At 45.7% G+C, this 72,089-nt stretch overlaps 1 protein-coding gene across 1 annotated transcript; it reads right to left on the reverse strand.

The window, feature by feature from the left end:
• Positions 1-2,366: 2,366 nt before the first annotated feature.
• On the reverse strand, positions 2,367-55,015 carry CDCP1 (CUB domain containing protein 1; the record flags this gene model as incomplete). Its single annotated transcript, XM_082664435.1, has 9 exons — positions 2,367-2,799; positions 5,424-5,511; positions 7,549-7,914; positions 9,306-9,686; positions 10,725-10,946; positions 22,171-22,539; positions 23,499-23,861; positions 30,102-30,308; positions 54,934-55,015. 9 exons carry the CDS (start codon positions 55,013-55,015, stop codon positions 2,367-2,369), a joined length of 2,511 nt encoding a protein of 836 aa, XP_082520561.1.
• Positions 55,016-72,089: the final 17,074 nt, after the last annotated feature.

A 72,089-nucleotide genomic window follows, 5' to 3' on the forward strand; every position in this document is an offset into this window, starting at 1 on the left:
AAAGAGTTAAAAAAAACCCTGGAACACACCATTTAGGAGATTGCAAAACTCCTTTTCATGGAGGCAAAGTAGCAGGTGGACAAGTCTGGGCAGTGTATTTCCAAGGTGAAGTCACTGAACACGACGACCTGCATCTACTTTTCTTTTTTTTTTTTAAAGTTAATTCATTTTATTTTTTAAAAATTTATTTATTTTTGGCTGCATTGGGTCTTTGTTGCTGCGCGCGGGCTTTCTCTAGTTACGGCGAGCGGGGGCTACTCTTTGTTATGGTGAGCGGGCGTCTCATTGCAGTGGCTTCTCTTGTTGCGGAGCACGGGCTCTAGGGCGCGTAGGCTTCAGTAGTTGTGGCATGCGGGTTCAGTAGTTGTGGCTCGTGGGCTCTAGAGTGCAGGCTCAGTAGTTGTGGCGCTCAGGCTTAGTTGCTCTGTGGCATGTGGGATCCTCCTGGACCAGGGTTTGAACTCACGTACCCTGCATTGGCAGGAGGATTCTTTAACCACTGCGCCACCAGGGAAGCCCTACATCTACTTTTTAAAGGAGGTTTTGCCACAGAAGTATCGACCTGGGACTGTACTGACAAGCCATAACACAATTCTTCTCCTCCCGGATGAGAACAGGGGCCACAAAGGCAAATGCCCACAGGAGCTGGGCTGGTAATTAGTATAAATGAAGGATGTGGGCTGTGTGTAAAAGAAACTTTCCTGAAGCACCCATCAGCCTTAAGAATTGTCTTCTTATTTCATATGAGATATGAGTCTTGAACTTTCCATTTCATTATGAGAAGCAACTCTGCAGCGTGTTGACCAATAGCAGCAGACCCTCAGCCTCAGTGTGTGAGGTGACAGGGTTGGTGGGCCCTGTGGTGAACTGGTGAACCAGATGCCGCATCTAAAGATGAGTTGTGTTTCAACTCCAGCTGGTTGTTGCTCGGTGAGAATGTGAGCCGCAGCATGGCCAGACCTTCTGATCCAGAATTTTATGTAAACATTTTATAATTTTAAATGTTGGTGACTAACTCTTTAAAAAGATGCACAGGCTAAACAAAACACACCTGTAGGCTGGATCATTCTCCAGTCTCTCCTGCAGGGGCAGGAAAGGTGTGGTAGGCAGAATAATGGTCCATGTCCTAATCCCCAGCACCTGTGGATATGTTACCTTACAGGGCAGAAGGGACTTTTCAGTGTAATTAAAGATCTTGAGATGGGGAGATAATTCTGGATTATCCGGCCGGGCTTTATAAGTGAAAGGTCCTTGTCAGTAAAAGAGGGAAGCAAGAATGTCACATTGCCACCATCTGAGGCAAGGAATGTGAGCAGTCTCTACAAACTGGGAAAGGCAAGGAGATGGATTCTCCCCTAGAGACTCCAGAAGGAGCACAGCTCTGCTGACACATGGATTTTGGCTCAGTGAAACCCATTTTGTGCTTCTGATCTCCAGAGCCCTAAGATAGGAAATTTGCATTCTTTTAAGCCACGATGCTTGTGGTAATTTGTTGCAGTAGCATTAGGAAACTAATGCAGGCGGCCACCCTTTGGTGTATCCTTCAATGTTTTCAGAGGATGAAAATACTCTCTAAATTTCTATTTAGATGCTAAAGTATTGCTGCAGCTGGGAGAGCCACACATGGCAATTCCATGAAATTTCTCTTACTTCTAGGTCAAAGGACAGTGAGACTCAAGATGGATTTCTATGGTAGGATAACCACACACAGAGCAAGAGAACCAGCAAGTCTCTTATCAAAGCAGATGTGCGTCAGTACCCTCAAACACGTACACCCTTTTCTGGCTGGACAGACTGCAAATTATTCCCACCTCCCAGGGGACAAGCACATCTAGTGGTGAGCAGAAGTCAAAACCCAGCCAACTAACCAGTTAGCGTGAGCTGTCACTACGTCAGGTGAAAAGAGCTGCATGGCTATACAATTGACTTCTTAAATACACAGGACCACCAAATAAATATAATAAAGCATACTGACATTTCCACCCAGGGGACCCCAGTGAGAGCACGGGTCTCCGTGGGCTCCTAGGGGTTGGCACTGTCAACCTGAAGAAGTCTAAATCCAAATCCAGGGCTCACTGCATCCCTGTCCTGCGTGATTCAGCCTCTCCCCTCTCATTATGGACTGGTTACAACCCAACCTGAGTTTAGAAGGACTTTCACTGTGATGATTGTATCCAGATCACAATTCATCATTTTCAATGTCTCAGCACTGGAATGAGTCCACTTGGAAATCAGAAGTTGGTGGCATCCAGAAAAACCTCCTGCTATCCTTCCACAGAATTCCTCTTCTTCAGGATTTCTGGGTGGGAACCCTAAAGGGCATCTCAGTGCCCTGCTTTATGTCAAGTCTTAGGGGTGGGTCCAAATTATTCCCCAGGCTCCATGGTCTCGTAGGTTTCTAGCAAGGGAGGGTCTGTGTTCCCATTGCTTATATTCCTGTTGCTGGGGTAGGAGAAGGTGTACGTTTCGCTCTCAGACTCAGAAAGGAAGCCAGAGGATGGCTCATCTTCGGTCAACTTTGCAGTTGGAGCCCTGGAGCATATGCGGGGTGGGGAGGGAGGGCAGTCCCCTGTGGGGCCCTGGAAGGGCCGGTAGGTGTCCACCTTTGGCTGGAGGAAGGACCCTTTGGAATCCTGCAGCAGATGCCCATACACCATGGTGTCATCGATTTCGGCATACACGTGGGATTCGTTGTCCTTCCGTCTTTTCTGAAACGTTTTTGGCCGCATCGGCATCTGGGTATTGACGTTACCATTGTAGATACCTACAGCTGGGCCCTTGTTGATCTTCTTTTTCCTACTGAGGAAGGGAACAAGACAGAAGTCAGGAAGAAAACGATCTTAGAGGCTCACCAACTGTACATCCCTACTGGAATGAAGATCATTCAGGGTTCTGACTGGGTCTCCCCCAAGTCCCTCAAATAGCTTAGCGTTTGAAACTGAAACTGCTGTCCTCAGCGAACAGTTAGAAAGGGACCAGCTTCTGTCTCCAGTTTTTAAGGTGGAAACAGGAGCAGAGAGTGGTTTAGAGAGGGCACTGTTAACACCCTCTGTGCCTGAGTTTGCTTTGATACCTGCGTGGTATCCAAAGGTAGAGACATCTGACAACCTCTCTTTCCTAGCAGAGACAGGTGGTGTCCCAAACCAACCACATCAAGCACGGGTGTACCTAGGCCAACCTTCTATAACTCTCTGAGTTCTTTCCTGTAGCTAATGCTTCATCTCAGTTTTGCATGGGCACAAACTACGACCATCTAGTTTCTAAATGATAGCATACGACACTCAGATACAACCTCAGGAAGGTTGTATCTTAGTTTTTAGCTGGAGTTGGGGACAGTAGGACTCAGCATCAGCAGAGGGATCCAGTCCCTTCAGCAGTAACCTCCAAAAGAGGAAAGAGCTACAAAGAAGACAAAAGTCAGGCTGGGGTGCCCAGGTTCCTCCCTAACACCATTAATGCTTGGTTTGTAATGTTCTTTGGTATTGGACATGGATGGGCATTTGCACTCCCTGCCTCGGAAAACAAAGCCTCGCCCTCCATCTCCACCAGTGAAAAGCAGGGGATGCTGACTTTTTAGCTGACCAGAGATTCAAATGGAGGACAGTAGCTCAATTAGCATAATGGACCACATAATGCATGGCTGGCGGTTCACTCATTGTGAACCTGTACTTTTCTCAGATAAAAATAAATCTAGTACATGTAGCTTGTAACACTGGGTTCCCTGGCCAGGATGACAGGCTGCAAGGCCTCCAGCCTGAAGCCTTGTAGCAATGCTCCGCCCATGTGCTCCTACAGCACCTTGCTTGTCCCCACCAAGCTCTTCTCACACTGTCCTGACACCGCCTCCTTATTTGCCTGCTTCTTTAGTCCCTCTGCCCCCATAGACGGCAGGAGAAAAGACTGTGTCTTGTGTATCCCCAGCACCTCTCCTGGTTCCTAGGGCCCAGGAGACCCTCAGGAAATACATGCTTCATGACCAAGTTCAACGGCACTGTCTGCCCTCCTTCTCATGGCAGGAACCCGTCCTCCCTCCCAACCCAACTTGGGGACAGACAAGCCTTATGCAAACCTGCCAGCCAGTGGCCTCCCCCACAGCAAGGCAGGGGCTGGTAATTCCCAGGCCGGGACTGGGGCACTTTAGGGATGGAGGCAAGTGCTGGCCCCTCCCCTCGTCCAATTCCCTCCTGATGAGGAACCTGGGGCCCAGTGTTAATGCCATGCTTTCCCATCTGGGTGGAACATACTGTGCACCCCAGACAGGAAAGTTTCCTGAGAGGAGTGATACAATGATGTTTCTTTAAAAGAAGTCCTTTTCCCTCATGCCAGATGTGTGCAATCACATTTCACAGAGAAGACGCCTCCCCCGAACCTGCCAACCCACCCTCATCAGTAGAGACATTTCTGATCAGCAATTTCAATTGTTTGCTCATGGCCCCAGTTAATAAAAAAAATTTTTTTTTAGTTTTTTGCTAAGGGAAATAGATTCCCCCCGCCCCCATGGCTTTAATTAGAAATAGGAGCAGAACTGATGAAATCTGGCAGCAGCATGTACTCTGTCTAAAAAGGTCAACACTTTCCTCTCATAAAACAGAAGCTGTTATCCTGAGGGGGTGGAAGGTGAGACTGAGTCAGTTAACTGGGTCTTCCTTCCTCTTGCCCACAGGGCTGGCTTTTTGATGCTTGTCTGGAGGCCAATAAACAAGCATAAAACAGACAGTTTGTTTAAGAAACTGGAGGAGAACAAGCTGGGCAGCGTGAGTGTGTTTTCCTCAAGGTGACGGGGGGAGCGGGTTCACAGGCCTGGTCTGGCAGGGTCTACGGGAGCGTTTTCCTGCCAAGATCACCCCTGTGAGGACCACAGTCTAATGAGCAGACAGTAAATGATTCACAGGGGACTTATGCTGAGGCAGCTGCGTAAAACTGCAGGCTAAAATGTCACCGCATGTGTACTTTTTTTCCTACTAGGTAGGGGATTTTTTGCCCCTCCAAGCATAATTCACATCCAGCAATATTATTTATTTTCCACTTCTCTTTTTTTTGGCCACGCCAGGTGGCTTGCAGGATCTTAGTTCCCCAAACAGGGATCCAACCCGCACCCTCGGCAGTGAAAGGTTGGAGTCCTAATTGCTGGACTGCCAGGGAATTCACCCCCTGCAATATTTATTTTTTTGGCCGCACTGCGTAGCACGTGGGACCTTAGTTCCCCGACCAAGGATTGAACCGGCGCCCCCTGCACTGGAAGCACGGAGTCTTAACCACTGGACCGCTAGGGAAGTACCCGCCCTGGCAATATTATTTAACATTGATCTTTGCGGGGGAAAATGGAAAGCAAGGGAAAAAGTCAATAATTAATGACAGCTCTGGTCTGTGTGATGTAAGGAGGTGTCAGCTCAGGTGAAGACAGTTCGAGAAATTCCACCTACTTCTTTTTCACAAAGCAAATGATGAGTCCGAGGGCAAACAGCAGTAAGGCGCCACCTCCCACCACCGCGAGGATGATGACAGTCAGGTCTGTGAACAGAGACACAAGGGAGGAGAATGGGGAGACACTTGGTGTCAGGCTGGTGATGAACTCCAGTAGACAGTCTTCAAAGATGGCTACCATCCATTCCTTCCCTCCTCGTACGCACATGCTGCTCCTCCCTTTAAGGGGAATCTGTTTCCTTTCCTCCTGAATATGGGCTGTGCTGGTGTGGACCTAACCTTTTAGAAACCTGGCAGCTTCCTGCGCTTCCTGAGGAAAAGCCAGCCACCATGTAAGAAGTCTGACTATGCTGAGACCATGCTGTGAGGAAGCCCAAGTAGCCATGTGGAGACTCCACGAGGAAGACAAACCAAGGCTCCCAGCCTTGAAAGTGAGCAAAGGTGAACCATCCCAGCCCCCCTCTAGCTATTCAAGGCATCTGGCTGAGGCCCCTCATATCTTAGAGCAGAGATGAGCCACCTGCTGTGCTCCATCCAAATTCCTGACCCATGGAATTGTGAGCAAAAAAAAAAAGGTTATTGTCTAAGCCACTAAATCTTGGAATAGTTTGTTATGCAGTGAAAGATAACTAAAACAAACTAGGGGACCTACCAGATCTATTCCAAAGGCTACTCCTGGCCTATCCCAGCTGTGCTCCCCTGATCGCCACAGCCCATGTTGGAGGAGAGAAGAGCAGGGGGTGTAGAAGAAAGCAAGGAGTCAAAAGTCAGAGGTGAAGGAGTTAAGGAGAGGGTTGTTTCATGTGTGCTGTCCTTCTCCTACAGTTGTACAAAGGAAAAAGAAAATATATCAGAGAGAGAGCCCTGCACCAAACCAGGATTTAGAATTTCTGGCTTGTTCAATAAGAAAACAAAAGGTGAGACTGTGAGAAAATAGGACTAGAAATAAATGACAGAAAATGAATGTAAGAGAGGAAGAAAACTCAGGAGCTAATCTGAGAGTGTGGGCGAGCTTTTCACTTGTGGCTTCTGGTCCCCGTCGGTTCTCTTGCTGCTAACCACCTGTTTGGCCTTGGGTGGACACATAGTCTATCTGACCACCCAGAAGGGAAGGGGCTGGGGAAAAAAACTCCGTGGTTCCAACACTCTGTGGTGCTCTGTGACTATCTTGGAATCAAGGGCTAACATGGCCCCACCACAGATTGCCTGAAACTCTTCAGTGGATACTACCACTTTGGGCATAAAGGCAAAATCCTCATCATGGCTCTGAGGCCCACGACTGAGGGCATTCAAGGATTCTAATGTTTCACTGGACTAAATAAAAAAAGCCAGCATCATGTATCTGTGTCACACTTTCCAGGTCCTCACAGTTTAATCACCAACATTGAATCCCCAGTGATAATTTTATGGGGTAGTTACAATCATCTATTCTCTGCAGAGGAAGATCAGAGGAGTAAAGAGACTTCCCCTATGTCAGAAAGAGGTTAATAGTAGATTGACTACCAAAATGCCCTAATTCTTCCCCTGCCCTGACCCATGTCCTTTATTTACTGTGTGATCCTGCAGCTCCTCCCATCAAGAAATGGAGTCTACCTGTCCACCCCTTGAATCTGGGCTGACCAAACCAATGCTGTCAAAGGGACAGGGTATGAGTTCCTAACCTAAGCGTCAGGACACCTTGCATGCTTCCCCCAGCCTCTCTTGGATCTCTCTGCCTCTGCCATGAGAACAGGCCCCAGTTTGGAGGATAAGAGACCATGCTGAGGAGAGCCAAGGAATCTCAGTTATCACGGCTGATCTTGGCTGGGCTCCAGACATGTGAGAGTGCCCGGCCAAGACTGACAAAGTCCTCTAACCAACCTGCAGCTGCCCACAGGTGCTTGAGTGAATGAACCCTGACATGCCCAGCTCAGAACTGCCCAGCCAACATGTGAGCAATAACAAATGGCTGTTTTTAAGCCACTGAGTTCTGGGGTGGTTTGTTATACAGTATTATTGACACAACAGCTGACTGATACATGGACAGCCAGGACTCAAATCCATGCTTTCTGACTTGCCTTCCAGTCTTGCTCCTGATCCCTCAGCTACCAACTGCTATCCACCACCACCCCCGAAAGACCTTACCCATGGTCCTTGGGGTAAGCGAGACCCAGAAAAGCAGGTCCAGCTGCTTCTTGCTCATGGGGCTGCAGTTGGAGATGTTGACCCAGAAGCTGTGATAGTGGAAGCTTGGCTTGGGCAGCACCTCCTCCTCCAGGCTGAAGATCTCCTCGGTGTGGGCCCGCTGCTCCTGGATGATCATGAACGCACGCCCTGTCTGGCAGACCACGCCCGTCCGCTCTTTGAGGAAGGTCAGGCAGGCCACCTGGTCTTGGGGCACGCTGATGTTCCAGGACATGGAGGTGAGGGATGGTAGGCCCTTGTCCCAGTTAGGGGTCCTCAGGTAGACCTTGCTTTTCGTGTCCAGGGTCACTGTGAAAACACCTTCCTCTGCAGGAAAAGGAAGAGAATCCACTCAGATGTTGTTTCACTCAATCAGGATGGAGAGAATAGGAGGGTGGAGGAGATGATGCTATACTGTCCAGACTACAGAGCTTCCTGCCATGATGGAGAGGCTCTGGATCTGCACTGGCTAAGAGAGTAGCCACAGCCGCATGTGTCTGTTGAAGACTTGAAACGTGCTTGGTGTGACTGAAGACCTGAATTTTTAATTTTGTTTACTATTAATTTAAATTTAAATTGCCACGTGTGGCCAGTGGCTACCATATTGGTCAGCAAAGGAATAGAGTCTCAGATTAGGTTCTCGGGCCTTTTGAAAAAACCAACCAAACAACCAACCAAACAAACAAACACAAAACAGGCCAGTTTGCCAAACTGGTGGTTGTCTCAGCTTCCTTTCAGAAATGCCCTCAATGGAGCTAATGTCTATCCAACGCCCTGCTCCATGGTGGGACTGGTGTATACTGATTTCTATTTTGCAGATTTAGAAAACTTCAGGTTCTGGGAAGAATTCTTTCTGGTTGCAAAGTTGAAAGGGTCTCTGACATGTCAACTAATCCACTCCTTATCTTCAGGTGAGATAAAACCCCAACACTCCACATTGAGGACGGTGTGTCTTATTTTCAAAGATTCCCCAGAAGGAGTTTCTCTGGTAACCTTGGAGATACCAGGCAACGTGGAATGACCTTAATCTTACGGCCAGATTCATTTCCCTCCCACTCATGCCTCTGAGAACAAAATTACAGGGTAAACCTTGAATTAAGGTCTTGGTCAATTTTAAAAATGAACTTAGCAACTTGTAGTGGTGACTGTGAATTTTAAAATCAACAATGTAGAGTTCACCGTTGTGACCAATTTAAACCTCACTTGCTGCCTGAGAAGATCATACACTAGCCTCCCAGGAGGGGTCTGCTCCCTCATGCAGGAGAACGCTCTAGAGATTCATCTCTCTCCCAGTATTCCTTCCTCTGTGCCCTCCAAACTGCGTTCTGAATTGTCAAAGCAGAATCATAAAAATATCTGCATAAGGATTTGTATGTTACCACTTCAAGAATCCAGGACTTGGGAATATTTGGTTAGTTCTCATTTATGCCCTGCCTGCTTCCAAAAAAGCCTTGAACCTGATTATTTGTTCTGCTGCCTACCAACCATCACCTCCCACTGTCAGACAGTCTTATTTCTAACTCCTGGAATTTTCCACACTAGGTTAATGGTAAAGTCAGGATTAGGACTCATCATCTTGTATAAGGAACAGCCCACTCAGCTATCCCTTCTCTTCAAATTGACAATTGAGACGATCAGAAAACCAAAATAAGATAAGTGTCCCCATAAGAAAGGCTAAGAGGGCATCGAGATGGGGAGAGAGTGAAAGACCACCTTACCTTTGAAGTGGGGGACAAAGGACACGGTCAGGCTCTGCCTGGAGGCCTCTTGCTGGAAGCTGGGGGCAAAGGCACGGAGGGTCACCGAGACGTTCTGCTTCACCTGAATCTGCTCGATGGAGCCTCCAGAGCAGAAGGAGCCGAAGTAAAGGTCCTGGCCGGGAACGGCACTGGCCACGAGGTAGCTGAAGCTGGTGTTGCAAACCCTCTCGTGAGTGTGCTGCTGCAGCTTCTGGGCAGGCACCAGTGCCAGGCTGATGCTGTCTTTGGGCACCAGCAGCTTCCAGGAGAAGTCGTGCAGCTGCACAGGCAGTTGGAGGATGTACCACGGCACCTGGAGCGAGTAGGCCTTCCTGTGGCAGTACCGGTGGTCCAGGCAGCCTACGAAAGAGGGGTTCGTGGTACCCAGGCTGGGAGGAAACCGGAAGTGCATCCTCTCCAGCTCTCAAGTCAGCCCGAGGCTTTCTCGCTTTTCCCTTTGGTCTCTCCTCTCCTGCTCTGTCCTGCGCTCCTGCCTCCTTGACGCCCCTTTCCTAGCTTCCCTCCTGCTCTTGCATTCTTACTCTCCACTAAACTGGCAGAACAACTTCTGGGGAGTATTCAGGGTTGAAATTTTCTCTTCTTGTTTGCTCAAGTTCTCAACTAAGACAACCTGTGTCTTAGATGCTAAGTGCCACGTGGGCAGGGTACAGGTTTTTCCCTTCACCCAGCCCTGCTGCCCAGTGTGCCTGCCTGTGGGGAGGCAGTTCGCGTAGTGGTTAGAGCTGGGAGCAGAGTTGGGGAGATCTCAGCTGGCGTTTCAGCTCTGCCGCTTCCTAATGGGGTGGCCTCGGGCTGGCTGCTTTGCCTCTCGCGGCTTTAGCTACTGCCTCAGTGGAGACCCTAAGAGCATCCACATCAGAGATGATGGTGGCCCAGCAAGGAGGTGACTATTGGTTTTGCTGCCCTCCACTGATTAAACATTTCTATGTGACTAGCACATGTCGGGGCATGGCTAGTAGCTAAAGGGATAAAAAATGGAAGAAGCCAAAGTTTTTGAGCTCAAGACTTGGTCTCATGCAACAGAAGACAAGTGAGCAGTGAGCGTGGAAGCAGGGGGCATGCGCATGGGGGAGGTTGGGGAAGGCTACGAGGTTTCACAGGAGGGAGACTGGAGGCTGGACAGAGGAGACGTGAGCATGGACACGGCGGATGCCACTTGCTTCTGAAAGATGCATGTTCCCACGGAGGCTGCTGGTCTCAAAGTGGGTGTGTTTCCACCTTGCTCTGTGCTTCTTGGTTGCCCTTGCTCACCCTCACTGCCGGGGGCATTTCTGATCATACTATTTACAAACCACCCAGTGGACCCCACTAAGACAGGGCAGGGAGGGGAGAACTCCCACAGCCTGGGAGGAGCACACTGAAGGGGCAGGGGCGTACTTATGGTTTTCTCGGCGTTGATCCACAGGCGTGTCAGATCATCACAAAGGAAGGAGATCTTGTGTTTGGAGCCAGCTGTCAGGGTGAGGTTGGTGCTGCAGGTCCGAGAGTCCAGACACACGAAGCAGCCGGGGACAAATTTGCGGCTCAGTTTGCCGGGCCGTTGCTCGATGGTCAGTGACATGGCTTGCTCGTTACTCAAGTCAACCACGTAGGTTTTATCTGGAACCACAAACAGAAAACAGGCATGAAGAATGGATCAGGATGAGCCCCGTGAGATGGCAAAAATGAGCACAAAATCTCTCATGGCTGGGGGACACTGGGAAATTTTTTTATTATTAAGAAAACATTACGATAGCTTGAAACAAAATTTAAAAAGAAAGTCAGTGGATTGCATTTTGTCCATCCTTATGTAACTGCTTTCATTTCTTCAAACTCATTTTAGTCCTTGTGCGTATGCATGCATATTTTCGCCTATTTAACAGTATGGTGTATATAAAATTTTATACTCAGATTTTACTTCATTATTTTATGCAGATACACTTATTTTACCATATAGTTTTCATATGCACTAAGCTTTTAAAATATTCATTAAGCTTAGTCATCTAAGGGAGATTTAGCATCACCTATTTAAATATTCTCCCTCTATGAAGAGTAATTAACAACAGCTGGTATTAGTGCAGGGATACAAGATTCACAGACAGGATGGAACCATAGATAGTATAATTTAATCTCTAATAAATGCTACATTTCAAATAAATGACAAAAAGAAGTATTCCATAGGTTGGGCCAGGAGAATGGTCTCTCCCATTAGTAAAAGAATAAAATTACACTAGTACTTCAAAGCAGTCACCAAAATAAAAACAAAGAGAATATCTTTATAAATGTGGAATAATTATAAAAATTATAATAATTATAATTATAATTATAATATATAATTAATTATATATTATATAATTATATAATTATAATTATATAAATAATTATATAATTATATAATATATATAATATATATTATATATATAATATAATTATATATAATTATACAATTATATAATTATATAATTAATTATAATATATAATTAATTAATATATAATTATAATAAAATATAATAATTATAATAATAATTAAAAATTATAAATGTGGAATAATTATAAAAATTATAAATTTTAAATAATTATAAAATTTATAAAATTATAAATTTTATAAAATTATAAAAGCAAAAAAATAAATAAAGATTAAAATATCTTTCTGACTTAGGTACCATAAATAATGTTTAAAGGACAAGGGACACACTGGGAGAAAATATTTTCTACAGAGAATGATGGAGAAGTTCACAGTAAAGGAAATATAAATGTCCAAGTAGCCAAAATATGAAGTGTTGTTAATATCACTTGTAATACTACTTATAACCAGAGAAAAGCAAATTAAAAGAAAGTGTATAGTATAAAAATAAAAACCCTACACCCCTATAACCCAGCAGTGTGACATGCGTATATATGCCCTCATGTGTATGTCAGTGCCGTGACAGTGACTGGAGTAATACTGGAATAGTTAAACAGACCATGAAACTTTCACCAATGGAATATTACGCAGCAGTTAAAAAGAATGAGGGAGATCTAAATATACTGATATAAGAACCTCCAAGATATAGTATTAGGTAAAACAGCAAGTTGTAGAACCATATTTAGACTATGACACCATTTGATGATAAAGTCTCTATGTAAAATGAAATAGTGATTTCTACATGTACATACTTATGTATGTATGTACTTAATATTTAAATGAAGAGAAAAAAGATTTGGAGAGAAATATAACAAACCCATAATTGTGGTTACCCTAGGAGGGGGGTCTGGAAGTAGGGACAATACAGATGGTCAGGGGGGATTTTAGCTTTGTCTGTGATGTTTGAATTTTGAGTTAGAAAATATGTATGTATTTCTTATATAATTAGGAAAAACTGCCCAATTATTGTTTTTTTAGGTCACTTCTATGATTGTGCCACTAGAAGTAAAAGATTCTAATGAGCACATGTGCATGTTTAGTTTTTATCTGTTTCCTCAGGATAAAATCCCAGAACTGATTGTTAGGTGAGAGAATAGGAATATTTTTTCAACTATTTAGAATGGATTACCAGACTACTTTATAAAAGAGTCATTTCACTTTATAATGTCATCCCTAGAAGGCTCTACACTATGAACCCCTGCAAATCACTTTTTACTGAGTTGCTTTTTAATTTCATTCGTTCTGCTTTTACAGAAGCCATCAAGTTAGGAAGATGCCTATGCAAGGTGGTGCTGCCTTTGCAAGTCATGGGTTTTGCCGATGTGCCTATCAGGTATCTTAGCCTCTCTGCCTGCAGCTCCAGTGAATAAATAAGTCCCGTGCCAGTTGGGAAAGCTCTGTTTCCCAAGAGAGTCTGCTAGGCTTCCTCCTTCCTGGTAACAGAAACCATATACTTAATAGAATTGTTCCTTTTGAACTGGCTGCCAGGGATCTCAGTGTCAAATTAGGAGCAAAATTAGGGAAATGTCTTATGGTTGTCACATCTGCTGACTCCTTTCTTTAGTTCTTATTGCTTATGTCTAGGTAAATTTTACTGTAAGTTCTAATAGTGCTTTAATCAGAGAGATGACATACCCAGAGCTGGAGTATATATGCTAATGTTGTTAACTTAAATATGATTTGATTTAGAAAATGGTTAGCTTTTCAATCTCCTAGCCCCACATTCAGCTCATATCTTACTGTCCTTTAAAATTTATCTTCGTTGGGCTTCCCTGGTGGCGCAGTGGTTGAGAGTCCGCCTGCCGATGCAGGGGACACGGGTTCGTGCCCTGGTCCGGGGAGATCCCACATGCCGCGGAGCGGCTGGGCCCATGAGCCGTGGCCGTTGAGCCTTCGCGTCCGGAGCCTGTGCTCCGCAACGGGAGAGGCCACAACAGGTGAGAGGACCACATACCGCAAAAAAAAAAAAATATCTTTGTTGTTACCTCTGGGAAACCCTCCCTACCCCTACCCTGGCTGTGTTAGGAGCCCTTTTGCTTCTGAAACCCCACTCACCCTTATCGAGGTCCAATCACAGGTTGCAGGAGGCTCCCTACCCGCTCCCTCTTTCCTAATTTGTACGGTATCAAAGTAGTGCACGCACAGAATTTAAAGCAGGGTTTCTCTGGCTTGGCACTATTGACATTTGGGGCAGGGTAATTCTTCGTTGTGGGGCTGTCCTGTGCACTGTAAGATGTTTAGCAGCATCCCTGGCCTCCACCCACTAGATGCCAGTAGCACCCCTATGGCCCTCCATTATAACAACCAGAAATGTCTTCAGACATTGTCACATGTCCCTTGGGGGGCAAATTGCTCCTGGCTGAGAACCACTGGTTTAACGAATCAAATAGTTTTCTAAGGTTTGTTATGAAAACAAAACTCCCTCCCCACTGTGACCACTCCCCAGAATAACAACTTTCAACTCTTTTAGCAGGTTCTCTTTACAATTACATCCACAGCACCCAACAACATGCTTCTATTGCTGCTTCTAGATATTTCTGTTTCAGGGTTTTTTTTAAAATTAATTAATTAATTTATTTATTTTTGGCTGCGTTGTGTCATCATTGCTGCGCATGGGCTTTCTCTAGTTGTGGTGAGCGGGGGCTACTCTTTGTTGCGGTGCGCAGGCTTCCCACCGCAGTGGCTTCTCTTGTTGTGGAGCTCGGGCTCTAGGCACGTGGGCTCAGCAGTTGTGGCTCGTGGGCTCTAGAGTGCAGGCTCAGTGGTTGTGGCGCACGGACTCAGTTGCTCCACAGCATGTGGGATCTTCCTGCACCAGGGCTCGAACCTGTGTCCCCTGCATTGGCTTGATTTCTTAACCACTGCGCCACCAGGGGAGCCTGTTTCAGGTATTATTTGTTGGTTTCCCACAAAAGAAGATGAGGATTTCCTCTCCTTCACCCACACTCATGTCCCCCTGCCCACACCCCACACCTCGTATACAACATACACACACCCACAGTACACATGCCCAGCAAACATCCAAACCATACACTTGCTATCCACCCATCTTCCCAATCTTTACCATCATATTTTTAATGTTAGATCATTATTCTGTGTTGACATTATCATGCCTATGTAAACAATAGTAACACAGTGTTTACACAGTTACGTTATTTCCATGCTATTGATTCTCTTTCTTGCACAAGATTTTATTTCCCTAGAATTAGTTATTGCCGTTTAAATCATTTCCTTAGTTTCTATGTACTTATCAGTAATTTGACACCCAAACTCTCCCCCACTTGTATAAATCTCCTTTCAATACCTATGAGAACATTAGGTATATCATCAAGTTATCTTTCTGAAAAGTCTCTCCAGAGCCTTCTCAACTGCTCTCATCTAAAGGGGCCCAGGTATGGTCTTGGGTCCCCTTGTACCATCATCCTAAGATTCCCTTTGCCTCTCTCTTGAAAGAAAAGAATTTTTGGACGCACCTCGAGTCTTGCAGGATCTTACTTCCCCGACCAGGGACTGAACCCAGGCCAAGGGAGTGAACGCCAAATCCTAACCACTAGGCCACCAAGGAACTCCTGAGATTTCTTACTTATCCATGGGGATAAGTCAGAGGCCATAATGTGTCAACTCTTCCAGGACAAATTAAAGACTCACAGAGGGGCTTCCCTGGTGGCGCAGTGGTTAAGAATCCTCCTGCCAATGCAGGGGACATGGGTTTGATCCCTGGTCCGGGAAGATCCCACATGCCGCGGAGCAACTACGCCCACGAGCCACAACTACTGAGCTCACGCACCACAACTACTGAAGCCCGCGCGCCCTAGGGCCCATGCTCCGCAACAAGAAAAGCCACTGCAGTGAGAAGCCCGTGCACTGCAATGAAGAGTAGCCCCCCTTGCCGCAACTAGAGAAAGCCTGCATGCAGCAATGAAGACCCAACACAGCCAAAAATAAGTAAATAAAGACTCACAGAGCAGGAGTTACCCAAGAAAAAACAAAAACAACGCCAACATTTAGTTAAGGGCTCCAGGTTGCTTCTGGGGGGTTATAAAAGCTGAAAAAGAAGCAATGCAACTACTTCCACAACCAGCATTTACCCAGATCAGTTACTGGAAGTATGTGCTATAACATTCTGGAAACACATCCATCTACCTTATTTGAATCATGTTAACCCAGAAACCTACAGGGCTTGAAGATACACTCACTCTGCTGGTATTTTCAGAGCAAGTAAACGTATCTTCCAGAAGCTAGAAGAGGATGCAAAAGGTAGTAGGCTAGCAGTCTGCTCCCACTACAGGGAGTAACATAGACAGGTAGACTACTATTAACTCATATGATTGTTATCAGCAGGGCCATTTGAACCTTTTAGAAATAATATCAGAAAATGAGAGACAGGCTGTGTGGGACAACAGAGAAGTTCTCTCTCTACGGTGACTATTAGATGAAACTCCAAGAGGACCAAAATCATTTTTTATATCTCCAGGTAATGGAGTGGTAATAATGCCAGGTATGGCATGGTAGTATTGTACCATCAAAAAAGATGAGAGGGGCTTCCCTGGTGGCGCAGTGGTTGAGAGTCTGCCTGCCGATGCAGGGGACACGGGTTCGTGCCCCGGTCTGGGAGGATCCCACATGCCGCGGAGTGGCTGGGCCCGTGAGCCATGGCCGCTGAGCCTGCGCGCCCGGAGCCTGTGCTCCGCAACGGGAGAGGCCACAACAGCGAGAGGCCTGCGTACCGCAAAAAAAAAAAAAAAAAAAAAGAAAAGATGAGAGTGCGTTACGGAGCACTGAAAAACAAGATGTGTTGGGTGGAGACAAATGTAAATCAAGTTCTCTGACATTGCTGAACTGCACGTTTTGGGCAACGTAAGCCATCCATGCTCACACATCTGGTCACAGCTGGCCAGATCAGCCAGAGCAGCTTGTACATTACTCATCTTAAGACACAGGACACTTGTGCTCAAGTCATGGAAAGATATTCTCTGCAGGAGTCCCCTGGGTCTAGTTTTAGCTAAATTGATATTGTCAGCAAAGTAGAGAGAGAGAGTAGAGAGTAGGGTGTGGGGAGAGACAATCAGGTACAAGGTAACATCTGCCTGCTGCCCACATTCAGAATTTGTTTTTTTTCAGTCTGGGCCCACTGTAGTCAGGTCCTACTGTGCATGCTGAGGGGTCAGGGTGCCTCTGACAGCTGCTTCCACCCTTGGTGAGGCTCTGACTTTGCATGGTTGCTGTGACAGCCATCCTCTTTGGCTTGAGAAACCCTCCCAGCTCTGCCTCCACTCTGTTTTTGATGCTCTTGTCCTTGTCTGCTTCCCCCAGCAGCCAGGCTCCTGGTGCTCCCACTGTGTCCCATCTACCTTGCCCCTTCTGAGGGGTTGTGCCTTTGGGCAGTGCATCTGGCTCTCAAGCCACTTTGGACAAGAGGCTGCCTCCTGAGATTAGTGCGACAGTGTTTATGGAGGGCCTGGAATGCGCTGGAAACTGTGCTGAGTGTAGGAAAAGAGAGGAATAAGACAAGATGCCTGATTGGGAGTTTAGTGGGACACAGACATTCAGATGGATAAACGAGACATGGTAGTGATGGGGAGGGAGACAACAGAATGAACCACTGAATGGGGGTGGCCGTGGGAAATTGTTTGGAGGAATCCCCTTTTCCCTGCCACGTGCACCACAGGGACTGAACGTGGGGAGACGAGGAGGGGTGGCAGGTCAGTTTGGGACATGTCTTTAGAGGGTGTTGAGGAAACACTCCCTTTCTCCAGCCACAATCTCGAGGCCTCCCAGCATGCCCCACCCTGGAAGTGTCAAGAGTGGCACCTTCTTTAGTCTAAGCCTACCCCTTAGACACCACTGGCTGGGGATAGTGCTTGCTGACCTAGCAAAACTGAAGGGTGTGGAGCCTCACTGTCCAGGGGTCATTGACATAGGAGAAGGGCAGTCTCCCTGGGTAGGCAATGGGAGGCTCTGCTATGACCAAGGGGACCTGCACACACATGTACAACGACTCACTCCCAGCACCAAAGAAAGGAATGAAAGAAGAGCCCCTGTCAACCCAAGTTCAGAGACAGTGGCAATGTCAGAATGCCTTCTTCATGCTCCACTTTTTCCTAAAGACTCCCCCGCTAAGCCTCTGAACTTGTCCTTGCTGGGTACAAATCCCCTTCTCAATGCACACCCCTTCTCATGAAGCCTCCGTTCCCACTCAGTCACCATCCTCCTCCCCCAAACCAAAGCCACTCTGGGCTCACCCTGTTGCCTTTCCAGGTGCAAAAGAAAGCCATGAAGGTAAAAAGACCCTTTCAAGGGGGTTTGAGAAAACCCGAGAGTAAGACTCCAACAATATTAGTCTCTTGCCACAGTCTGAATAAGAAAATGAGTCAAAATCAGCCAGAGCAGGACCAAGAGACCCAAGAAAAATCCACCACTCCAAGTAACGACTGGTACAGACAGTAAGTGCAGAGCAAAGCCAGGGACTCCAGAGCTATCTGCTGGTCTCCAATGGCCCAGCTAGCCAACCACAGAGACTGAATCTTTAACAGGGAGGGTTAAAACAAAGTTGACAGTTTGTGAAAGGCTCCTTCATCCAGGGGATGAGTGTGTGTCACAAGTTCTCTGCTGATGGGGAGGAAAGAAAGGAAGAGGCAGGTGTGTGACAAGGAATGGAGGTGGGGTCCTTCGAGGTGGAGGACCAGACTGGGTCCTTCAATGTCCAAAGTCAGCCAGACATTGGGAATAAGGACTGGGTGAGCAGTGAGCACCTGAGACAAATTCCCCCTTAACACTTTATCTCCTGTGCAAGGAGGAAAAAGGGCTCAGCACTACTGCTGGGGCTGGGGAGAGGGGGCCCAGAGGAGAGGCATGATGTGTTTGGGGTGGCAGGGCACCCACCAAAAAGGCACACAGATGATTTGCTTCCAGCCATCTACCTCTTAGTGGTGTGTGTTGTAACCTACCTTATGCTGTAAACAACTAAAGACCCTCAGAAGGGACAAAAACTCGCCGTACAGAAAAATCACCAACCCCAGCCTCCATAACAGTGTCTGGAGGCCACAAATCCCACATAGATTAGGACACCTTCTTGCTAAGTGACTTGGAGTCATGCAGTGGCCTATCCAGGTCAGGGCAGTGGGGATACTTCATTCCCTGTGAGGGAATAAAGGGGAACAGAGAATTTTAAAACAATAATAAATCTGAGTAAATCCAGGCTTGTTTTTATTGTCACTATGCTCTAGGATTTCTAAACAATGTCAGTAATAAACTACTCTCCCTCACCAAAAATTGTTCTTTTCTTTCCGAAATTGTTTGTTTTCTTACAGAGAACATAATTTTTAAGCAGCTCTACTGAGCAATAATTGAATTACAATAATCTGTACATATCTAAGGTGTATATTTGCCTAGTTTTGAACCTATATACACACCTGTATATACATCAACATAATCAAGATAGTGAATATATTCATCACCCACAGAAATTTCCTTGTGCATCCCCCTCCCTCCTCTCACCACCCCTCAGGGTGTTAGGAGGGGTGTTTTGTGATGACTAAGCCATCCCAGGACTACCATTGGCTGGAGCAGTGACCTGAGGACCAAGCAAAGCTGAAGAGTGTGGCTCCTCACTGCCTAGGAGAAGGTGTATGTAGGGAGATCAGGAACCCTGGCGCAGACCACTGGGAGGCTTCGGCATGGCTGAAGTTGCTGGCAAACCATAGGAGTTTAACACAGATATGGACCAACCAACCATAAGTACAAAACAAACACAAGCATGGAACAACCACCCCTAGCACAGAACAACCAACCACAGTTGGGGAACAACCAATTACAAGCACAGAACAACCAACCACAAGCAGGGAACAGCCGACCACAAGCACTCAGGAAAGGACGCAGGGGACGACCCCTGCCAATACAAGTGCAGAGACAGTGCCAAGGTATGGAAGAGAGTCAAGTGGGTAGAGATGCCCACCAAAATTTCCTCTGAAACATCCATCATCTGTGCAAGAAAGTACAAGAGAGAAACCAGACCAACAGCATTTGTTACCACCAGCTGATGAAGAGAGTGAATGAAAATAACAGACAGAATCGGCTGACGCAGAACCGAGACCCCACCCTGGAGAACTCCGTCCATCCCAGTGATGCAGAGTGTATAGAGTCCTGGGCACCTACAACTATCCGCTGCATCCCCAGAGGAGCCCGTGGAGAAATGGCCACCCACGTAGAGACCAAATGTTACACCAATAGGGTACCCAGATTGCAACTATTAAAATAAAATCAACAAGATATGAAAAGAAAATAAAAAGAAGAAACTCCTTCTGGGAAGTGACCTCCTGCATCCTATAAGTCTCATCTGTCTTCTGGATTACAGGCTAATGTCTAAAGACCAGTGCTGTGTCTTTTTCAACTTTGTATCCCTTCCTTGACCTAGAGCCTTGCAGGATAACATTTAAAGAGTGCTTACTATCTGCCAGGCACTGCCACCTCATTGCTCCTCACAACACCCCTACGAGGACAGTCCTATTATCTCTACTTGAAGATAAACTGAGTCACACAGGAGTTAAGTGACTTGCCCAGGCTCACACAGTAAGTAGGGGAATCAGGATTTCGAATCCACGCAGGCCAATTCCAGAGTAAGTGCCTTTAACCACTGGGCCATGCTGCCTGCAAAACAAGCTGTCCACACATATTTACAGAACCAGACAAACGTGTGAGTGCACAGGGCTGGCAGCCTTGGGCAATCTCTTGAAACTTAGGGTCCACGTTGGGATTCAGAGGATCAAGATGGAGATGTCCAGAAATCAGAGCTCTCAGGGACTCCAGCATCGCCTAAGTAAAGATACTTCTGCTGGCCAAGTTCACTCACTTGCCTAGAAAAATGCAAACCATGCTTGATGTAAAGCCTTGACCGTGCTAAACACATCTAAAGTGCAGCTAACCACTATTTACCTCAAAACTGAAGCCATATCCTTCTTGATGCTGGTAATAGCATGCTTAACAATTTGATTATATTTAGAAATCAACCCAGCTGATGTTACAGGAAACAGAATTAATCAGTAGCACTTCACCGTGACTGAGATGATAAACAAATCCCTGCGTCTTCTAAAACTCAAAGCCACTCCATTTCTGAATCCCTTCATGGCTGTTTTCAACATTCTGATAAAATTGTGACATAGAGTCATCAAAATGTGTCAGTAGACACACATGCACATACACACATGTATATATAAAGTTATGCCTTGTATACGGTTATTGTGAATTAGAAGGAATCTTGGGTCAAGATATGAAGGAACTGAGGCTTCCTGAGGAGCTGGGCTCCAGGTGGGTGCCGAGCGGGCACTCCCAAGACAGTGTCAGATGGGCAACGCTGGGAGTGGATCCCACGTGGTCACTTTTCAGGTGTTTATCAGCCATGCCATTTCACATTCTCAATTTCTCTGCCTGGTTCTGTCTACTTCCCGGAAGTAAATAATATCAAAAACAAGGATGAGAATCGACTCTGTGGGCAGACCCCATCGTCAGCACACATCACAGATGTCCTGGTTCAAGACCACCTGTCACAACTCACAGACTCCAGCTCATAGATGAGCCCCAGGAATAGCCACTCCGAACTCATCCTGTACCTTTTTCTCAGGATCCCTGCCACTCCTCTCCGTGAAGCAAGGGCAATCCCAGAGAGTAAGTTTTAAGGAGGTGCTTACTCTCGGGGACTGACCTTGAACTGACACAACCCTGAGGGTGAGAGCCTCTGTGAGAGGGAGCTCCTCAGAGCGGGTGCCTCCTTCAGTGTTGTGCCCTGGGCATACAGCCTCGCTGTAGTCACGGCATCTCAGTAAATGTGTGTGGAATGATACACAACCTCATTCTCACAGAACCTGGGGTTCTGCGTGGTCCAGAAGCACGGGCTCTGGGTTCTGAGATTGCTCTGCTCCTGGCAAGCTGTGTGATACTGGGCTAGTTCCATAACCTTTCTGAAACTTCTGGTTTCTCATCAATAAATGAAGGTAATTCCTGTCTCCCCTGCAAGGCTGTAATAAGGATTAGCTGAGACCATGTGAGTGGTGTGCTTAGGGCAGGGCTTGGCACTCAGACAATAAAAGTGTTATCATCACTGCTCACGGTGCTGGTGACATCCTGATCCACACTGTAGGGTCAGTCAAGACATGAGCTCTAGAAGGTAACCTTCCAATGTCTTCATTAAAAACAACGTATCACCCCGAATGCAAGATCATCTTAGCTTCTTACTGTGCTGAAGTGGAACAGTATGCCCGGCATTCACCAGTGACCTGGTCTCACTGCCTAGCAACGCACTTCCTGAAAGTCTTACAGGGTCCAGAGTCCAAGTGTGCCAGAGCCACAGACAAGAAGTAGGAAGGGAACCTCAGCCCAAGCAGACTACCCAGGAAGGAAAGAAGGCACTGGAGGAGGGGGAGGGGAAGGAAAGTGGGGCTTACTTACTGCTTTCATTTTGTGGATGTTGGACCAATACTTGAAACTGCAGCCGGAGAATGCCTGGATTTTGGGCATCTTGGTCACAGCCCTGCAGAGAGAGGTTGAAGTTCCCGGCTATGTTCCCAGGCTGCTTGTCCTTCAGCTTGAACACCTCGGGGTTGGTGGTGGAGCCTGGGATGCAGTACTCAACCCGCTCCTCCTTCTTCACGCAGTTGGAGACATTGAAGTGGAGGAAGGAGACGCTCGCCCGCAGGTGCGCGGGGATGATGAACTGCCATGTCATGAGCTCGTCCTCGGGGAAGCCGTCCGGGTAGTTGGCAGACATCAGGGTGGCGGAGCCTTCACCTTCAAACACAGATTCGATGATGCACAGGCCTGTTGGGGGTGGAACCCAAACGAGAGAATAGGAGGTGATTAGACCCTGCCCTGGTCATCCATGGGTGTGGGGACAGGGGTTAGAGAAGAGGTGAAAGTGGGTCTTAGGTCCTGAGCACTGGGTCTGGATATGGCATGTTTATACTCAATTCAAGGTAGACAGTGAGAATGAGGATACATCAGTGGTGTGTGAGTATATGTTTAATAATCAACCCAGCAGGGGAAAAAAAATAAAGCCTTAATTTGTAGTGTCTGCCCACTTCCTTGGTGTAAAGACTCCCACTATAGCTGATTTCAGGCTACCAACAGGAGATGGATGAACGTGGAGTTGGAAGGAGATGGACAGCCCTCTCACCATCACATAGGATTTTCACCATACAGATCCAATGGGCATAACTAACTTCAAAGCATAAATAGTAAAATGCAGTGTATTAACTAGGAAGTAATGAGTTTTGAGTACTTATTACCTTTGTTCCTAAACTAATTTATTTAATTGTAAGTTTATATAATTTTATTTTTAGTAACGGCTCTGTTTAATACCAGCTCACAAAATTCCAGAACACTCAACAATTGGCACTCATGAGCTGCTGTGGGCCAGCTCTGGCATACAGATACAATTGTATCTGGCATACCGATACAATGCTAGAAACTGTGAAAGAGACAGAAGATGGGAAAAAGACATGAGAAACAGTCATTAAGGTCTGTAGAGCCAGTCCCATTTCATTTCTTGAAAACAAGCCTCACATACAAAGGACAAAAGAGTCACCACCTGGTTTGTTTAACAGAGGAGGGTGGGTTCACACCAGGACTGGCCCACATGCTTACAGAAGAGTGGGACTTCCTTTAAGGTATTCAGATGGAATCACAATTGCCAACATCTGACCATTTCTGATGGAGAGCAAGCGTCATTTTGTAGGTTTCAACCTCAGCAAACAGAGGGGAGGGCACGGCGAGCTCACGTTTTATAGACGACCGGTTTGTGATGCTGAAGCCGGAGACTTTTCTCTTGTGGAACCACGGGAGGGCCAAGGCCATTTTCACTCCCTCTTGCATTTTGATCCGGGACACAGTGCCGTTGCTGCAGAAGGTTCCGATCCTGACCATCTTGGTGTCAATGCGGCTGCTGATGCTGTGAGTGACTCCGTCCGGGCAGCTCTCCCCCCGCCCGATCTGCCTCAGGCGAGGGAGGGAGAACTGCAGTTCTAGACCGATGTTCTTGTTAGCTTTGACATCCCAGATGAAGGTTCTGTTGAGGGTGGGCAACACTGACATTGAGGGCTGAAGATGAACCTCTCCAAAAGGACATGGACCTGACATGCAGTCTGAAACACAGTCACAAAACAATCTGGTCACAAACGCTACTGGGCCACTCACTGCCCCTCCTCAGCCCCTATAGTGAACTCTTTGGAGGGGGGGTTTTCTGGGGCGCCCACCCATCTCCGGGCTACATGAAAGTTGGCTGCCAACGGCTCATGGATGCATCCCTCTCTGGGGAAGTGCCTTGGCTGGAGGGAGCTGCCTTGGGGCAGAAAAGCCTGAGAGGTTTCCCTGCCCCTGATTCCCATCCCAGCAGGGGGTGTCAACCCACAGCCAATCACTGCCAACCGAGGAGTGAAAAGCCTGACATCCCTGATTCACATGACACAGCCTGGCAATTGTCACTCAAGCTCCAGATCAGCCTGCAGCTAAAACCACATCTTTGCTGTCCTCATTCCACCCTGCTTTCCTCACTTCTTCACAGGTTTCTCAGGGCACTCTCTTGATTCATGACTTAAAGACAAGAATTCCCATGTCAAGCTCTGCTTCTAGGGAACCAGACCCAAGTCACCTCCTAACTACAAGTTTCCCCTGCTTTTTTTTTTTTGCGGTACGTGGGCCTCTCACTGTTGTGGCCTCTCCCGTTACGGAGCACAGGCTCCGGACGCGCAGGCTCAGCGGCCCAGCAGCTCCGCGTCATGTGGGATCCTCCCGGACCGGGGCACGAACCCGCGTCCCCTGCATCAGCAGGCGGACTCTCAACCACTGCGCCACCAGGGAAGCCCTCCCCTGCTTTTTGAACGTTCGCTTTATTCCACTTTGCTTTTACGAAAGACTTGCATTGGTACTTGTTTCCGCTAACCAAAATAAATCCAAAGAGAATTTTTGCATTTATGAAAAAGGAAAGCGCAAAGAGCATTCAGTGTTTGTTTTGGAGGGAGCCATTACAGAGGCAGTGGGTACCCCTAGAGTGGCACCGCCAAGCTCCTTCCCCGGGAACGACACAGCATCTCAGCACCACGCTGCTACAGCTCTGAACTCTGTCCGTGAGCATTTGTGCTTTATTTCAAATTACTTTACACATCCGTTAGCAAGATGTGTCCTACAAGTAATTGCTTCTTTGACTTAACGCCATTTTGGCTTGTGAAAAATGTCATAGGAACACTCTGCTTTTGGGATAGCGCGGGTCGGGGAGGGGGGACCCGCACTGTTTTCCAGATTAAGCTAGTCCAGTTGGTGGATCTCTGCCCAGGCCCTACTGAAAGCCAGAGGGAGGCCCTTTGCAGTGGAGCCTGTGCTTTGGCATACATATCCTACTTCCTCTATACCAAAAGAGTCATGATTTCTCAATTTTTAGGGTGCTGTGCCAAGCTCTACCTTTTAAAACTGGTTTTTCCATCAACACACTCATCAACAGACTGAGTACGCTCTGAATGTACAGCCCCTTAATGGCTGGAACCTGGAGGCAAGGTCATCTTCTTGCCTCCTGGCTTTAATGCTGGTGTTTCATTACCACTGCAGTTGAATTTTTTTTTCCCCAAAGGCTAACACTTAATGACATCCTTTGACGTACTTTGTTTCCTAAGCCTTTTTAAAACAAAGGGAGAGGGCTTCCCTGGTGGCGCAGTGGTTGAGAGTCCGCCTGCTGATGCAGGGGACACAGGTTCGTGTCCCGGTCCGGGAAGATCCCACATGCCGCGGAGCGGCTGGGCCCGTGAGCCATGGCCGCTGAGCCTGCGCGTCCGGAGCCTGTGCTCCGCGACGGGAGAGGCCGCAACAGTGAGAGGCCCGCGTACCGCCAAAAAAAACAAAAACAAAAACAAAAAAAAAACAAAGGGAGAAACATTGCTATCAGGGAGGCACTAAGAGAAAGCAGGCAGCCTAATAGTGAGGCTTGTGTTGTCTCCAGCAGGGAATCTGAAAGGTGCAATGGACTTTGGCCACTGTAATAATAATCTGCAAGGCTTTATTGCTGCTCCAGTGGAGTATTTGAAACTACTGCCAACTCGAAATAGAATTATGGGAGAATTTCAGAGCTGTCTAGGACCTCTGAGGTCATCACGTCAAAACCCTAATTTTTGCAAAGCAGCCCTGGAGTCTGGGTGAGTCGTGTGGTGCTCGCAGTGCACACACTCCTAGGACAAAAGCCCAGGCTGTGTTTGGTCGACTTCCGTTCTTGCCAATGCACTGCGTTGCTTAACCAATAAAACAAGGTTAGATAACAAGGTGACAAATGCAGCTAAAATTATATTTTGTGTGTAGGTAAGGATAGTACCTATTTTTTGGAGCTCGTGGAAACTTCATTGTTTCTATCAAGCCATCTCTTTCATAAGTTTTCAACTACACTTCCCATGTGCCCTACTGGGTTCTGTGTTCTTGTGGGATCACTTACCCCTACTAAGGCAGTGGTTCACAGCTCTGGTTCCACACTAGACTCACTTGGAGGACGTTTAAAAAATACACATGCCTGGGCCACCCAAGCGACTCTGATTTAATTCCGTACCAAGTACCGGGAGTCAAAAAGGCCCGTCTCTCAGCCATGGCTCTGCCACCAGCCATGAGACCCTGGCGGTGTCAGGTTGTGCAAGCACTTTTTAATTTGTTGATAAGAGCTTTGTTTTCAGAATGGATACACAAGTAAGAGTAGTCAAAATGATGGGCATGCCTCCAAGTTTTCTGCTCCCCGTCCAGTGCAAAAATGTTAAATAACTAAAATGATTCCTACCCAGAGGACGGAGAAGTGTAATTTCTGAAGCGATTCACACCTCATTTTCCCCAGCACAGACTTCTACTTTCATTAGCTTTAACGAGGCCATTCAAGAAGGGATGACATTGTAAATCAGTTATACTCTAATATAAAATAAAATTTTAAAAAATAATAATTAAAAAAAAGAAGGGATGACTGCAGAGGAGCTAAACTTTGAAACTTTCAGAATGTTTATTCAGGAAAGGATTTTAAAAACAAGAGGCAAGCAGAACACTGAACTTGATTCCAGTGTCTAGATTTATAATCTAAAATTTTTATTTTCAAAACATTTTCAAAAATTGTGAGCATGGGTTTTTATTATATGGTAAACTGTGTGTGGTCTGTGTGTGAGACTGGTCTTGTGAGATGTGTCTTGTGAGATAAGATTGTGGTACCCTTTTCCTTTTTTTAAAAAATAATGTTTATTTATTTATTTGGCTGCGCCGGGTCTTAGTTGCGGCACGTGGGATCTTTGTTGCGGCATGCGGGATCTTTTAGTTGCGGCATGCAAACTCTTAGTTGTGGCATGTGGGATCTAGTTCCCTGACCAGGGATCAAATCCGGGCACCCTGCATTGGGAGGGTTGAGTCTTAACCACTGGACCACCAGGGAAGTCCCATTACCCTTCTCCTTTTTCAAGAGGGCAGTCACTTTCTTGGCTTAATTGGTTGTAAAAGTAATGCATGCTTGTAAAAAAATGACACTACAGAAGAACAGAAAAAAGACAATGAATGTCACCTGTCCCCCTCCCCTACTCACTATAGAAATAATATAAGGCTAGCATTTTGGTGTTTAACCCCCCAGACTTTGGGCTCCATATGATTATGTGTATTCAATTAAGTGGGATTAAACTATACAAACTATTCTACTAAAAGCTGCATTGTTTTCAATGGAACAAAATGACCTGGGGCATCTTTCCATGTCAAATACATAGATTTACTTCATTCTTTTAATAGCAACACAGTATTCCTTTGAATTCTTAAGTATATCAATAGTCTTCTCAACTCTGTAAAAGCTTCATTGAGATTTTAATTGTAATTGACTTAAACTCATAAATTGATTTGGGGGAGAAATGACACTTAAAAAATACTGAGATTTTCATCAAGTAACATGGTCTATCTCTCCATTTATTTACATCTTCTCTTTGGTCTTTCAGTAAGATTGTACATTTTGCTTCATATATATTCTATGTATTTATTAAGATTAAATACTTAACTAGAACTTTTGAATAATGGTGACCAAAAGCATGCATGGTGAGAATCCTTATGTTGTTCCTTGATTTATTAGTAACGCTTCTATGTCTGGCTGTTAAATATATTTGCTATCAGTTTTTTTTTTCCTGGCCGCACCGCAAGGCATGCAGAACTTTCCCCACCACGGATCGAACCCATGCCCCCTGCAGTGGAAGCATAAAGTCTTTTTTTAAATTTTATTTTATTTATTTATTTTTGGCTGCACTGGGTCTTCGTTGTGTGCGGGCTTTCTCTGGTTGTGGCAAGCAGAGGCTACTCTTCGTCACGGTATGCAGGCTTCTCATTGCAGTGGCTTCTTTTGTTGCGGAGCATGGGCTCTAGGTGCACGGGCTTCAGTAGTTGTGGCACGTGGGCTCAGTAGTTGTGGCTCACGGGCTCTAGAGCGCAGGCTCAGTAGTTGTGGCACACGGGCTTAGTTGCTCTGTGGCATATGGGATCTTCCCAGACCAGGGCTCGATCCCGTGTCCCTGCATTGGCAGGCGGATTCTTAACCACTGTGCCACCAGGGAAGTCCCTGTTATCAGTTTTTGATAGATACAATTTATTGGATTAAGAAAACATCCCTCTATTTCTGGTTTACTAAGGGCGTTTTATTAAAAACATTTAAGACCATCTATTAAGATGATCAAATGCAGTTTCTTCCCTTTCACCTAATCACACAAAGCAGTACGTTAAACTTCCATCTTCCAATAAGCTCTCCTGCTCTTGTTGTGTTAGTCTTTTAATGCAATTTTTTGGGTTTCATGTATTTATATTTTACTTAGGATTTTTTTGGCATGTATGTATATTCATAAGAGATTGGTCTATGGTTTTCTTTTTTATGTGGTGGAAGATTTTGACATCAGGGTGGTAAGAGCCTTATAAAATGAACTGTGAACCTTTACCCCTTTCAGTGCTCTAGACTAGGGTTTGGCAAATGGCCAAATCAAGCCAAACACCTGTTCTTGTAAATAAATGTGGGATATTTATTGCCCATTTGTTTACCTATTGTCTATGGTTGATTTTGTGCTGTAATGGCAGAGCTGAGGAGTTGTGACAGAGACCATCTGGCACATAATGCCTAAGATATTTACTCTCTGGTCTTTTACAGAAAAGGTTTGTCAACCTACCTCTAGAATGGTTTAAATATCATAGAAATTATCTGCTACTTGGAGTTTTATAGGACTCTATAAAACTCTAACTAGCGGCCATGGCTCACGGGCCCAGCCGCTCCGCGGCATGTGGATCTTCCCAGACCAGGGCACGAACCTGTGTCCCCTGCATCGGCAGGTGGACTCTCAACCACTGCGCCACCAGGGAAGCCCTAAAACTGGTTTTAAGTACTTTAATTTCTCCTTTTATTTTTATGAATTCCTTCTTCTTAAGGTTTATTTTATCCTTTTTCTTCTCCCATGATCTATTGCCAATTCATTTATTTTCAGTTAAAGGTGAAGAAGTTTTCTGAGCATGGCTTTGATTAGATCAAAATAGTGTTCTCACTGTTATTGATATATCTATTAGTTCCTAGTTGGCATGCCACCTTAAAATGATTGGGAAAGTATACCTTTAATTCTTTCTGCCTGATTATTGTGTCTTATGTCAATCTTCTATCTCAAATTATGATTAATAATACCAGATATCTGTAGTTTGTTGAATTCTGGTGTGTCATGCACTCTCAATCCATAATTTTATTTCTTCCTCAAAACACCCCTATCGGTTGGTACAATGATTCTTATGTTACAGACCAGAAAACTAAATCACAGAGCAGTTAAGTAACTCATATGAAGCCATGCAATCAGGCCACATGATCAGTAGCCCTGGCACTTGAAGTCAAACCCAGCTCCCTCAGCCTGCAAAGCTGCTGTTTTTTTCCCATTGTGCCTTGTGGACCCATTTCCCCACTCTTATCTTCTCAACCTTCCAATTCTTCTGTCCTCCAACTCCCTTGACTTTTGCTCCTGCTCAGCCAGATGTTTTTAGCACATCAGACAGAGCATCACCTGAGAATCCGTAGCTCTGTTACAAAACAGTGTGGCATAGTGGTTACAGGCAAAGACTCTGGATCCAGAATACTTGGGCTCCCATCTTGCTGCTACACACCAGCTGTGCCATCTTAGGCAAGTTACTTTCTTTGAGAACTTCTCCTAGGGCTGCTCTGAGGATTAAAAAACTGAAACCATGTAAAGCACTTAGAACTGTGAATGGCCACATAAAAGCTAAAGAGAGTGCGGAGTTTCAGAACAGATCTCACCTCCCTAGCAGTAGAGGCTGGCTTAGCGTGTAAAAGAGAGGCAGGGAGGCCAAACAGTCCATGAGTGCTTACTTACCAATATTCTTCTGGATCTCGACAACAAAGTGATTCTCTGGATCCTGGCAGCTAAAGGAAAAGACTGCTGTCTCTCCGGCTTTGATGGACAATGCGGTTACCTGTCTTTTAGAAATGATCTGACATAGGTTCGCTGGCAGAGTTGGGGCCCCAGGCTTTATGAGGACTGTAATGTTGCTTCCATGTGGCAGAGCAATCTCATAAGTTTCTGAAGGAAGGAAGAAAAATGGAGTAAACAGGATGATTTAGGGTTGCCAACCTGCTGCCGTCCCCTCAGTTGGTCCAGGAGGATGACCTCCTTGACCCCTTTGTTCCTTCCCCCAGGTCTGAGAAGTGGGATGATGCAAAATGAAAGTATTATCCTCACCTGTGGGCAAGAACCCAGCCACTGAGGGCTGGGCATTGACACGCATCTCTTATTTGGCTGATTACTTTTTCTAAAAATTAAAAACACTACACCACATCCTAGGTGTCTGGAGCAGTATGTTTTCAGATACCCATCTGTGCAATATTAAATAGAGAGAAACTGCCACATCTCTTCACAATATGACTGTAGGTGAAAGTCCACACACAGAAACCATCTTTCTGTAGAGAGACATGCTTATCTGTAAAGAGCTGCTGTCCCCTGCCCAGGCCACTTCATATGTCCTGTTCACACATACATGCAGTAGTGGAGGCCGGGAAAACTTGCAGAAATTAGATACAAACATATTGTGTCAATGAACGTGGAAAGTTAAAGCCAAACAATGCTAATACCTCAGACTGGGGCTCAGCAAAATTATTTGAACAAACATTATCAAGCAAGAGAGATGGAGGTTGGTTACTAAACAGAGGGGTGGGTGCACACCAGTCGGGATGGGGCCCTGATTCACAAACAAGCCCAATCTCCTTCCCATCCCTTTTGCTTTATGGATTTTTAGGTCCTCTCAGACCAAAAGGAAGAGCTACTTTTCCTCTAAGTAGCCACTGTCCCTTCCCTGACTTGGGTTCTGATTGTGGTCTCTGGGTGGCTCATGGGCTGGGAGCAGAGGATGGGAGGCCAGTTGTCTGGCGGAGGGAATCATGGGGCTCACAGAGAGGGGCTGGCGTCGGTGCCTCTGTCCCACCGTGTTCTGCACCAACAGCTGGTCAGCACCTGTTATGGCGCCTTGTACATGGAGGTGCTTGGTAATTGTTTAGCCCGTAAATAGCAATTTAACCAAAAGCTTTACTTTTTCCCTTCCTTTAAAAATTTTTTAGAATTAAGTTTGATATAATTTACACACATTATAAAAGGTCCTACTTAAGAGTTTTGACAAATGTGTGTGCACATGTACACCACCACAATCAAGATATAAAGATATCCATTACCTCCAAAAGTTCCCTCAGCGCCCTTTGCAGTCGAGCTCCACTCCTGGCCCCAGAAAACTATAAATTAGCTTTGTCTGACTTAGACCTTCCTGCAAAATGGTGTGCTTACTTACGCCCTCTCGTACCTGGCTGCTTCTGCTCAGCGTGTTTGAGAGTCAACTGCATGGATCAGCAGTTTGCTCCCTTTTATTGCTGAGTAGTATTCCATTGTCTGGAAAGACTGCAATTTATTTATCCAGGCACCTGTTCAGTGACATTTGAGTTCTTTCCAGTTTTTGCCCAACCTCGTGCTTTCATTTTACCAGAACTACTAGCCTGCTCGAGAGCTGTACTCACTTCTCCTCCCACTTAGTGCATGGGCGTGCCTGTGTTCCCACAGCCTAGCTGCTGTGTGCGATCAAATGTTTGGATTTTTGTCAACCTCCTCTTGTACCCCTCTCCCCCACCATTCACTCTGCACCAGAGCGGCCAGCCAGCAGCTCTTTATATAGGGTGGAAATTGATCTCTCAACCTGTGATAATGAAATGCAAAAATTTCCTCCGGGTCATGAGGGAAGAACTTTACCCTCTTTGGGCCTCTGTTCCCTCATTTGTAAAATGAGGGGATTGGGCTAGAAAAGCTCTACCTTCCCTGCCAGCTCATCTATCATCAGTATCCGAGGAAATAAGAAGCGATTTTGCAAATGTAAGCATTCTCAACTACGGCCCAGCAGTGACACATCTCTCAGAGCACAGGGGCACCAGCACAGCTGGCTTCGTGACTTTGTTTTCAAGAGGGCTCAGGTTTGCATTTTTGGAGCAAGACTTCTTATCTCTCTAACCTCAGCTTGTACCCCTCTCCACCTTGGTCACTGTGCTCGGGCCATCTTTGCCTTCTTTCTTGAACATACCAACCTCAGGGCCTTTGCATGTACTGGTCCTGATTTCTAAAATGCTCTTTCTCTAGCAATAGCTGGCTCCTTTTTGTTATTTGGGTCTCAGCTCAAAGATCACCTCCTCAGAGCAGTCTTCCCCGACCAGCTACCCAAAATGCTCACCCCACCCCTACCCCAGCCATCCTGTACCTGCTTTCCCTTCATCCCTGCTCTCTTCTCTGAGAGGACCCGTGTTATTTGTTCCCACCTCCCAGTATCAGAATGCGAGTTGCTGCCTACAGGAAGGCAGCAGGAATTTGCCTGTCTTTTTCAGTGGTAGTCTCAGGACCCCAACAGTGCCTGGTGCCCACATGGAAGCAGAACTGATGACCCTCCCAACAGCACCATACAAAATCTCCACATTCTTGTCTTTGCCGCATTTAGTTTCTCATAGACTTACTACCATTCCTGTGTTTCAGTTTGGGCTATAAACCTTGGTGGGAACCAGGGACTCTGAACTTTTTAATTAATAGCCTCAGAGAAAGAAAACATCCTCTGAGGCAGAAGTTTCTTTACTTGAATGCTTCATCTTCAAGCAGCATGGTCACTAAGAATCTTCTGAGAAAGATCGGAAGGCCCAGGGGTTCTTTTAAGATACCAGATTAAAAATGAGTCCAGATGCATGTTCAGAAACCCAGTTGTCAGATGTATATCTGAGCTGAGTATGTCAAACCTTGCGTTCTCTTTCTGTAATCATAAAAAAGGTCTTACCATGTTATCTGTAAAAAATTATTGGGGTACTGGGTCTCTGAAGCCTCGGCACGCTCTCCCGTGGCCTCCAACCCTGGGTCTCCAGGGGGGCTAATTCACTGTCAAGTGAAGCTGTAATCCATCTCGGGGTTGCAGCCTGGCTGGCTAGGTTACCAATTTCTTTGTCATTTCTCCTCTTTGGCAAAAATATTTTAAAGTTCCTGATTCTACAATTATGATTACTGTTACTTTATTTTTGGCTGCACCTCATGGCTTGCAGGATCTTCGTTCCCTGACCAGGGATTGAACCCGGGCCCCCTGCAGTGGAAGCGCAGGGTCCTAACCACTGGACCACCAGGGAAGTCCGGATTACTGTTATTTTTCTTTTAACATCTTTTTTGGAGTATAATTGCTTTACAATGGTATGTTAGTTTCTGCTTTATAACAAAATGAATCAGTTATACATATACATATGTTCCCATATCTCTTCCCTCTTGCGTCTCCCTCCCTCCCACCCTCCTTATCCCACCCCTCTAGGTGGTCACAAACCAACGAGCTGATCTCCCTGTGCTATGCGGCTGCTTCCCACTAGCTATCTATTTTACGTTTGGTAGTGTATATATTACTGTTATTTTAATTGAGCGTTAGACCCTAAACAGATCAGCGGTTCCCTAAGGATGGAGGTGGGAGGAGGGGATGGAATACAAAGGGGCAGAGGAGACTTTGTAGGATGAGAAAACCATTCTGTATCTTGACCATGGTGGTGATTATAGGTTGTACACAAATGCCACAATTCAGCAAAACTGTGCACTTAAAATTGGTGAAGTTTATTATGTTTAAGTTACACCTTAATAAATAAAAAAGAAGGGAAAAAAACTTGTGCTGGAAAGATTGTATTTCTACACAACGTGGCACTTAATAAATGAAAAAGGAATAATCATGACCACAGTTAAAATATGGTTTAATAATATTTTGAGGTGGGCCTAGTTTCTCCCAAGGTATGTGTAATAATTTCAAATAGCTGTAAATTAGATTTTGAGAAGAAAAAGTTGATCTTACTAAAATTTCTCCGTTCAGTTCTTCTCTCCTGTTTTCAGCCAGGTCAGTATCCCAAATAATTCTGCATATATGACAATCTATTCCATTATCAATGACAGCCAAAGAAAAACGTACAATCTTTTTTAGAAATTCATTTTTTTCTTTTAGAATCTGAAATCTTCTATTCATTCAAACATTTTCCGGGTTCATATTATGTTCCAGGCATCATCCAGGGTGCAAAAGATTTAATGTCAAAAAAAGCCCTGGAGTTCCTGCCCCCTGGGAGTTAGTAGTCCAGACTAGGGGTTTCTAAGTGGTCTGTGGAGGGCTTTAAAAATGATGAAGTTCTAAGTTACAGTAGGCCCAACATGGGACCTGGGAATCTGTATCGGAACCACTTTTTTTTTCCCCTTTATGGTGGTAGGTAGGGATTTCTTTTGTTTATTTTTTTCCAGATGGAAAACCAAACCAATCGTCCCAACTCTAATGATTGAATATGCCAATTCTTCCTTCATGAATTGTTAATGCTACTTCTGTTGTTTATATTTTTTATTTGGGGTCTAAATAACCCAGATTTTCATCCAAACTCCTTTTAGAAACAAAGCAGATGAAGCCTTGTAAGGGTTAAATGACTCACGTGGGGGTGGACTTTTAACATTTTACTATGTTTCTTTGCTCTGACTTTGAGATGACCAACCCAGTATGTTCTACGATCAGGCCACAGTTCATATCTCTCCTTCGGTGCCTCATACCAGAAAATGCCCACCTGGCTCAGAGCCCAGGGAACACTAAAGGGCTTATCCATCTTTGCAGCAGGAGACCATTTATATTACATGCTGTTTCCTAGGGTCACAGCCAAGGCTACATCACACATTGGACTTTCATTTTCAACTATCCCTCCTCATCCTCAATGATAAATATACCAGCTGGAGGGGGAGAGCCAGAATGAGAAGATAATGATTCAACCACGTATACACTTGAAATCTGGACCCTCCTTACCGAGCCCCCACTAGAGGCACTTATTCTACTGTAATAAAAGTAGCAGAGAAACCCCCCACTGCTTGAGTAAAATCACTTATAACTTATTTATCACAAATGCTTAGAGTTTGAGAACGACATCTTGGTTGCACATTTTTCCCCTCTTCCCCACTCACCACCATTAATCATCCCTTGAAACTGAAAATTCCAAACCCGTAGAATAAATCTCAGCCTCCTGCCACCCCACCCCTATCTCCCAGTCGGGCTGGCACATCTGAGTGCTTGATAAATGTACTGTAATTTAAAGAAAATGGATGGGCGTTTTCTTCTTCAGTATCTCTTTCTTTTGCTTCCCTAGGAGCTTGGTATTTCATTGGTCCGGTGTTTTGGAAGACCTATTACCCAAGTTCCCAGAAACCCAAAGCTCCAGATTCTGGCGTGATTTTGAGATCTCACAGGCTGAAAGAAATCCAAGGTGACCCTCACATTAGCAGCGCATGGGCTGTCGGGCTGGAGAGCTTGCAGGCACCACACGTGGGCACATGAGTCACAGCTCTCATCTTCAGCTCTCCTGCCTTCCGACCTCTCTTTATTAGGATGCCTCGGTTAGTTTCTGCTGGTGTTTCTGCCTCACCAGCGGCTTCTCGGGCGGGAATTTCCAATTGTTTTAATCACCATTCATTATTCGCATATCACAGGATATTGTACAAATGCCCTGTTATTCCTTTTCTCCGCCCTCCTATGTCTTTGTAAGGGAAGTAAATGCAAGGAAGGGGATTCACCAGGAAGTTATCTGTTCCCAGATGTGTCCAATACAGGTTAAAAGACTGACAAATGTAATTTACAGTTTCTTAGACGGGTCAGAACCTGCTGCCTCAAAGCTGGGTGTGGTTTCCTGGGACACTCTGCCCTCATCCACTCTCTCTGCCCAACGAAGATGAGCAGAATAGCTCCCAGCCAGGGACTGGACACAGCCTGGGCACCAGGAAATACATATGAAGACCCATGGGACGAATTCCCAGGATGTCGAGGACTCAGACTCAGGAACAAAGCAGTACGATTGTGAATCAGCATGGCCGATCAGTCACAGTCTGCGCGGGAATCAGATTCCAAAGCAAGCCCATAAGGAGATAATCACTTTCAGGGAAATAGCCCTGTCCTCTCTCAGGAAGACGTCACACTGCAGACCCACATCGCTCTCTCAAGGAGTCCATGGGGCTGTGGCTGGTGTCTGCTCCCCCACGGAGCAGATCCCTGCTTCTCAGACTGAGCACCAGATAAAGCACTGATTTGATTTTAGGGACCAGGTTTGCAAAATCCAATTTGTTAAATTGTGGATGCACATATCATGAGAGCTGGAGGAAGGGACACCAGCAGAAGGGCCGGCGATTCACCCTTCCACCCTGCATCCACCCCGTGGGGACACTCACACCATTTGCATGATTTCTCCCGCCTACTCCCTGCAGGAGGCAATTGCTGAATTCACAGAAGTTGAATGTACGTTTGCCTGTCTGTCTACTCCATCAGACCCCATCAGACCCCATCAGTTAGTCAGCAATTTGAGGGCACCAAGAAAGGTCAAGGTACTCTGAAGATGCTGAGGTTAGCCATTAACTGTCTGGGGGTGGTCAAGGAAGATTTCACGGAGGAAACTTAAGATGGGTCTAGAAGAATGAATAAGGAGTTTGCCTATAGAGAAACAGGTGTCGGAAGGATAGGTAGAGAGAACGGCAGCGGCAAAGTCACAGGTGTGAAGACGACAGCTTCCTTATAGCCACTCCAGGGAGTTTGGTTTGGCCAGAGGGCAAGGAAATGTGGGTAGAGGAGGCTGGAGACAGGGGAAGGGGCCAGGCCAGGAAGAGGCTTTGTTGCTGCCATGGAGTTTGGGCTTCACCCAGTGGGACCAGCATATCTTAGCAGCTTTGTGTACTGGTGAAGAGCTTATAGTCTAGAATCTGACTGCCTGGGATCAATTCCTGGCTTGGTACCACTTATCAGCTGTGTCCTGTTGGGCATATTCCTTAGCTTCTCTGTGCCTTACTTTCCTTACCTGCAAACGGGGGTAATAATGGAATTTTCGTAAGTACTAAGTGAGTTAGTACCTATGAAGTGCTTAGAACGCTGCCAGGTAGTCAATCGATGTTAGCTGTTATTGTTGATATTAGTAATGATAGAGAGCACATTACAACTACTGCTACTGGGGCAGTACTGCTGGGGCGCTGTTGAAGGGTGTTAAGTAGGGAAACAACTGTAGCAGCAACTAGGCTCTCAATCTAAAGCCCAGAGTCCTGGCTGGCTGGGCCGGACTCAGGGCGAGGCAGGTAAGGTGCCTAGGGGCAAACTTCATCACACTCAGGATTATGCAAGTGTGAGTGCTTCCTTAAATTTTCCACACCTCCCCTGCCCTGGCCTGGCCCTGCCCACTGACTATTAAGGTCCTTCTACATGTGCTTACTCATGTGACTCCAGCATGCCTTTGAGGCTCAGAGAAGTGACCTCAAGTCCCTGTTTGCTGAGCTCAGGAGGCAGCTGGGAGATTCTGGTTTGACCTCAGCACACTTGCCCTCCCCACCCCCCAGGGTACCACACTGAGCTGCCCTCCCGTAAGTTGCCAAAGCTGGTGGAATCAACCAGCAGAAGGGGAGGAAGTGCTGCCATTGTTATGAAGTACTTGGAGTTGTTGGCTGACACGGAGGGCCTGAGCATCAACACCAACATAACCCATCTGAATGGGGCCTGCTGTGATGAGGGGGTGCCGGACTCTCACACTACCAAAGTCATAGTGTTATTAATCCAGTGGACCTGGGGCAGCAAGGCTGGCAGACTGTGGAGGAATAAATGGTGTAGACACGCTAAATCTCTTTGATCAGGTCTGTTTACAGACCAGTAAACCGAGGGGAAAGTCTCACCAATGGCAGGAAGACCAGCCTTCTGCCTGCCTGGAAATAGTTAATTTCCCACATTCACATCAAAAAGAACCACAAGGCAAGTTGCTGTTTCAGAAACCAATCTGCCTTTCTTGGATGAGAAGCCTTTGGAGTCTAGATACCAGGCCAGTCTTAATAATAACACTGAGTACTTAGTATGTGCAGGGTCCGTGCTTGCACTTGATAAGAATTTATAAATGCCCACAGCCACCCCACAGAGCAGGTTCTAATGTTAATCCACATTTTAAAGATGACGAAACCGAGGCTCAGAGAGGTCAAGTAACTTGCCCAGGCATGTATGATTAGTAAGAGGCAGGGCCAGATTTGTGCCCGAGCAGTCTGACACTGGAGACCAGCACATGAAAAATGGCTCGTCAGCAGAGCCAGCCCTGCCCAGGGAAGTCCACACATGGCCAGGAGCCTTGTGATGAGACTGGCCTATTATAATCAACAGTCACTCGAAAAGGAATAAAACATTTCCCAGCTGCTGGCTCTCTAGGGAATCTCCAGGATATCAAAAGGGAAAGGTATTTGTTTAAAATGCACTTTGTTTAAATAGGTGCTTCGTTTAAAAATAATTTGAAAATGTGGTTTGAATTTAAACTGAAGATTTAAAGTTCCCCGGAATTCAAAATGTTTGGGGCCTGGTTCTTCTTTTGTGTGATTTTTTTGGCAGCATCTCTAGGCAAGGACCTGAGAAAGGGAACCTGGCGTGTCTGGCCGTCGATGGCTCTGTAGCTTTGTGAGCCTTGCCTGGGGACTGTGGGCATGGGAGGCAAGTGGCCAAGTTGGTGGCAGAAGGAAAGCAGCCATAATTCTGGAACAAAGCACTGGGTATAAAGGGCTAGTGCCAGGTCTTGGAAGGAAAGCATCCCCCAGAAGCCCCTGCCCGAGGGGTTCACTTCTCAAGGCCACTGTCAGTGAGATTCATGGGCGAAATCACACCTATGTTTAGGAGAGTTCCCCAAATCCCCATCTCCTGAATTTTCTTCCCCTTTACTTGGGCTGCAAGACTCCCAACCCAGACCTCTGGTTGGCTTGGCAGGAAATACCTCCTCCTGGAAAGAGACTCCCACCTGTCCTTCCAGGTATCTGAGCTGTAAAGCTGCTCGTTCATTGGTTTGGAGATCAGGCAGGACCTGATTGAGAAGGCACACCAATGCTCCCCCATAACCCTGTCCCCCTCCCCACTCCACCCACCTTACTCCCCTGGCTGGCTTGGGAAAAGTAGCCTCTTGCGGTAGCAGGGCAAATCTTTTTTCATTCTCTTTCTCGGAAGTAAAGGGAAGTGGGCTGATGGCTACCCACACAGCATCCCCACAGAGAAGCTGAGTGTGGGGGCTAGGCCAAGCTGGGGGAATTCTTCAGGCTATTGCTGGAAGTATGGAGGAACAGGAGGTGACAGGACGGGGGATCATCCCATGCCCCGGCCCCAAATAGCATGTGCACCTCCCAAGTGAAGAACTAGCCTGCCATTCCAACACGAGAGCTTCATAGGCTCTTTAAAGGACAGGGCCACGTTTTAAGCCCATACACTAAAAACACTGCAACAGTCAGTTAACACACCAGAAAGGATTGAACATCGACTACAGTTATAAATAAAGTGCCTGGGGGTGACCAAGTGCAACACTGCATCAGGGTGAACTGGGACCCAGGCCTGCACTGGCGGGGCAGGGGTCAGGGCAGGGAAGAAGGCGCAGGAGGAGGACCAGGGCACGCACAACGGAAGCGGAAGGCCCGAAGACAACTTGGTGCTGCGATTGCAATGAAGGCTGACTTGGGCCACGTGACTCAAGGTAACGGTGAGCTGCTCTCCAGGCCGGGTGCCAGCATACAGAGATGCACCAGGCTGGGCCCAGCTTCGGGGAGTCACATCCACGGACTTCAGAACTCAAAGGACATCATGTTCTCACCCCCTCAGTGAGAGACGCATGGTTCCCTTTAAAATAGTTTACTATTTCCATAGCTCTGAGAACAATCATAGAGGACAATAAAGTTCAAAGAGCAATTTTAAATAAAAGGAACCATGGGCATTCTTAGTCAATCTGACTTGTTGGAATAGTTTATCAAAACAGGGACCGTTGTGTCCATCCATTCACTCCCTACTCTTAATTCCCAAACTCCCTAGGAAAGAAATTTATATGCAATGATGCAAGTTAATTTTCTAAAGTAACTGAATGATTCTCCAAAGTGGACACTAGCGATCAACTGTCTGCAGGGCTTGTGCTTTGAATTACTTTTTAAAGTGGTGATGGGTTTGCAGGGAGCCATCCAAACCTTCTGTTGTATCTTTCCCTTTTATGATCAAAGACACATGCCATATTGGAGACGTATGTTAGAGATGCATAACGAGGTCATGAGCCCTGTCTGGGCCACAATCTGGAGCAAATGAACACATCTATGTATAAACCCCTCTGGGACTGTGGCCATTTTAAGGCTTCTTGCCGCGATAAGACCCGGACTTTAACATTTCACTCCACGTGGAATGGAATTGTACTGGGTGGAGGGATGATTTCAAAGAGGCTCACAGAAGTAGACAAATCTGCATAATAAGAGACTTTGCACGTGGGAATTGCAGAATTAAACAACAAATATAACTGAGTTTATGACCACTGCAAATAAGTCAGGATGATATGCTAAATTGCCACAGGGCCAGTGTAAATCACATTAACATTTTATGAAATGTTAAAAAGATTCATTTTGCCAGACCTTGAAGTGTGAGTCATGACGAACTTGAAAGTCACTGAGGATCACAAGGACAGATGGGGAAGAACCAAAGGAGCAGAGTTAAGAAACCCATCTGTATGTGTGCTCAGGGACACGAACAGAATGAGGGCCCTTTCCCTTCTCCGTCTGCCAGAAGTTCAGAAGTTACTGAAATTCCCATTTTTTTTTAGTGTTCCCTGAGTCCTTTGCCAATGGTCTCACCTTGCCATCAGAGATTAGCTGTTCAAGTTCCTCTGATAAAAAGCTAGCAGGGAGATGGTTAAATAAGAATCTACACTCATCAGGCCTAACTGCTGCTGCTTCTTTTTTTTTTTAATAGATTTATTTAATTTATTTATTTATTTTTGGCTGCGTTGGGTCTTCCGTTGCTGTGCGTGGACTTTCTCTAGTTACACGAGCAGGGGCTGCTCTTTGTTGTGGTGCGGAGGGCTTCTCATTGCGGTGGCTTCTTTTGTTGCGGAGCACAAGCTCTAGGCGCACAGGCTTCAGTAGTTGTGGCACATGGGCTTCAGTAGTTGTGGCACACAGGCTTAGTTGCTCCGCAGCATGTGGGATCCTCCCGGACCAGGGCTCGAACCCATGTCCCCTGCATTGGCAGGCGGATTCTTAACCACTGCGCCACCAGGGAAGCCCTAGGTCTAACTGCTTCTTAACTGCAGAGACCCAATCTCCTGATCACTTAGGGGGACAGGACTGGGGAGTGTGGGCCAGCCCTATCCCAGGGGCCAGGGCTGCAGCCAACTGGGAATACATCCTTCTGTTTAAACCTCTTGTTTTAGGGAGTAGGGGTTAGTACCTTTTGTTGTTGTTATCTCCAGCAATCTTTTAATATTTTTATTTAAATTTTTTTCTTCCAGTTTTATTGAGATATAATTGACATACAGCATTGTAAGTTTAAGGTGTACAATGTAATGATTTGACTTACATGCGTCATGAAATGATCACCATGATAAGTCTAGTTACCATTGTTTCCAGCAACCTTAAAGACAGGGGTGGGGGTGGGGGTGATCCATCCTCATAGCCTGACTTGGAGAGTAAGTCTTTGAATGAAGCTCTCTCAAACGACCATGGGCCAGTCAGTACAGTGATTCCTCCAGCAAACCACGTAACCCCATGGTAAAACAGGTCAGCAAAGGAAGCCTGCACACTCTAGGAGATATTTGGGGCCAGAAAGACACATGCTTTCTGCATCCAGAGGGGTCAGGACAGCCCCCAGGAGGTGTCATGTCAATGAGGAGGGCCATTATGGAAGGTACTATGTCAACAAGGACAGTCGTTATGGAAGGTGTATGTCCACGAGGATTGCTGTTACAGAAGGTATTAACATGGGAGGCGTTAAATCAGTAAGAATGGACATTATAGGTGTTCAGCCATCACGGACGAAATTATATCAACAAGGATGATCATTATGGAGGGTGTTACATCAACTAAGATGGCCGCTATTGGCACCTGGACAGTTCCAGTGGTGGTACTAGCTAATGATCTTAAGATAATTATGCCATAAATTCAGGGAGGTGAAAAACTGAGTTGAGGGACCAAGAATGCTGAGCTAGGGGTTTTGAGGAGGCACATTGTGTCTGTAGGTGGAAGAAAAAGTAGATGGTTATTCCTGAAAGGGAGAGAGGCTGTGGTTCAGAGCACTTTCCCTTTCATGACCCGTATTCCTTCCTCACAGCAGGAGTTGGTCCTGCTGCTAAGTGCTATTGCCAAGGAAGGAAGAGGAGGATGGGCACAAAACTCAGTTAGAAAATCCCAGAGTAATGAGGCATTTAATCATCATTCAAACTACATTCTGCTTCGCGCCTATAGCTGGTCTCCAGTCATGAATCATAAATTGAAGGATTACTCTTCATTACATTTTTCCAGATAGAGGATCACTTTGCAAGCTGTCTTTTCAGAGATGGTGGGAGAACACTTTTATTTTATTTATTTGTTTTTTTTACTGGGGTATAGTTGTTTCACAGTGTTGTGTTAGATTCTACTGTACAGCAAAGTGGAGTTCCCCGTGCTATACAGCAGGTTATTATTAGTTATTTATTTTATACATATTAGTGTATATATGTCAATCCCAATCCCCCAATTCATCCCAGCCCTTGGTGTCCGTACATTTGTTCTCTACATCTGTGTCTCTATTTCTGCATTGCAAACCAGTTCATTTCTATCATTTTTCTAGATTCTACATACATGCATTAATATACAATATTTGCTTTTCTCTTTCTGGATTACTTCACTCTGTATGACAGTCTCTAGGTCCATCCACATCTCTACAAATGACCCAACACTTTTAAAATATCAAAACAACACCATGGGATTACTGGTGATAAATGACAGAGCCGTACTTCTGTTCCAGGGCCTATTTTAGGGTTTTGCTATGATGTTCCACAGACCTCAGACACCAGAACACCTGTCCTCCTCCTTCTCTTTTCCTGCCTGTGGAAGGTATTCTCCATCCTCAACCTTTATTGCAGTTCTCATACATACATCTTTTGCTGTACTTACCACACTGCATATTGTCTCAAACTCAAATGCTTTCAGGGCCTAGGCAGGTAATATAAATGAGAAAAGCCAACATAGTGAGGAGGGTCTTTATTGAATCAGAGGATACATGCTCTACTAAATATATTGTAATTCAGCTTTTTTCAAAACACATCAAACAGAACTGGGCCAAGGTCCTCAGGCCACCCATTTGTAGCTCCTGGTTTACATGTTTGAATCCCTTCTGGGTGGTGAGCCCCCAGAGAGCAAGGGACTAGGGTTTTCTACCTCTCAATGTCCAGCATCCAGCACAAGGGGCCTCCAACATCTGGGGAATGAATGGAATCTGTTACCAAATAACCCAAGACTAGGCTAGATCTTTTCAAGATAGTCTAGGCAAAAATCAGATTCTCTAGGCCTGCTCAGTGCTAGGCCCTAACAGTGGATAGGGGGGTGGGAAATGCAGCAAATTGTTTTTCAAGAAAAGCTGCTCCAGGTGGAGAAGGCAGTTTTGGTCATTAGTTCCTTGATTCCCAGTGACTTAATACTTCTACTCCATCCCTTCTATACACCAAATTCTTGCAGGAAGCATCTGTAGACTTTTTTGAAGACAGAATCATTGCTATACCCATAGCGGGCTTTAAATTTTGTTTTTTAATTTAAAACTATTTTTAAGACAAAACTGTGGTGATAGAAGGCAATTCAATGGTTTCCAGGGGCCAAAGGGCAGGGCCTCTGCCTGCAAAGGGGTCTAGAGGAACTTTGCAGGGTGATTGAAACGTTGTACCACCTGACAGCACTCATCAAACAGTACAGTTGAGTGGTGAATTTTATGGTATGTACATTATATTTCAATAAAGTTGAAAAATATATTTTACTTTTAGATAAAAAATACATGAAGCACAAAGTAAAATATGCAAACATATCTCTATAAGGCACCCCTATGTTATTTCATTTCACTTTGCCAAAGGGTGGCATACCATCCTCACTGTTCTGAATCTTGTGTTTTCCCCTCAAGAATATATCTGGGGGGGTTATGCCATGTCTGTACACCGAGAGCCACCCCATTCTTTTAAATGGCTGTGTAGCATTCCACTGTTTGGATGTACCATCATTAATTTAACCAGTCTTCTAATCATGGACATTTGGCTTGTTTCCAGTCTCCAGTTACGAGGGGAAGGAGAAGAAGATGCTTATCTGGAGTTTCAAGGTGCCAGTGGGACATACCTTCCTTGGTGTCCCACGGTTCCTGGCTGGAACTGGAATTGTATTCCCACAGAAGCAGAGACCAGGGAGGCTGGAAGATGTTATTTCAAGGGTTTGGCTGCATTGTGTTGGGATGGGCTTCTGCAAAATGACCCAAGCACTGTCTACAATTTGAAAAAAACGTCTTCTTTGTTGTGATAAGTTGAGAACTTGCTCCTGACAGCCCAGGGCTGAAGTGCCTGATAAGACTGTCAGCAACTTCAGGGCAGTTGGGCAATCCTCCACCTCTCAGCAGGGATGAAAGCAGGGGCCCTGCCAGACTCCACAGAATATCCAGCTCTGGTTTCATGGCCTGGCACACTCCAGCCCAGTGTCGGTTTATGACACTTGCTCACAAGGACAGCTGTAATCTTCGGAAGCCCACTAGGAAGTTCTTTTCACTTCTCATGTGTAATTGGGCCTGATGTTTAAGTTACATAAAACCGGTCTGGTCAGTTCCTTGGCTAAAAGGAAATGTGTGTGTTTGTGCGTGTGCGTGCATGCATGCACGCACGCACTGGCGTGCGCTGGTGCTTACCTGCAAACAATTTTTAAAAACATGTTCTAGTGTCATTGAGAACAATTTCTTGCAGTTTTTAATCCAGCAGCTTCTATTCTAGGAGCTTCCCGTTCCTCATAAGGGCCCAAAGCTGACCGCACTGGGATAGGGGCTGAAGCATAGTATGTAGTAGCAGAGGCTGAAACAACCAAAATGTCTCCCAAAAGCAACCTGGTTACACAGACAACGGCCTGGGCAGTTTGGTCCATGTTGTCTGCTGCTGAAAATTTCAATGTTCTTCTTGGGCTCAACTCAAATGATCAAAGTAATAACAATTATTAAGTGAGGAATCTGTTCGAGGCTGGACACTGTGCTGAGTGATTTACAGACGTTATTTTCATTGGGTCTATGCCTCGAAGATACTCCAGGGCCCCACTCCAGTGAGACTTGTCAGCAGGGCGGTTGGTGGTAAAGACAGCCCATCACCACAGGCTAAGTCCTCCCGAGACAGTGTCCCCGGCTGCCTGGGGCCTCCAGCATAGCGTAGACTTCTAGCAGGAGGAGCAGCATTTGATAACTTCACCCTCTGTGCTGCTGGCTCTTGGACTCTCCTCCGTGGCCGGTGTGCCACTGTGCACCAGAGTTAGGCGTCTGTCTGCCCTTCACACTCGGGGGCTTCATCTCACCATCTCTGCATCCTCCATGATGTCCTGGGACCTCTCACCAAATGTTCGTGAGTTGTTCTCAGGTTAAAAAATGTTTCAGCCAAACATCCTTGTTTGAAATAGCTTGATGTCCCCACCACCAGCCCAATGATGGAAGATAAAGCATCTGCTTGAAGGAATCTGGCACGTGCCTGGACATACACCATCCTAGCCCAGCTCTCAGCTGGACCACAAATTGCCAAGTGTTGAGAAGTCTCCTCATGGCTCCAAGCATTGTGTGACATTACTTGGAGATGGCCAAGTGGGCAGACCCCAAAACAAAAACAACAGCCTGACTTGAACTCTGTGTAATTTTTGGATGCAGAAAGTTGATGAACTCAATTCTGGAGACTGTCTTTTATTGTCCCAGCCAAAGACAGCACGTAGGCACCCATAAGTTTTTACAGAAGTGGCACATTTCCCCCAGAATGCTTTGGTTGTCTGCCATTGAGGGTAGGGAATATTTGCACTTCACTTAAAACAAAGAAAGTTATACCATTGGTGCTCATGGAACAGTTATAATTTGTTTTTTCAAAATATTTCCGAATTTATTATTTAAAGATGTTCACAGTCTAGGGTGAGGTGGTTAATGGCCTCATAGTATATTGTTGAGCTGCATTTCCATCTGGCAGAATGGACGGCCCGTCCAAGAGTACAGCCTCTCCCTGGCAAAGTCAGACTAACAAGGCTCTCAGGGGTGCCCTTGGCTTGGGCTGTACTCAGGAGAGAACTGAAAAGTGCAGATTATTTTTTAAGTACAGTAACTGAAGAAAGAACTTTACATTTTATGAAAGTTTGTGAAGTATATGTCTGTAAAACAAATTCTGATTTTCTACTGTATTCTATCACAAATCAGTATTACTGTTTAGAGAAATCCAAACCACACGAACCAAGCTGGGATCTTGTGAAGCAATGTGGTTCACATGGGAGAATGTGCAGGACAATACAAAGTCCTTGTCATGATCATCACGGCTACCAGCAAACCATCCTTCACGCAGGAGGGCTCTGCTGGCTACACTGTAGGCCAGATACTTCTGGTGTAACTTCTTCCTTCCAGTCTTTTTTCCTATGACTAGAGTCACACTGTACATACACACACTACTTTACACCTTGCTTCTTTCACTGTATCGCCATCATTTTCTAGTTTTTCCCTTGCAAGTATCCAGGAGTGGGGTTGCATTCCCGAAAACCCACCCACACCCCCATCCACTTCCTCCTGGAAGTGGACCAGCAGAGACTTATGAGCACGTTCTACAGAATGAAGATCCTGGGTCCTGAGGTGAGGAAGAGAACCCAGACCACCAAGGAGGTGTCTTCCACACCCTGAAGGGACACAGAAAGCTGTGGCTCCGTCTATCAATCCACATTTTCTTTTTTCTACTTTCTAGTTTTCCCAGTCCACACACGCAGTCACTGGGACTGTGCTTCCCTCCTCCTCCTCTTCTGTCTGATTTGCATCAGATTTGGAGCCAGAAGACCTGGGCTTTAGACCTTCTTGCCCTTGCCATCTTCTCACAGTGACCTGAAGAAGTCATCTAATGTCTACAAGCTCATACCCTCTCCTAGAAGGAACTGGCCTTGACCTGGATTATCCGTTTGTTTATTCCACAGATATTTATTAAGTGCCTGCTATGTGCCAAGCACCATTCCAGCCACTTTCCTAATTGGGATTGGATATGACCCTGCCTGAGCTCTTCCAATAGCTCGGGGGTCTCCAGAAGATCCACAAATCAGCTCATGTAAATCAGCTCATAAGACATTAGGGCTGGTGGTTCCTCTGCACGGTCCAAGCCCCTACATGAAAGTCTGGGAAACTGAGGCCTAAGGAGACAGGGCAACTTTTCCCAAGTCATAAGGCTAACTGTTGACAAGACTTGAAGTTAGAACCAGGTGTCCTGACCCTTAAGTCTGGCACTCATACCACTCTGCCCGCGACGATGACTTCTTCCTGGGTTCCCATCTATACTACATTTCAGTCTCCCTTTCAGGTGGTTAGAGCCATGCCACTGAGTTTTAGTCAACAGAGTGGCAGCAGAATTGATACGAAACAAATTCCATTCCTGGACCATAAAACCCTCCATGTAAGACCCCTCCTGCTCTTTGATCTTCTATCAGTTTGATATGGATGAACACAGAAGCCACACTTCTTGAAGATGGTGGAGTCAGAAAGTGGAAGGAGCCTGGGTCCCCATATCGCTACTTGGAGGAGATCCCCTGTTTAGGACCTTCTGTGAGTAAGAAATAAACATCTATTGCATTTGAGCCATTAGACACATCTGGGTCTGTGTTACAGCAGCTCAAAGGGTGTTACACCTTAACTATTAGACTTATCAAGGTAAAAAGTCATAAAGAATTAATCAGTCCTCAATGCAAACATGAGGAGCTATAAGAGTGCAAGCCCGTCTTCAGCCTTCTCAATACACAGTGCTCACGGCATTCTGATCACGGAACTGAAAGTAAATATTTGAAAGGAAATTCAAAATATTTCCCTTGCCTAAAGTTCATAATTAGTTTCAACTGGAAAGAATAAAGAAAGGAGTAAATTGCAGCCTGGGGTGGTTAAGAACCTGTACTCTGAAACGAGACTGCCCAGATTTACAGAGGGCACTACCACCTATTAGCTGGGCTCTTGGGCAAGCTGCTTCCCCTATTACTCACTTTCTTCTATTTGACATTTTCTGTACAAACGCTTTGACCCAGTAACTCCTCATCCAGGAATTTCACTTACAGATAAACCTGTCCATATACCCAAAAAAGTCAGCTGTAAAGATGGTCAGTGAGGCTCTGTTCATAGCAACAGACGATTGGAAACAATCCACTAACAAGTGGCTGGTTAAATATAACATGATGCTCCCACGACGAGAAATATTATGCAGCTGTCAAATAGCATGGCAGCTCCGTATGTTCTGGTATGGAGTTAGAACCAAGATGGATTGCTACATGAAAAAAATCAAGACGCATATGGGACACATCCTATACTATATACTATATTTGTGCTCCTTTTTGTGTAAAGAAGGGAGGTATGTATATTTGTAAACTTGTACATGCTCAGGAACAATGCACAAGAAACCTCAGCTGCCTCTGGGAGGAGGCCTGGGGTCAGAGGTAGAAGGGGATATACTCCCCTCTCCCCGCCACAGATCATTTTGTACTATTTGAAATTTTGTTACCACGTACAGGTAATTCTTTTTCTAAGTACAGTTTTTATATTGTTTACATATTAAAAACATATACACATTACCATATGATCCAGCTATCCCACTTCTGGGTATTTACCCAAAGATACAAACACACTAATTCTAAAAGATACGTGTACCCAGCTATTCATAGCAGCATTATTTATAATAGTTAACATATGGAAACAACCTAAATGCCCACTGATGGAAGAATGGATAAAGACGATGTGATATATATGTATAGATAGATAGATAGATACAGACACAAACAATGAAATATTACTCAGCCAAAAAAAGATGAAATCTTGCCACTTGCGATAACATGGATGAACCTTGAGGGTATTATGCTATCAGATGGAGAAAGTCAAATACTGTATGATTTCACATATATGTGGAACATAAAAAACAAACAAACAAAAAACAAAATAAATGAACAAACCAAACAAAAAAAAACATGTAGATTCAAAGAACAGAGTAGTGGTTACCAGAGGGGAAGGGACGGGGTCGGGGGTTGGGGGGCGCAAATGTGGAAAATGGGATCAACTGCACGGTGACAGACGGAAAATAAATTTTTGGTGATGAGCACGCCGTAGGGTATACATAAGCTGAAATACAATGCTGTACACATGAAACTTATACACTGTTATACACCAATGTGACCTCAAAAAAAAACATTTTAAAAACAAAAAACACACATTCCTAGAACAAATATGAACACAGCCCTCAGTAAGTGTTGGCTGATTTTTCAAAAAATGAAAGAAAATGTCTGGAGTGCAGACACTGTCTCTAAGATGACCAGCAAATGCTGTCTTTAGGAGTCCCACTGTGCACAGGGGGCATGGCACACTGGTGACAGAAGCTGAGTTCCGAAGTCAGGCTACCTGGGCTACCATCTCAGCATCACTACATACTTGCTGGGTAGCCCTGGGCAAGTTACTTTACCTTTCTGTGCCCCTCTATTAAGGGCTTATAGGAGTACTTGCTTGAGGCTGGAGAGCTAAATGACTAGCAGGTCTACTCAAGAACGCCTCCTGGATTTACATTTTCACAAGAGGAAACAGCTGAGTTTTTATTACTCAAACATTGTGTCATCTATCACAGTTATTTTTGGCCAATGTCTATTTAGGAAATATGTATATTTACATCTCCAAACACAATACAACATTTGAAAAAAAATGTATGTTGCAAACAAAATAGGCAGAATACGAGGATCTGGTGGAGACGCCACGACTGCCAACAAAAGGGGTGCAGGAAGTTATTACACACAAAGCAACTGTCTGTGAAGAGCCACATACAGTAAATGGTCTGGCAATCCAGAAGGGATGTCATGCATTTTACGTTTAATAGAATTGGTTGTTAATTATATATGGGTATCTTCTGGTGTTTCATTATGCTTTTGGAAACTGTTGGGGGTTTGGGTTTTGTGCAGTAGGTTTTTATAGTTTGTCCCACATGAGATAATGAGATGTAGGTCATCAGTTAGTGTTTTCATGCAGTATGTCTGGTTTTTAGGGATGAATTACTGACGTTAAGTGGGAGATGCTTACACGTAAAATACTCAGAAGAGTGGCTGGCACAGAGCAGAAGCTCAATATGTGTTAGGTATTACAAGTAGTAGTTAGTAATTAATAAAAAAACAAAAACAAAGAAACAAAAATCTTGTGTACTGAATACAAACCCAAGGGTACAAAGAGGTGAGGAAGGGGACTTGGCTCTCCTTGCTGGTTTCTCTAAAATGTTGCCAGCTGCCCAGGAGAAGGTGATGGGCTAATTACAAGGTTGTAGGAAGTGGTTTGAAATAATTTGATTGTGGAATAATTTTTATAATTTAGAATGATAATTAAGGGGTGTGAACTTTTCTTAATCACCCAGGTGGAGAGCCTTAGCTATGGCTCCCCCATATCACGCCCCCATTGTCCCACCCATCTTGACCTCAATCATGGATCCTTCTTACCAGCAAACTCCCCTTCTTCTCCATCCAAACCAAAGTCAGCACCACTGAGCAAAATCGAAGGTGAGGCTTGTGTTATAAGCCAAGGGACTCAGTTCTGGGTTTTTGTTTTTAGCAAAAAAAAAAGTGCTGCTGGACTATTAGTACCACCTAGCTGGGGCACTCCTAAGATTCTTGAATACCCACCAACACCGTTCAGACCCTGCTTGCTGAGCTAGAGGGAGGAATGCTTCTCCCATAGTTGCTAGTGAAACAACAATGATGACAGCCCAGGGAGCGTGGGAAAAGGGCATTCATACTCTGTTGGCAGGAAGGTACACCAGAACAACAGGACAAGCTACCCACAGGGCAACATGGACATGTGTATCCAAAACCTTAACCTCTTCTCCACTCTTCATCCCAGCAATTCAATTTCCAGAATTTTAGTTGGAGCGAATAGTCAAGAATGTGCAGAATAGAGCCACAGGAACACATTCTCAGATATATCAAAATGGGATAATCCAGTTGACACTATTTTATAACCTTAGCAATGCAAAGATAATATCACTTCATGTCATTATATAATCTGTGCTATATAATTTTTAACGTCTTTTCACTGAACAGACCCCTATTGTTGGACATGTTCTATTTTTTTAAAGCTTTTTAAAAATATATATATTTATTTTATTTTTGGCTGCGTTGGGTCTTCGTTGTTGCACGTGGGCTTCCTCTAGTTGCAGTGAGTGGGGACTACTCTTCATTGCGGTGCGTGGACTTCTCATTGCAGTGGTTTCTCTTGTTGTGGAGCAGGGGCTCTAGGCGCACGGGCTTCAGTAGTTGCAGCACGCAGGCTCAGTAGTTGTGGCTCACGGGCTCTAGAGCACAAGCTCGGTAGTTGTGGCACACGGGCTTAGTTGCTCCGCAGCAATGTGGGATTTTCCCGGACCAGGGATCGAACCCGTGTCCCCTGCATTGGCAGGCGGATTCTCAACCACTGCGCCACAAGGGAAACTCTGGACATGTTCTATTTTTAGTAGGAAAAATTGAAAGCAATCTAAATGTCCACCAATAGGGGACTAGTTAAAGCTATACAAAGGGATGGTCCCATTTTTGGTTTTACACACACACACACACACACACACACACACACACTCAAATTGTGCACCAAAATGACCAAGGTGGTTTGCTCACAGATATTTTGTTATATTTGTTGCCAATTTTTCTACAATAATTATATATATATTACTTAAAACATTTAAGTAATTTCAACTTCCTTTTGCCACATTGATAGCATGGGAGAACCCCTAGAAGAATGTGGGGGGGCAGGGTACAGTCATTGCAGACAAAACGGTAACATATGAAGTGACCCCTGAGGCTGATGGGTCAGCACTCGGGCACATGTCTACAGCCAGCAGAGAAACAGTCTGTGTGGGTGTGGGGGTTAGAGTGGGGGGAGGACTCATCAGTTCTGCCAGTTACACATTTGAATCTGAAGAATGATGAACATACACACTCACCAGGGTGAGTGAACACGTCATTTGATGCCTACTCATATTTTTGGCAAGAAACAATGGCGGCAAGAATGGGGTCACTGACCCAGACTCTGGTACCTGAGTGGTTCTTGGAAAGCCACTAAGTTGAGGTTTTTTTTTTTCTTTCGTTTTCTTTTTTTTTTAAATGCTATCCTACTTGAATCTCTTAGACTAAACTTTTTTAAAAAATAAATAAATTTATTTATTTTTGACTGTGCTGGGTCTTCGTTGCTGCGCACAGGCTTTCTCTAGTTGTGGTGAGCGGCAGCTGCTCTTCGTTGCAGTGGGTGGGCTTCTCATTGCAGTGGCTTCTCTTGTTGCAGAGCACGGGCCCTAGGCTCGTGGGCTTCAGTAGTTGTGGCACGTGGGCTCAGTAGTTGTGGAGCACGGGCTTAGTTGCTCCGTGGCATGTGGGATCTTCCAGAACCAGGGCTCAAATCTGTGTCGCCTGCATTGGCAGGCAGATTCTTAACCACTGCACCACCAGGGAAGTCCCTAAGTTGAGGTTTTAACAAGGCTATTTTAACTTAACCAATCTTTCATTCTTAGAAGTGGGAGAGCTGGTGGGAATACCAAACTCAAACAAACACACCCCACCAAGATGCAAACTTTCCTTTACTCTTCATCTCTGCAGTGACACCAACATCATTTTCACTCTGCAGAGTCTTAAGAGAGTTCAGGGATTTATAAAATAAATCCACTGTGCTAGGCTCTCTGGTTCTCTCCATCTTTTCAGGACAGACTCTACTAACTTCTCGAAGGTCTCCACCAGTTAGATCAACCCCAAGACTCTGGGCAAAGCAAATGTACTCTGTGACTGCTCCAACCACAAAGGGATAACCTTTAGTTCAGCCCAGAGATGTGGTCTCACAGTTCCACTTCTTAAGACCACAGGAAAGATTTAAGAAGGTAAAATGGGAAAGTTCCTGGGCTTCCCTGTATCTATACAATGAACCAAGAGACACGGCTCCAACAGTCAAGAACTTCCTGGAAAGAACAGACTCCACTGGACTCACTGGAGACCAAAATGGCAGCCTCTCCAGGCCACAGGGAGGAATCAGACATGTAACACAAGCCAGTTCAGGATAAGCTGTCATAGTTGTCAGTAATGCACTGATGCCTTGATTTACACCATACTCTTACTGGAGGAGTTCTCAACTGTTATCACAGACAACCGGAAACATCTCAGACAATTCCCAGAGTTTCAAGACAGCGCTCAAGTGTGATGGGCACACTATTTTTCCTCACACATACATTTACACATACTTTCATTAGCTAAATTACTCTTTATTCTTTTTTCTTTTTTTTTTTTTTGCGGTACGCGGGCCTCTCACTGTTGAGGCCTCTCCCGTTGCAGAGCGCAGGCTCAGCGGCCATGGCTCACGGGCCCAGCCGCTCCGCGGCATGTGGGATCTTCCCGGACCGGGGCACGAACCCATGTCCCCTGCATCGGCAGGCGGACTCTCAACCACTGCGCCACCAGGGAAGCCTCTACTCTTTATTATTAAACTGACTTTTTCTTCAAGGGAATCTTGAAAACTCAGTCCAAATTACAATAAACACAGTAAATATTTTCAACGTCCCATCTTCTGTGCAGCAATATGTCACCTCACTGCTGTTGGAGAAAAGAACCAGGAAGCTTTCCAGTCTCGGATTTGTCATGATGGCAATTGCCGGAACGCCCAAGTTCAACTCATCTGCTTAGATCGATTCTTTGAACTTAATTTCCTCTAATATACCTGCCTGCCAAACACAAACGTCCCCTTAGATGCAGCAAAGGGTAATCAAAAACCCAAATCGCTTCCTGGATAGCTCTTTTAAAAACACAAAAGTTGTACTAGTCTCAGGAAAGGCCTCAAATCAAGTTCTTACATGAAGAGACCAGTACGGTTTTAATGCTTCCAGGGCCCACAGGGCTCCTCGTAGGCCCAGGTAGCTGGGATGTGGCGGTCCCTGCCCCCCACCGGAACTCGGAATTCCCACACAACTGTGGACCGCCCCCTCTGCCGACCCCCTTCCGCTGTCCAAGTCCACTACCTACGGGTGCGAGGAGCGGGGTCGTGCAGAGCCTCCGCGGCACGGAAGTGCTTTCATTTTTGGATTAATGTTCCTAAACTTCGGGAGAGCGAGAAAGGAGCGGACGGACAGGGGAAAAGGTGAGAAAAAAGGTGGGATGTTGTGGCGCCAAACCACCGTTTTCTCGCCCCGTCTCTCTGACCCAGGCGCTGAGGTAGAGGGTGCGCCAGAGAGTGAAGTTCCCTCCTCACGCCCAGCCCGGCGCCATCGATAATCCAGGTAGAGCCCCCGAGCGCGCGGCGCGCCACCTCAGCGAGGTTCCCCGGGCCCGGCGTCCGCGCGCCTTTCTCTCCTTCTCCGACGGCGCCCGGCTCGTGGCCCCGACCACCGCGGTGCTCCCCGCTCGGGGACACCTCCACTTGCCGTGGTCTGAGCCCTGGGCGAGGTCGCGCGGAATGCGGGAGGGTACGGCCACCACTCCCGACGCGGCACGCCCCGGAGCCGGGCTTCCGGGGGGCCCCAGCCGTCTGTGTCCCCCGCCCGCGCCGCCCCGCCCCACCGTGGCGGGCGGTGTAGACCCTCAAAGCCCAGTGCCCCCTCAGCGCTCCGCGCACTGGCAGCGCCGCACTCACCCCATCCGCGGGCCAGGCGCGCAGCGCCCAGCAGCAGGACCCCCAGCAGTCCGACCGCGACCCTGCAGTTCAGGCCGGCCATGGCTCCGTGGCGCCTCGGTCTCGGCGGGGAAAGCGAATGTAGCCCGTGATTCGGAGCGGCGGGCGCAGGCCCGACCCTGGCACGGGCTTCTGTTAGTTCCGTCCCGTCTCGCTCACCTGAGCGCGGGCCGGACTGGCCCTGGCTCCGCCTAGCGCCGCGGGAGCCCTAGCTGGCTGGGTCAGTCCCCTCCTCCCTTTCCTCCTCCCCTTCCTGCCTCTACACCCGCCTCTCTCGTCCAGAGCAGTGGGACCTGTAGCCACCTTCCGAGGGCTAGCTGGCGCTCCTCTCAAGACTTTGTCTACGGGCGCGAAGGTCGCCCTTGGGGAACCCAGTCAGGCCTCCTTTTACTTTCCGGGCGACAAAGGAGGCCACTGTGCCGCGCATTTTTCCGGGGGATCATGTCTGTGGATCATCAAGTCCTGGCTTCTGCCTCTGCTTCCTCATTTGGGCTGGAGGCTTGCTGGACTTTAACGCCGGTGCTACAGCTATTCTTTGCCAAACTGTGAGCCTGAAGCCAACTCCAGGCACTTCACAGACAGTATTTCTAGTGCTCACAGCAACCCTTCCATATAACAGTTGAAACATTTACTGAGTCACTCAACCTGCCCAAGGTCACCAGGCCAGTTAGTAATTTATGGAGGCAGGATTTGATAGCCCCTGAAGGGGTTTCCACAAACGGGGTTGCTTTGTTACATTTTTGAAGAGTGAATGAATGAGTGAATAAATGCATGAGGCTGCAGAGGGCCAAGAGAAGAAACCTGAACAGGTCCACAGAGGCCCCTTCCTTGAGTTGTGAATAGTATGTGTGGTACTAGCGTGAGGCATTTACTCCAGTCGTTGGGCTGTAAATCAATGGCGCTGGGTATCTTTTCCTCCTCCCAGCTGCTGGTGTGCCATCTTTCTCTGGTTTCCGAGGTCCTATAGATTCTTCTTACCCGCTGCAGACCACACACCATGTCCAGGGTCACAGGGCCACAAGGAGAGGCAGTGGATGGTTCAGGGACTCTCAGCTAGCAGAACAAGGTTCTGCCAAAATGACTCCAAGGGCCCCCCTGGGTCTGTCTGTGCCAGTGGGCAGCCAGAGGCTGGGCCAGGGTCACCCAGAACAACCTGGAAGAAGAACACATGAAAGAGCATTGGTCTACGTTCAGCTCCCACTTTTGTTTGATTCTTGGGGGAACTGAGCTTCTCCAGGCTGTCCCTACACTCATTGGGAGCAGGGCTGAGAAACCATCTCTTAGGAGCTTCATCCCCTCCTTCTGTGTATCTTCAATGATGAGAATAAAGCAAACTCTGCCCACAGTCCACGAGGGAGGCAGGGATGTCCAGGCTGCGGACATGACTGCCCCCCCCACCCTTCCATCTATGGCAGGGCCTGGACTGTGAGCTGGGGGGAACATCAGAGTTTACCTTCCAGTTCACTTTCTGCCTCAGGCAGACAGATGGGGAAACTGAGGCCTAGAGGGAAGGAAGAGGATGAGAAAAGTAGGAAAGCTTTTGGTGCTCCCCAAGGAATTGAGGGCAGCTTCATCAAGAGAAAGAAATTTTCAGAAAATCTAAACATCTTTCAAATATGTTTATGGTAACAGGAGAGTAAAGCAGATTGTGTCTGTTTTCCTAATTCTAAGCAGGCATATATACCCCAGCATCTTTTCCTAGCATCCATAACACCATTGTTTTCCACATATGATGATGATGATGATAATGGCAACGTGTTGAATTGAAAATACTGGAAATACTTTGTGACAGCTTTAAGCCTAAGGAACAAGTCATTTCTTTACTGTATAATTTTCTGAAGTTTGCTTAACTTGTCTCACTGGGAGGGTGAAACTAACTTTCTGTAAATGACATGAGTCAATAATTCTCAGATGTGAAGGATTAGTGATGCTTCCAGATAATGGCAGCAAAGAGAAAGAGATGAGGAAAGTGGGGAGGCACTTCAGCATCCTTTGCATGACAACCCAGCTACATAGTTGAATTCAAGATGTCTTGAGGTAATAGCTTGGTTCTTGGAGTAGAGTGTAATCGAAGCATTGCCAAATTTTGGAAATGTCTTGTCTTTACAAACTTGGCTGAATGGAAGGAGTCCATTTTAAAAGGTTATTTCTGAACTGGAAGAAATCCAGGCAGCTTCAGTCTGTTGCCAGAGAAAAATGACATTGAAAGATGAGTTTTAAAACAGACTATTCTATCTAATTTTGACCCCTCTGGAAACTCTACAAAAACTACAAAACAGGAATTAAAAAGAAAAGACATAAGCCTACAAAGACAGGGAGAACAGACAGAAGACAACAGCAGGATCCTCTTGGAAGCTGGAAAGCAGATGGACAAGTGGTAACTGTAAGCCAGTAATGGGGAAAATTGAGAAGTAGCATGATTTATATGATAGAATTCTCAAAAAGAAACAAAAACAAAACAATAAACCAACCCTAAGGAACTGGCAGCACAAGGTATTCTGGAATGGGAGGGTGAAGGAGAGGCTAAAACAATGAAGCCCGGGAGAAAGCTGTTTGAAAAACACTGTAGTTAGATCTCTGGAAACTGTACTCCATTCCTTCTGGCTGGGCAACTGTCCCTCAGCAGAAGTCTGAAGCATTGTTTTCTGAAGAGGTTAAAACTGAGGGAACTGGGCTGAGGAGTGCCAGGCATAGCTGAAGGCCTAGGAAACATTCTGAAAAATAGGTAGATAAAAGGAACATATGCATTCTCTATGCTGAGCTCCCTAGCCGCCAGGCCCCAACTTGCCTCCCAGATTGCAATAGTCTCAGTCCATTCTGGAGATGGAAAGAGTCTTCTTCTGGAGAATCTGACCAGCTCAAGGGGAAAGACCTAAAGATACAGATGTTTATCCCCATCAATAGGCTGACCATATTGCTACAATGATGTTTCCAGTTGGTAAGCCACACCAATTCAGCTTTTTGATCTCTCACATTTAAATATGACCAGGCGGTAGGATTTCAAGACATCTGAGGAAAGCATCTAACATGATAGAGTCAAAATCAACCAACTAACTAAACAGAAAAAAGCAACTTGGAGAAGAGAGACTATATAAGGAGAATAAAACAAAACAAATCAAAGCAAAACAATTACTAACTTCTTTAGAAAGGTAGCAGATAATATTGTATCTATACAGTAGGAACAGGATTTTATAAAAAATGAATATTCAGGGACCCACAGAAGAGTTCTTAGAAAAATTTTAAAACTATAGTAGACATTAAAAAATAAATAGAAAAGTTGGAAGATTTCCCAGAAAGTAAAGCAAAAAGATAAAGGTAAAAAATAGGAGAGAAAAATTAAGGTAATTAGAGGTCCAGTTCAGGAGATCCAACATCTGAATAATGGGTTTCCTAGAAAGAGAGAGCAGATGAAATAGAGACGACATCATCAGTAATATAATTCAAGAAATTTCCCAGGCCCGAATGACATGAGTTTTCAGATTTAAAGACTCATGGAGCATCCAGCACAATGGATAAAATAGGCTCACATCAAGGTACATCACAGTGAAATTTCAGGAACCTGTGAACAAAGAGAACATTTTGTGATTTCCAGATAATTTCCAGGGTCTCATGAGAAGAAATGAAAATCAAAATGGCTTTGCATTTCCCAACAGTAACTCTAGAAGCTGGAAGACAATGAAGCAATACCTTCAAAATTCTGAAGGTATAATAACTTCCAACTAAGAATTCTATACCCAGCCAAATTACCAGTTAAGTGGTAAGGTTCTGATTTAGACATTCAAAATCTAAAACAAAAACAAAACCAACAAAACCTCCAAACAACAAACTCCCACACACATTTCTCAGGAAAATACTGGAGGATGTGTTCTATTAAAACAAGAAATGCACGATACACAGAGAGGGGTGAATGCAGGGGTGTGGGGCTGAACTTAAGAAAAAGAATACAGAATTACAAATAGAAAATCAAGTGGGGAAAATGATTATTTATTTAGAATAAGTAAAGAAATGACAACAAATCACAAACTTGAAAAAATTGAAAAATACCCCAAATGTCACAAAATCAAAAAAAAATGTGATGTCTTCACAATTAACTCACTGGTACAGCTCTGTATCATTCATTCATTCATTTCTTCAGTTCATTTTGCTTCACTGATGTGTGTACTATCTGTTCTGGAACTTCCAGATTTCATCAAGATGCATCACATAAGGTAAGACGCAATCTTTATTTGTTGGCACACCTTAGACATGTGAATTCATACACATATACTCAGTGTTTATAGAAACATTACAGTGTTGTGCCCTACAAATACAGGAATTCTTACAAATTCTATATGTGTGATTCTTATTAAAGACCAAAATAGTGTGGGACATTTATAATTTTATATGCTGCATTATCCATTTCTGACAGAAAATAGAAACCTTCATTTTTGATAAGACATGATGAGAACTGCATGTTCTGCTTCAAATTTTAGTTTTGATAATTGGAAGAATTTTCCAGACTAGCTTCTTTGATTCCTCCTCCTCCACTATCCACATACTTCTGGTTGGGCACGGTAGGACACATTCATAATATAATACCATCTCTGACCTTGCTCCTTTTGGTCACCTCACCTGATGAGTCAGCCCAGTGGATGGGAGGAGTATTCCTGGAAGCCGCTACTACAGCATGAGGGCAAGCAGCGACACGAAAGTGACCGTGCATTATGTAAAGATATCCTAGCAACCCCCAATTAAATGTATCTCCAATTCAACTTCTCCTTAGCCAGATCCCAAAATGCCCATAGCCCCTCAATCCTGCATTGCATCAGGGGAGGTGGGATAGAGGGGAGGTGGGGGAAAACTCTTTTTGCATTTGAAATACATGCCTTTGCAAATTTTACAAGAAACATGACCAGATGAGTACATGCCTTTGGAAGGGCTGCACAGTGATATTTGAGCTTTCTTATCTTTATGATGTATTTGCCTCTGGACACAAGAAGCACAAGATCCAGCTCAAGGGAGAGGTAAGGAATTTCCAGGTTGATGTGCACTAGGCTTAGAGAAACTGGAGACCAGATTGAGTCAAGTTGTAAAATGTATGGCCAAGGATTGTGGAAGTCCCTCCTGAGCGAACCATTGCACAGAATAAAATCAAATGCAGTCATTACATTTGTTGATGAGATCCTCAAATAATAAGTGTTTGGCCAAGATGTGCCTACTCCACACCTCAGCATACCCATGCTCTTCAGATGCACTCGAGCCACACGCGGCTGAGCAACCAGAGACAAGGAGCTGGCACCGTGGAGTGACACAGCAGCCCTGAGGAATAAACTTTTTTTTAAGCTTCTGTGATTTGGGGCTTCCAGTCCCTTGTAATGGAACCTCATCCTTAGGCAAGCACGGGATATTTTTCCGGTGCCGTGGAATGTTAAGGGAAAGCAGACCCAAGTGATTCACTGCAAAAAGGAATTTGACCTAAATGAGAGAGGTGGAATGGCTCAATGACTAACAATGCGATTCTGCAGTCAGATGTCCTGGATTCAAATACAGGCTCTGCAACCTACCAGCTTGTGCAACTCTATATATGCCTCAGTTTCCTCACCTGCAAATTGGGGCTATGAGAGGACGTCCTTCAGAAAGTGCTGTAGAGATTAATGAGATAATATATGTAACAGGTTTAGTACAGTGCTTGGGACATAGTAAATGCATAATAAAGGTGGCTGTGATTGCCTTTGCTATGGGGGTTGGTATGAAAGGAGAGGGTATCAGCTTGGTGGGGGTGGAGGGGAGGACTCTGGAAAGAGAGGTCTGGAGACCAACTTCTTCATGATCTCATTCAAGCACGAAAGCGTCAGTTCCCCAGGACAGGAAGTTGTCTCGTCTTTACTCATCTGGATGTTCCCAGTGCTGAAAACAGTGCTTGGTACGTAGTCACTGCTCAGCAGATAGTTGGGGAATGAATGGATTCATCAAGCTGATGAATGCGTGGATGGCCCTGCTAACCCGGCCAGCTGAGCCTGGGGAGCTCCTTGTAACTTGGGACCCTGAAAAGATGAATGGCAAGTGTTCATTTTAAAAAGGGGTGGGCCCCTGGCTTCCAGAAAGAGGCCATTGTGGCCCATGCCAGGTGTCTGGCAGAGACCCTGGCCTTGTGGGACTGGCCAGTGTCTGGTGGGCCAGGACTTCATCTGGTTTGAACAGAGGGGTGGAAAGAACATCTGTCTGCATGAGGCAGCTTCTCTGAGACTTTGCTTTCCAGGGGATTAAGCAAGTTAACAATGGGGAGATTCTTTCGGTGCACAAACAGCCCTTACTGTCACTGTAATGCCAACCACTGTTTCAAGGAGAAAACCTCCCAGTCACAGTTTGGGCAGAGGCCCCTTTGTGAGCCTTGAAACAGAGGAGTTCGCTGTGGTCTGGGGATGAGATAGGTGTTCCTAGTTTGCCAAGTAATTTTTTTAAATTAATTTATTTATTTTTGGCTGTGGTGGATCTTCGTTGCTGTGCTCAGGCTTTCTCTAGTTGCGGCGAGTGGGGGCTACTCTTCGTTGCGGTGCGCACGCTTCTCATTGCGGTGGCTTCTCATTGCAGAGCATGGGCTCCAGGCACGCGGGCTTCAGTAGTTGTGGCTCGCGGGCTCTAGAGTGCAGGCTCAGTAGTTGTGGCACATGGGCTTCATTGCTCCATGGCATGTGGGATCTTCCCAGACCAGGGCTCGAACCCGTGTCCCCTGCATTGGCAGGCAGATTCTTATCCACTGCAGCACCAGGGAAGCCCAGTTTGACAAGTAATTTGCCCAAGGGGGAACCATGTGGTACAATTTCAGTCCTGGGATGAGTAAGACAAGGAAAATCCTCAAGGAGCAACTAGTCATGCTGCGGACCAGGGCTGCGTGAACGTGCATCTGCGTGACTCAGGAACTCGCCAGCAGGCCGCCAAGCACCTTCTGTGCTCACCCCAAAGTTACCTGAAGCCCAGGAATCTGCACTTCATCACCTCCCCAAATCATGGCACCTAGGAGGTCACGGTAAAATGACAGGGGAGGAAAGAGGAAACGTGAAGCAGGAGACAGAGCTCTCCTCTCCTCCCCTTTTAAGCCTGTGCAGCCAGCTCCCTGTAAGTCTCTTGCCCGCAGGGTGAGGAAAGCCAGACCCTGCCCTCCCTGGAGAGCACCGCCCTCGGATATGACCCATACCCACGTCAGGCCTGTGCTTGCCAGCCTTGTTTCTTTCTTTCCTATATTTTCACTTGGAGTGTGGGAGGAAAACGGCCTTTAGAATGCCTTCAGAGATGTTCTTCCCCCGGGAGAGGGAACTGAGTCATAACCACTGAGCTGGAGCCTTGGAGCTCATCTGGTTGTCACCTCCTGTTGGATGGAGTCACAGAGACGGGATGTGACACCGTCAAGTCACACAGCAAGTCACCTTCAGAGCGGAAGCCAGGTGTCCAGCCAGGAGTCTGTGAGCTCTCCTTCCTAAAAAAAACTTGGTCCAGGGCTTCCCTGATGGCGCAGTGGTTGAGAGCCCGCCTGCCAATGCAGGGGACACGGGTTCATGCCCCGGTCCGGGAAGATCCCGCATGCCTGCATGCCGCGGAGCGGCTGGGCCTGTGAGCCATGGCCGCTGAGCCTGCACACCTGGGGCCTGTGCTCCACAATGGGAGAGGCCACAACAGTGAGAGGCCCGCGTACCACAAAAAAAAAAAAAAAAAAAAACCTGGTCCAACTCTGCCGGCATCCTCATGCCCACCACCCACTCAGCACACTACCACCTGCCTCTGACCTTGGCAGCCTGGCTTCCACCCCCACTGCTCTGCTGAAATGTTTCTCCCCAGAATGGCCAATGCCCCTCCCCATGGTCACACCAGGCCTGGTGACAGGAAGATGGTTTCAGAAGGAGGAGAGGATGGGGAAGGGGTGTGGGCCGAGGTTCTGAGACTTCCCTAGTCCAGAACTGGCTTGAGAGCTGGACGGGCAAAGACTGGGCTAACCCAACAACACCAAAGCCATTGGTCACTACCTTTGCCTGCAGTGCCCTCCCACCCCACTTAATGGGCTGAGAATCCAATCCATATCCTCAGGTGGCTCAGGTTGCACTTGTTGTGTAACCATCACCATCCACCTCCGGAACTTCCTGATCTTCCCAAATTGAAACTCTGTATTCATTAAACAACCTCTCTCCATTCTCCCTCCACCACCACCACCCCCCGTCCCCTGAGCAACCATTATTCTACTTTCTGTCTCTCTGACTTTATTATTTTAGGTATCTCATATAAATGAAATCATACAATATTTGTCTTTTTGTGTCTGGCTTATTTCACTTAGCATAATGTCTCCAAGGTTTATCCATTTTGTAGCATGTGTCAGCATTTCCTTCCTTTTTAAGACTGAATAATATTCCATTGTATGGATATACCACATTTTGTTTATCCGTTCATCCATCAATGGACATTTGGATTGTTTTCACCTTTTAGTTATAGTGAATAATGCTGCTAGGAACATGGGTGTACAAGTATCTATCTGAATCCCTCCTTTCAGTCCTTTTATTTATGTACCCAGAGCAAAATTGCTTGATCATATGGTAACAACAAAGCCATCACCACACCTACAACTAAATGGATGATGATGCCTTAATAGCATCAAATATCTAGTCAGTGTTCAAATTTACAGTTGTCTCATTAAAATCATTTTTAATAGTTTAGTTGTTTGAATCAAAATCAAAACATCTTTCCTGTATTGCAATTGATTGGTATGCCTTTTTTTTTCTTTTTTCTTTTTTTTGCAGTACGCGGGCCTCTCACTGTTGTGGCCTCTCCCGTTGCAGAGCACAGGCTCTGGAAGCGCAGGCTCAGTGGCTATGGCTCACGGGCCAGCCGCTCTGCGACATGTGGATCCTCCCGGACTGGGGCACGAACCCGTGTCCCCTGCATCGGCAGGCAGACTCTCAACCACTGCACCACCAAGGAAGCCCTGGTATGCCTTTTTTTTAAATAAAATAACCTGTTTAGTTTGGAATAATTTTATATTTACAGAAAAGTGGCAAAGTCAGTACAGAGACATCCCATGTACTCTTCACCCAGGTACCTCTAATGTTAATATCTTCCATAACATGAGAGATTGGTCAAAACTAAGAAATTGACACTGGTACTTTACTATTAACTAAACTCTAGACTTTACTTGGATTTCACCAGTTTCCCCACTAATATCCTTTTTCTGTTACAAGATTCCATCTTGGATACCACATTGCATTTAGTCATCATGTCTTCTTAGACTCCTCTGCTCTGTGACATTTTCTCAGTTTTTCATTTTTCATGACCTTGACAGTCTTGAGGAGTGCTGGCCGGGTATCCTCTAGAGGGTTCCCCAGTCTGGGTTTGTCTAATGTTTGTCTCATGATCAGACTGGGGATATGGATTTTGGTAAGGACAGCACAGAGGCAGAGCACTTCATCACATCCCATCAGGGGTGGGTGACATCCACAGGACATCACTGGTGATGCTCACCTTCATTTCTGGTATAAGTGGTGTCTCTTGGCTTCTCCGTCCTAAAGTTACTATCTCCCCCTTTCCCTGCTCTGTTCCTTGGAAGTGAACCATTAAGTTCATGGTATGTCTTTCAAATTCATTTTAATCAGTAGATTCCCCCATCTCTTAATTTTTTCTCAAAATTTATTTGTTGAAGAAACTGGGCCGTTTATCCTATTCCTTTGCCCTCTGAAGTTCCTTTAAACTGGATCTCAAAGCCTGATCTGCCTCATGCTTGATTTTTTCAGCAGGGCCACTGCACGGGTGGGGCTGTGGGCTTCTGTCAGGAGGCACCAATTGTCTCCTTTTTGTAACATTAGCAACTACTGATGCCCACTGTGTTACCCAGTTCTGATACCTTTAGATTCCTCAGGACTAACCTTATCATGCAGGTAACCTTTCCTACATGAAGACAGTTCCTTTTCTTCCTTCAATACGCATAATAGATTTCAGCAAATCATAGATAGCACCCATGGTAAGAAACATTATTGTTTCTGTACAACCAAGAAAGAAAAAATGCTGTGAATTCACCTATGGCACATCGCCAGCCATAGAATACCAAGGTAGTGTTTTCCTTTTCCACTAACCTCATAGTTTTATTCTTTCCTCGGCTGAATTGTAGAAGTTCAGTCAAAATCAGCGGTTGCTGGCGGATGGATGTTTGGGCAGCCCTTGTTGCAGGGGCATTGCTCACACCGGCTTTTGTGGTTCAGGTGTCACATTGCCTTCATCAATCCCTGGGACTCAGTTTCCTCTACACTCCCTTGCATTGTCGCTTGCTGTGTGGTCTGCCATCCTTTTGCACACTTCTCAGTGACAAAACAGCTTAATGGAATTCTATTTCTTCTACGTCCTTTCTTAAGTCCTGTAAGCACTTGGTTATAGCTTTGCAAGAAAATACAAAATTGTAGTCATTCCTCTAAAGGCAGATAATTGCTACTGGGCTGTTACATTTGTGGCCCACTGCCCTGTTTCCATGCCTTCCTGTGCCCATGCCAACTGTTTGTTTCCACGGTGAATTATATTGTCATCTTTTTGACGATATTTTAAATGATAGTTAGACCCTGTATGCGTAGAACCAACCATGCATATAATGCAATGGAAGGTGATGCATTATGAACAGTGATGGTCAAGTGTGAGTGTGTCCAGTCATGATGACCGCGCTGCCACTGGTGGGCAACGACTGTGAGAAGTGCCCCAGTTACAGAGATGTGAAAAGTTTTTAAGACATGTGCCTTGCAGTTGATGAAACACAGAGTTTCTGGTTAAGTGGCTGGCAAGAATCCCATTTTATTTATCTGGGTGATCTCCCCAGACCTTAGCTCAGTGTTTACAACTATTTCAAAAATATTTGTGGAGGAATGAAACCAACAGTAAGCAATATATATTTATTGAGCATTTACCAGGAACAAGGTCTAGTTGGGATAAATACTTGAGAACCCAAACCAATTCCCTTTCTTAAAGTTAATTTGCTTTTCCCCATTCTCATCACATTTCTGTAGCTGTTCTCGGCCAGGTTGAAGTCTTCCACTACTATATTGGTAGCCTTTCTGTTTCTTTTCCACTTGAGTAATAAATATACCCAACTGTCTATCTTAGATTTTCTACAAGAGTCCTGATTCCCATCTTCAGGTCACCTGAATGGATTTGGGGATCAGAAAACATGGTCATGTTCATGACCACCCTCTATTTCATTTTCCTCCATGGACTCCTGACAAATCAGCTGGAAGATTTGCCTGAACCACAAAATGTCCATGTCAGGATGGGTGATTTCCAGTTAAATTCAAGCAACATTACCTTTCTTTTTTTCCCCACAGGACAGATAATTGTCTCTTTGGATTCTTTCCTTCTTTCTTTTCTTTTATTAATAGGCTTTATTTTTTAGAACAGTTTTAGATTCACAGAAAAATTGAGCAGATAGTACGGCGAATTCCCATGTACCCCCCCACGACAGTTTCCCCTATTAATATCTTATATTAGTGTGGTACGTGTGTTACAATTAATGAAGCAATACCAACACATTATTATTAACTAAAGTCCATATTCAGACATCCCTAGTTTTTACTAAGGATCCAGGATCCCACATTACAATTAGTTATCATGTCTCTTAGGCTCCTCTTGGCTGATACAGTCTCTCTCCCTTTCCTTGTTTTTGATGATCTTGACAGTGTTGAGGAGTCTAGTCAGGTATATAGTAAGATGCCCCTCTGTTGGGATTTGTCTGATGTTTTTCTCATGATTAGACTGGGATTATGAGTTTGGGGGAGGAAGACCTCAAGGTAATGACATTTTCATCACATCTCATCAAGAGTGCAAACTATCAACATGACTTATCACTGTTGATATTAATCTTGATCAACTTATCACTGTTGATATTAATCTTGAGCTGGGGTGGTGCGCATCAGGTTTCTCTCCCTGCCCCCACTTTTCCATACAGGACTCTCTGGAAGGGGGTCACTAGGCTCAGTCCCACATTAGGTGATGGAAAGTTACAATTCCTCTCATTTAGGGTGGAGCTTGGATTTCTTTTTAAGAGTCAACCTCCTATGTTTCTCTCATCTCTTCTTCCCTTGCCCTCACCTCAGTTCCCTCCCAAAGTCTTCTTCCGAGGTTTTTCTTCCAATGTCTGTTTGATGTTTTTCTCTTCAGATTTAAATACTCCTGGATTTGGGGCTCAGTTCCCACATGCTCCTCTCTTCCTTAAAGTAGGTTTTTCTGAGTTGGTGCTACAGATCGCCCTTTCTCTGGGACACTCTGGTAGAAAAGGTTCTTTGGACCAATGCATGCGGAAAACGCTCATTCCTTACCCCTTCTTAGAGACTCAGAGCACACATGAGCATAATAAAAGGTCTGACAAGTCTGGCAATAAAGAGGCCTGATTAACTCAAAGGTTTCTCAAGCCTATTTCACCTTGAAACCTTTTACCATATTTCATTGACTCAGAGACACTCATTTTTTTTTTCTCACGTATTAACATTTTTGAAGTTGGGTTGCATCTTACAGATCATTAGATAAGAAAATAGTATGTTTCTTCTTAGAGGTACCTGCAATAATGGTGTCAGATACAGTGATGGTATTTGAGATTTGAGGACATACAGTATTCACGGCACATCTATAGATATTCTTCAGAACCAGTGAAAAGTGGAAACTGAATTAAGAAACTCAGCCTGCCAGGTCCTCAAACCCCACCTCTTCCTACTTGGATGACCTGCCTCCTTGATTTTAGGTATTCTTCAGTTTGGGGTACAGATGTCCTCTGCTTCCTCTGTGAGATGTGCCCCAGGGCCCACTCCCCACCCCCTTCTGGCACAGCCAGCCATGACTGATTGGCTAGGCCAGTTTAACTTAAGAGTGAGGTATTAAGGAGTCCCTTGGCCACAGATCTAAGCTTTGTACTCTGAGCAGCTTTATCATTAATGAGGTGCACTATTGTCCTTAAGGAAACACATTCCTAGACTGCCTGGCTTGAAATCTAGCCTGCAGTGTGATCTTGGGCAAGTCAGTTAACCTCTCTGTGTCCATTTCCTCACCAGTAAACTGGGGATAAATAATTGCATCTACTTGATAGGGTTGTTGTGAGGATCAGATGGGATATTACACGTAAAGCACTGAACCCAGGGCCTGGCACCTGGCAAGCTACTGTAAAACATCGGCTGTTACTAGAAAGACAACATTTTTATCTTTGGTTCCTGGATCATTTTTCAGGAATAAAAAAGGCTTGGAGACACTGACTAGCTTGGGTACTAATGGTGGCAGGAGGCAGTTGGTAGGAGGGCAGAAGAGAAATTTTCTGTAATAAATCACGGCCTGTGGTCAAGCTGGCCTTGGCCTGCTGCTCGGAGTTACTGACCCCAGCCAGAAGGTGGAGAGGAGAGAGCAAGAAAGTGATTCTCTTCCAACCAGCCCAGCCCCTAGAACAGAGGAACCTGGCAAAATAACAGCCTGAAGATTCAAAAGCAGTGAGTGGCATTCAGGCCCCAGGCGACTGGTTGTCTTCCAGGGTCCCCGCTGCCTGCTGCCATGTGCGCCGCCTTGGGCAGGACTCTGTCCACTCTATGCAATCTCCGCAGTTTCCTCCTCCTCCCCTTATTATTCAGGACATCTTGCTTCATATTCATTCCCCCACGGGCTCCATCCAATTTAATTGCTCTGTCACCAAAGATTAATCCCAACAGATAAGAAAAAAGACATCTGGAAACATTGACTCTGCTCCTTCTTATTGTCCCTCCCAGGGCCTTCACACTTTCAGCGGCTTCGCTTCAATGCCTTGTCAGGTTGTTGGAGTGGCTCATTTCAGGGGGTGAGCTCTCGGGGGTTCTGGTGCCCAGTGCTCCCGGAGGCTGGTGGCTGTCAGGGTCTGGCCACCTGTTGCTGTGCTGGAAGGACAGAGCTGGGACTGGAGGCAGGGCCATCTGGGCCTCAGGTCCCATCCCAGGCAGGACAGTCCTTTGCCTTTCTGAGTTGCTAAGAGACAGAAAGACATCCGAGAGGCAGGCTGCTTTAAAGAATATCATTTTTTAAAGGCTCATTCTAAATGGAACATCATCAGAACTTTGCCAAGATCTTCCTGGTTGTTCAGAAGATGGCCACTCTTTCTTTTTCTCACTCCCTTCCCTCTGTATCCCTGTCCCTTCGCTCTCCTTCCATCTCTCTTTTTAGCTTCTGAGGGCTCAGTCCTTGCTGGTCTGTTGATGGGGCTGAGCAGGGGTCAGGGGTGATGGGGTGGTGGGTGAGGTCTCAGCCACAGGTCAGCCTGGGGGCCCAGGAAGTGTTTGGGGAAACTGGCTTCACTTCATCCAACCATGTCTGTGTCATTCACCAGGTGGCCTCTTCAGTGAGCAAACTCTTACCCATGTGTAAAATAAAGTGATTATCTGGGGAACAAGCATCCACACTTTTCGTGATTGCCACGGATCATTGTGTAGCCGTTTGCTGCTCTCTGGGTCCCGAGCTCCATATGTATTTTTCATATGTGTATCTGGCTCTATATTGTATTTTTATACAAATAGTAGCATATTATCACCTTGTTCTAGCCCTCGGGATTTTTTTTCTTTCATCCTAACAAGAGTCTTGATTATCTTAGTGTGTCTGTACATAGGAAGCAACATCAATCGTTTCGTTTTGTTTTAAACCACTTCACTAGATTATTCTTTTTAAAAAACATTTATTTATGTATTTGGCTGTGCCGGGTCTTAGTTGCAGCACGCATGATCTTTTAGTTGCGGCACGCGGGATCTTTAGTCGCATCATGCGGGATCTAGTTCCCTGACCAGGGATTGAACCCGGGAGCATCCGGAGCGCAGAGTCTTAACCACTGGACCACCGGGGAAGTCCTCAGTCGTTTTCAATGGTTAATCAAACACTTCTGCTCTAGGGCACTGCTGCCAGCCCACCCTGAGGCCTGCAGACTATACAATGCATGTCCCCAGGCTGCTCTGTTACTCAGGGGGCAGGAAACAAGTGGCAACTCAAACCTGGTGACCAAGGAAGGCGCTGTTTACAAAGGTGTGGGTGCAGGACGGAGAACCAGCCCGGGTTGCGGGCACCAGGGCCAGCACCATCTAGTTTGCTCATTTTATCCAGTCCCGAGGGGCTGTGTGAATTGCCCAAGGTCACACAGCAAGAGGCAAAGCCATCAGAAAACCAGGTGTCCCGACTCCCAATCACTGTTCTTTCCTCTGGGTTTGCTTTGATTGTCAAAAATGAAACAAAACAAAAACACCCCTGGTTATTTAAATTCCAATCATGAGTCTAGGAAAGTTTTTTTTTTTTTTAACATCTTTATTGGAGTATAATTGCTTTACAATGGTGTGTTAGTTTCTGCTTTTTAACAAAGTAAATCAGTTACACATATACATATATCCCCATATGTCCTCCCTCTTGTGTCTCCTTCCCACCCTCCCTATCCCACCCCTCTAGGTGGTGACAGATCACCAAGCTGATCTCCCTGTGCTATGCAGTTGCTTCCCACTAGCTATCTATTTTACATTTGGTAGTATATATAAGTCCATGCCACTCTTTCAGTTCATCCCAGCTTACCCTTCCCTCTCCCTGTGTCCTCAAGTCCATTTTCTACGTCTGTGTCTTTATTCCTGTCCTGCCCCTAGGTTCTTCAGAACCATTTTTTTTTTTAGATAGGAAAGTTTTTAAATTAATCTTTTCCACAATCAAGACCAATTAGTCAGCTCTTCTGTCATGAGTTTCCATAATTTTTCGATTTCCCTCACTTACAAATTGCTTTTTAAATCATAATTTGCAAATTTATTCATGACAAATGTTTTTAAAAGCCAAAATTTGGTATCAGCTTAAGTGTCCCCAAATAGGATAATGGGCAAGTAAATGAGGATACATCTATCCAGTGGAAAATTATGTATTTCTTAAACTTGATATTTATGAAGAGTGTGCAATAAACTGGAAAATGCTTAGCTGTAATGCTCAAGTAAAATTGTAATCTCCAGTTTATTTCGAGTATCATCAGAATTATGTTAATTCATACATGCACTGAAACAAACCAAAAAAACCCTAAAGTTACGTAAAGAAAAACAAATATGGTAAAGGAATATACCAATATGTTACTGATAATGATTATCTTTAGCTGGGTGAAATATGGGTGATTTTGATTTGCTTCTTTCAACATTTCCAGATTTTCTACATTGATCTACTAATATGTTCATAATAACAACAGCAACAACTATAATAATCACAATTCAAGATTTTTAAAAGTCACTGTGATAATTTGACGAGGGATGCATATCCAAAACCATACAATTCCACACCTCTGACCCAGTCATTTCTCTTCCAGGAATCTGTCCTGAGAAACGAATTCTGCTTTGGGGCAAATCTCTAGGCAGGAAGAAGTTTACTGCAGGGAAAAGCTGGAAACCACCTAAATGCCAAACAGTGGAGTAATGTGGTTCAGCTGCTCAATGCTGCTACGTGTTCATTAGGAAAGAAACTTATGACAAAAGTACGTGCTACAACATTTAACGGAAAACTCAGGATTCATAATTAAATGTAAAATATGACTCTAACAGGTTTTTTTAAAAAAAGGTGTAGGTTTGGGGGGAAAATACACAAAGATGAGCTTGATGAGCCGGCAGGGCGGGGTGGTGGAATCGTCAATAATTTTTCTTCTTGATTTTCTAACATTTTCTGTAATGTAGTTACCTTGCCTTTGTAACTTAAAAAACACGATAAATAGCTGTTCATCTGGGAAGTTGGTTCTCAAGTTGTACCTGCTAAGCCACAATCTCACAGGGAAGGCGGGTGGAGACCCAGCCCCGATGTTGGCAGGACGACAAGAGGAAAGTGTTCATCAATGAGGGCCTGATGGAAGTCTGAGTTATTTACTCCAGGGGTGATGAAGCACTGAGTAGGTAATAGAAATTGCTGGGCCCTGCAGGGGTCAAGGTGGGGAATGAGATAAGTAGAAGAGATAAGGGGGCTTCCCCTGTGGCGCAGTGGTTGGGAGTCTGCCTGCCGACGCAGGGGACACGGATTCTTGTGCTCCAGTCCGGGAAGATCCCACATGCCGCGGAGCGGCTGGGCCCATGAGCCTGCACGTCTGGAGCCTGTGCTCCGAAACGGGAGAGGTCACAGCAGTGAGAGGCCCGCGT

Source organism: Grampus griseus, assembly GCF_964374135.1.
Source record: "Grampus griseus genome assembly, chromosome: 10".
In the NCBI taxonomy this organism is placed as follows: domain Eukaryota; kingdom Metazoa; phylum Chordata; class Mammalia; order Artiodactyla; family Delphinidae; genus Grampus; species Grampus griseus.